At 42.0% G+C, this 72,089-nt stretch overlaps 1 protein-coding gene, 1 non-coding gene and 1 pseudogene across 2 annotated transcripts; 2 read left to right on the top strand and 1 right to left on the bottom strand.

The window, feature by feature from the left end:
- Nucleotides 1–19,141: 19,141 nt before the first annotated feature.
- On the bottom strand, nucleotides 19,142–68,226 carry PIWIL4 (piwi like RNA-mediated gene silencing 4). Its single transcript, XM_066360730.1, has 20 exons — nucleotides 68,140–68,226; nucleotides 65,609–65,690; nucleotides 62,620–62,751; nucleotides 59,388–59,602; nucleotides 55,362–55,483; nucleotides 52,903–52,983; nucleotides 50,895–51,092; nucleotides 48,524–48,635; nucleotides 43,081–43,201; nucleotides 41,185–41,302; nucleotides 37,416–37,527; nucleotides 34,140–34,324; nucleotides 30,432–30,504; nucleotides 26,244–26,444; nucleotides 24,542–24,645; nucleotides 23,819–23,889; nucleotides 22,382–22,535; nucleotides 20,411–20,536; nucleotides 20,153–20,300; nucleotides 19,142–19,464 (listed from the first exon to the last, which is right to left on the bottom strand). Exons 1-20 carry the CDS (start codon nucleotides 68,224–68,226, stop codon nucleotides 19,348–19,350), a joined length of 2,559 nt encoding a protein of 852 aa, XP_066216827.1. The 3' UTR covers nucleotides 19,142–19,347.
- On the top strand, nucleotides 39,204–40,675 carry LOC136389699 (large ribosomal subunit protein eL42-like; annotated as a pseudogene).
- Nucleotides 41,349–41,424, top strand: TRNAS-GCU (transfer RNA serine (anticodon GCU)). The gene has a single exon. It is a non-coding gene; the product is annotated as a tRNA-Ser (tRNA).
- Nucleotides 68,227–72,089: the final 3,863 nt, after the last annotated feature.

Here is a 72,089-nt window from a genome sequence, read left to right as displayed (position 1 = left end):
CAAGGTCCATCCATGTTATTGTAAATGATCTGATGTCATCATTTCTTATGGCTGAGTAGTATTCCATAGTATATATGTATCAAAGCTTTTTAATCCACTTGTCCTCTGACATACACTTGGGCTGTTTCCAGATCTTTGCTATTGTGAACATTGCTGCTATAAACATGGGGGTGCATTTCTCCTTCTGGAACCGTTCTATGGTGTCCTTGGGGTATATTCCTAAAAGTGGGATGGCTGGGTCAAAAGGCAGTTCAATTTTTAATTTTTTGAGGAATCTCCATACTGTTTTCCACAGTGGCTGCACCAGTCTGCATTCCCACTAGCAGTGTAGGAGGGTTCCCTTTTCTCCACATCCTCGCCAGCACTTATTCTGTGTTGTTATGTTGATGAGCGCCATTCTGATGGGTGTGAGATGATATCTCATTGTGGTTTTAATTTGCATTTCTCTAATGATTTGTGATGTTGAGCATTTTTTCATATGCTTATTGGCCATCTGTATGTCCTCTTTGGAGAAGTGTCTATTCATTTCTTTTTCCCATTTTTTGATTGGAATGTTTGTCTTTCTGGTGTTGAGATTTACAAATTCTTTATATATTTTGGTTATTGACCCCTTATCCGACATACTGTCAAATATGTTCTCCCATTGTGTAGTTTGTCTTTTTATTCTGTTCTTATTGTCTTTGGCTGTGCAAAAGCTTTTTAGTTTGATATAGTCCCATTTGTTTATCCTGTCTTTTATTTCGCTTGCCTGTGGACATAAATCAGCAAATATATCGCTGCGAGAGATGTCGGAGAGCTTACTGCCTATGTTTTCTTCTAAGATGCTTATGGTTTCACGCCTTACATTTAAGTCTTTTATCCATTTTGAGTTTATTTTTGTGAATGGTGTAAGTTGATGGTCTAGTTTCATTTTTTTGCAGGTTGCTGTCCAATTTTTCCAACACCATTTGTTGAAGAGGCTGTCTTTACTCCATTGTATGCCCTTACCTCCTTTGTCAAATATCAGTTGTCCATAGAGCTGTGGGTTTATTTCTGGGTTCTCTGTTCTGTTCCATTGATCTATGTGCCTGTTTTTATGCCAGTACCATGCTCTTTTGAGTACAATGGCCTTGTAGTATAGCTTGATATCAGGAAGTATGATACCTCCCCCTTTATTCTTCTTTTTTAAGATTGCTGAGGCTATTCGTATTCTCTTTTGGTTCCATATAAATTTTTGAATATGTGATCTATATCTTTAAAGTATGTCGTTGGTATTTTAATTGGTATTGCATTGAATTTATAAATTGCTTTGGGTAATATACACATTTTAATGATGTTTATTCTTCCTAACCATGAGCACGGTATATGCTTCCACTTGGTTGTATCTTCCTTGATTTCTTTTATCAATGTTTTGTAATTTTCCGAGTACAAGTCTTTAGTCTCCTTGGTTAAATGTACTCCTAGGTACTTTATTTTTTTGGTTGTAATAGTGAAGGGGATTGTTTCCTTAATTTCTCTTCTGACTGTTCATTGTTGGTGTATAAAAATGCCTGATTTTTGAGTATTAATTTTATATCCTACCATTTTGCTGAATTCATTTATCAGATCCAGTAGTTTTTTGACTGAGACTTTAGGGTTTTCTATATACAATATCATCTCATCTGCAAATAATGATAGCTTTACTTCTTCTTTTCCAACTTGAATGCCTTTTATTTCTTCGTCTTGTCTGACTGTTGTGGCTAGGACTTCCAGGACTATGTTGAATAAGAGTGGTGAAAGGGGGCACCCCTGCCTTGTTCCTGATCTTAAGGGGATTGCTTTTAATTTTTGCCCATTGAGTATGATGTTGGCTGTGGGTTTGTCATAGATGGCCTTTATCATGTTGAGGTATGTTCCCTGTATTCCCACTTTGTTGAGAGTTTTGATCATGAATGGGTGCTGGATTTTATCAAATGCTTTTTCTGCATCTATTGAAATTATCATGTGGTTTTTCTCCTTTCTTTTGTTTATGTGATGAATTACATTGATTGATTTGCGAATATTGTACCAGCCTTGCCTCCCAAGAATAAATCCCACTTGATCATGGTGTATGATTTTTTCCATATATTGTTGGATCCGGTTTGCTAATATTTTGTTGAGGATTTTAGCATCTATATTCATCAGGGATATTGGCCTATAATTTTCTTTCTTTGTGTTGTCTTTGCCTGGTTTTGGAATCAGAATTATGCTCGCCTCATAAAAGGAGCTTGGAAGTCTTCCTTCCTCTTGAATTTTTTGAAATAGCTTGAGAAGGATAGGAGTTAGTTCTCCTCTCAAGTTCTTACATCTCTCATATTTCTTCTCTTTTGGTATAGTTTTTTTTTCTCTACCTTTTATTGTATTATATAATTTTTATATGGTATAGTTTTAAAAATACAGACACTGAAGAGAAATAGCAAACACTTTAAACTCTTGTGTCAAGAAGGGTCCTGACAGGAAATAATATGGCAGAGGAAAGAGTAGGGTGTGGGAAAATTACAAGCGATAGCGCCAAACCCTGAGTATTCCAGGAACCTGAGCATCAGAGGCGGATTAAGGTCGCTGAGGTCCTGGACACAGAAGAAAATATTGGGCCCCTTAAGAAAAGAGAGAGACAGGGAAAATAAAAATACATGTTAACCATCTTTTAGATATATAAAAGATATTATGTACTATTAATATTAAAATTGCACACATGAAACCAAACTTGGTGTTATTAGAAAAAAGGTAAAGTTGAGGTTTTGCGAGGCCCTTCAGAAGTGGGGGCCCAGGGTGTGCGCCCGGTGAGCCCACCCTTAAATCCACCTCTGCTGTGCATCCTTTAGGGCAGGGGTCCCCAAACTTTTTACACAGGGGGCAGTTCACTGACTCTCAGACCGTTAGAGGGCCAGACTATAAAAAAAACTATGAACAAATCCCTATGCACACTGCACATATCTTATTTTAAAGTAAAAAAACAAAACGGGAACAAATACAATATTTAAAATAAAGAACAAGTAAATTTAAATCGACAAACTGACCAGTATTTCAATGGGAACTATGCTCCTCTCACTGACCACCAATGAAAGAGGTGCCCCTTCCGGAAGTGCGGCGGGGGCCAGATAAATGGCCTTAGGGGGCCGCATGTGGCCTGCGGGCCGTAGTTTGGGGACCCCTGCTTTAGGGGCAAGATCTGGGGCTATGACCAGAAGCTGACAAGAGGGCTTCCTGAAAGGAGCCTGCATTTCCATACAGAGAGAAGACACTGGAGAAATAAATACCCAGAGTCCCTCTTTCCCCACCCTCCCATCTCAGCCGGTTCCCAGCTGCATGAACCCCGTGGGAGTGAGAGGGCTGGGCAGCCTAGCACACACCAGCCCCCTGGGGCACAGCAAGGTGGAGAAGTGTGGACAGTAGATCTGGAGGACAAAGAATAGCCTGCATCACCCTCTATCTGGAATTAACAAATGGTAATATCTTGACATTTTGGCTTCTCAGTTAAAAGTAAATAGAACTTTACAGGTAGAATTAGAAGTCTCCGTTGCTCACCTCTCCATTCTGCTCCCCTCCCTCATCAGAGATCATTCATTTCATGAATTTGGTGTAGGCTCTTTGTGTCCATGTTTTGTTTTTCACGTTTATTCTATATGTATAAATTAACACTAAATTTTGGCTTTTTAAGATTTTTGTTATCAATGTTTTCATGCTGTTCCTATAATTCTGTGACTTACTTTTTTGATTCAATGGTTTTTTGGGGGAGATGTTTGCATGTTAGCATATGTCAATCTGTCTTATTCATCTTAACCGCTTAATAGTATTCTACTCTATTTATGCATATATTGTCCTGCTGATAGAAGTTTATGTTGTTTCCAGTATTCACTATTCAATGAGCAAATTTGCACCCTATCTCATAAGGTCTGAACATCATCAGCTTTTTTAGAAATTTCCAAATTACTCTTTAGAATGGTTGTGCTAATTCATATTCTGACCTGAGACATATGAGAGTTTCTCACTCTCAGTATTTCAGATTTTAATTTTTGTCAACATAAGGATGTGAAATAGTATCCTGCTGCTGGCATTTTCCTGATCACTAATGAAGGTGAGCATCTTTTTCAGATATTTATTGGCTATTTAGATTTCTTCTTCTTCTGTGAATTGCCTGTCTATATCCTTGACCTATATTTTATTGAATTGTTTCTCTTTTCCTTTATGATGTGTAAGACTTTATGTATAACCTAGATGTTATATTTTTGCATAAAATATGATTTGAAACCTAAGACTCTTCTAAGTAACTCAGGAAGAGGTTGTACAAGTATCTGAATCATGAACCAGACAGGTACAAGCATCCTCACAGAAAAAGACCAGCTCACGGCGAAGTGTTGTTTACTTACTTAGGGAATTTTTTTTTTTTATAATAATTTTATTTTTTTAATGGGGTGACATCAATAAATCAGGATACATATATTCAAAGATAACAAGTCCAGGTTATCTTGTCGTTCAATTATGTTGCATACCCACCACCCAAAGTCAGATTGTCCTCTGTCACCTTCTATCTTGTTTTCTTTGTGCCCCTCCCCACCCCCCTTTCCCTCTCCCATTTCCCCCTTCCCCCCCGTAACCACCACACTCTTATCAATGTCTCTTAGTTTCACTATTATGTCCCACCTACGTATGGAATAATACAGTTCCTGGTTTTTTCTGATTTACTTATTTCGCTTCGTATCATGTTATCAAGATCCCACCATTTTGCTGTAAATGTTCCGATGTCATCATTTCTTATGGCTGAGTAGTATTCCATAGTGTATATGTGCCACATATTCTTTATCCAGTCATCTATTGATGGGCTTTTTGGTTGTTTCCATGTCCTGGCCACTGTGAACAATGCTGCAATAAACATGGGGCTGCATGTGTCTTTACATATCAATGTTTCTGAGTTTTGGGGATATATACCCAGTAGAGGGATTGCTGGGTCATAAGGTTTTTGAGGAACCACCATACTTTCTTCCATAATGGTTGTGCTACTTTACATTCCCACCAACAGTGTATGAGGGTTCCTTTTTCTCCACAGCCTCTCCAACATTTGCTATTACCTGTCTTGCTAATAACAGCTAATCGAACAGGTGTGAGGTGGTATCTCATTGCCGTTTTGATTTGCATTTCTCTAATAGCTAAAGAAGATGAGCATCTTTTCATATATCTGTTGGCCATTTGTATTTCTTCCTGGGAAAAGTGTCTATTCATATCCTCTTCCCATTTTTTTATTGGATTGTTTGTTTGTTTGTTGTTGAGTTTTATGAGTTCTTTGTATATTTTGGATATTAGGCCCTTATCTGAGCTGTTGTTTGAAAATATCATTTCCCATTTAGTTGGCTTTCTGTTTATTTTGTTATCAGTTTCTCTTGCTGAGCAAAAACTTCTTAGTCTGATGTAGTCCAATTCATTAATTTTTGCCTTCACTTCTCTTGCCTGTGGAGTCAAATTCATAAAATGCTCTTTAAAACCCAGGTCCATGAGTTGAGTACCTATGTCTTGTTCTATGTACTTAATTGTTTCAGGTCTTATGTTTAGATCTTTGATCCATTTTGAGTTAATTTTTGTACAGGGGGAGAGACTGTAGTCCAGTTTCATTCTTTTGCATGTGGCTTTCCAGTTTTCCCAGCACCATTTATTGAAGAGGCTTACTTTTCTCCATTGTGTGTTGTTGGCCCCTTTATCAAAAATTATTTGACTATATATATGTGGTTTTATTTCTGGACTTTCTATTCTGTTCCATTGGTCTGATTGTCTATTTTTCTGCCAATACCATGCTGTTTTGATTGTCGTGGCCCTATAATATAGTTTGAAGTCAGGTATTGTAATGCCCCCAGCTTCATTCTTTTTCTTTAGGATTGCTTTGTCTATTCGGGGTTTTTTATAGATCCATATAAATCTGATGATTTTTTGCTCTATTTCTTTAAAAAACGTCATTGGAAGTTTGATGGGAATTGCATTAAATTTGTATATTGCTTTGGGTAATATAGCCATCTTGATTATATTTATTCTTCCTAGCCAAGAACAAAGTATATTCTTCCATCTCATTATATCTTTTTCGATTTCCCTTAACAATGGTTTATAGTTTTCATTATATAAGTCCTTTACATTCTTTGTTATGTTTATTCCTAAGTATTTTATTTTTTCTGTTTCAATCGTGAAGGGGATTATTCTTTTGAATTTGTTCTCAGTTGTTTCATTGTTGGCATATAGAAAGGCTATTAACTTCTGTATGTTAATTTTGTATCCTGCGACCTTACTGTATTGGCTTATTGTTTCTAGTAGTCTTTTTGTGGATTCTTTGGGGTTTTCAATGTATAGGATCATATCATCTGCAAAAAGTGATACCTTTACTTCTTCTTTTCCGATATGGATGCCTTTTATTTCTTTGTCTTGTCTGATTGCTCTGGCTAGAACCTCTAGTACCACATTAAATAAGAGTGGAGAGAGTGGACAACCCTGTCTTGTTCCTGATTTAAGGGGGAAAGCCTTCAGTTTAGTGCCATTTAATATGATGTTAGCTGATGGTTTATCATATATGGCCTTTATCATGTTGAGATATTTTCCTTCTATACCCATTTTGTTGAGAGTCTTAAACATAAAATTGTGTTGTATTTTATCGAAAGCCTTTTCTGCGTCTATTGATAAGATCATGTGGTTTTTGTTCTTTGTTTTGTTGATATGGTGTATTACGTTAACCGTTTTACGTATGTTGAACCATCCTTGAGATTCTGGGATGAATCCCACTTGATCATGATGTATTATTTTTTTAATATGTTGTTGTATTCGGTTTGCTAGTATTTTGTTTAGTATTTTAGCATCTGTATTCATTAGAGATATTGGTCTGTAGTTTTCTTTTTTTGTGCCATCCTTGCCTGGTTTTGGTATGAGGGTTATGTTGGCCTCATAAAATGTGTTTGGAAGTATTGCTTCTTCTTCAATTTTTTGGAAGACTTTGAGTAGAATAGGAACCAAGTCTTCTTTGAATGTTTGATAAAATTCGCTTGTATAGCCGTCAGGGCCTGGACTTTTATTTTTGGGGAGGTTTTTAATGTTTTTTTCTATTTCTTCTTTACTGATAGGTCTGTTTAGGCTTTCTGCTTCTTCTTGACTCAGTCTAGGAAGGTTGTATTGTTCTAGGAATTTATCCATTTCTTCTAGGTTGTTGAATTTAGTGGCATAAAGTTTTTCATAGTATTCTACAATAATTCTTTGTATATCTACGGTGTCCGTGGTGATTTCTCCTCTTTCATTTTGGATTTTGTTTATATGAGTTCTTTCTCTTTTTTCCTTGGTAAGTCTTGCCAAGGGTTTGTCAATTTTGTTGATCTTTTCAAAGAACCAGCTCCTTGTTCTATTAATTTTTTCTATAGTTTTTCTGTTCTCTAATTCATTTATTTCTGCTCTGATTTTTATTATCTCCTTTCTTCGGCTGGTTTTGGGTTGTCTTTGTTCTTCTTTTTCTAGTTCCTTAAGGTGGGAAGTTAAGTGGTTCACTTGGGCTCTCTCTTGTTTGTTCATATATGCCTGAAGTGATATGAACTTCCCTCTTATCACTGCTTTTGCTGCATCCCATAGATTCTGATATGTCGTATTGTCATTTTCATTAGTCTGTATATATCTTTTGATCTCTGCACTTATTTCTTCTTTGACCCATTCATTTTTTAAAAGTATGTTGTTTAGTTTCCACATTTTTGTGGGATTTTTTTCCTCTTTTTTGCAGTTGAATTCTAGTTTCAAGGCTTTATGATCAGAAAATATGCTTGGTACAACTTCAATTTTTCTGAATTTGCTGATGTTGTTTTTGTGGCCCAACATATGGTCAATTCTTGAGAATGATCCATGTACACTGGAGAAAAATGTATACTCAGTCACTTTGGGATGAAATGTCCTTTAGATGTCTATCATATCCAGGTGCTCTAGTGTTTTGTTTAAGGCCACTATGTCTTTGTTGATTCTCTGTTTGGATGACCGATCTAGAGCCGTCAGCGGTGTATTGAGGTCTCCAAGTATGATTGTGTTTTTGTCAGTTTTTGTTTTAAGATCAATAAGTAGCTGTCTTATATATTTTGGTGCTCCTTGGTTTGGTGCATATATATTAAGAATTGTTATGTCTTCTTGATTCAGTGTCCCCTTAGCCATTATGAAATGGCCATTTTTGTCTCTGAGTACTTTTCCTGTCTTGTAGTCAGCATTATCCGATATGAGTATTGCTACACCTGCTTTTTTTTGGATGTTATTTGCTTGGAGTATTGTTTTCCAGCCTTTCACTTTGAATTTGTTTTTATCCTTGTTACTTAGATGAGTTTCCTGTAGGCAGCATACAGTTGGATTTTCTTTTTTAATCCATTCTGCTACTCTGTGCCTTTTTATTGGTGAGTTTAATCTGTTTACATTTAGTGTAATTATTGATACTTGTGAGTTCCCTATTGCCATTTTATATCTTGCTTTCTGTTAGTTTTGTGTCTTGTTTGATCCTTCTCTTTCATTTTTCTATCTTTTGTTTTTATTTGGTTGTATTCCATACATCTTTCCTCTGTTGCTATCTTTTTTATCTCATGTGCTTCTGTGGTGGTTTTTTCAATGGTGGTTACCTTTGAGTAATGAAAAGGGTCCCTACCCTGTTCATTGTAGTGAACTATTTTATGAGTACTTTTGCACTCCATCGTCCTTTGCTACTGTTAATCTCCATCTTCTCCCCCTCTTTCTTTTTGTTGTTGTCACAGTTTAAATTTGGTTTTATTGTGTTCTTCTTGGAGCTTTTACTTGTGGCTCTGTTTTTTCTTTGTTCTTTGTATCTGATTGGAGAACCCCCTTTAGTAATTCCTGGAGTGGGGGTTTTCTGATGATAAATTCCCTCATCTTTTCTGTATCTGTGAATGTTTTTATTTCTCCTTCATATTTGAAGGATAGCTTTGATGGGTATAGTATTCGTGGCTGAAAGTTCCTCTCTTTCAGGACTTTAAATATTGGGGTCCACTCTCTTCTAGCTTGTAGAGTTTCTGCTGAGAAATCTGATGATAATCTAATGGGCCTTCCTTTATATGTTGTATTCTTCTTTTCCCTGGCTGCCTTGAGAATTTTTTCTTTGCTGTTGGTTTGTGTCAATTTCATTATGATATGCCTTGGAGTAGGTTTGTTGGGGTTAAGAAAACTCGGAGTTCTGTTTGCTTCTTGAACTTGAGGCTTTAGTTCTTTCCACAGGCTTGGGAAGTTCTCATATTATTTGTTTGAGTATGTTCTCCATTCCATTTTCTCTCTCTTCTCCCTCTGTTATACCTATTATTCTTATGTTATTCTTTTTGATGGAGTCAGATAATTCTTGAAGGGCTATCTCATTATTTTTAATTTTTGAGTCTCTTTCTTCTTCTCTCTGCTGTGCCTCAAGTTGCTTGTCTTCTATTTCACTAATCCTCTCTTCTATCTGACCTGTTCTATTAGCTAAGCTTGTTACTTCGTTTTTCAGCTCATGAATTAAGTTTTTCATCTCTGTTTGATTTGTTTTTATAGTTTCAATTTCCTTGGACATATATTCTTTGTGTTCATTGAGTTGTTTTCTGAGCTCCCTAAATTGTCTTTCTGTGTTTTCTTGTATATCTCGGAGGATTTTTAGGATTTCTATCTTGAATTCTCTGTCATTTAGCTCCAAGGTTTCCAATATATTAAATTTTTTCTCCATAGATTTTTCCTCATCTAGCTGTGTTACCTCTCTTTCTTTTGTATCCATGATATTCGATTTTCTCTTCCTTAATGGCATCTGAGGGTGGTTTTGTTGATAGTATTAATGAGATTTAATAAAGAATAAAAAGTTAAAAAAAATAATAAAAGAAATAAAAAATCAAAAATAGTTGTTTTTTTTTTTTAAAAAAATTAATAATGAAATAAAGAAAAATAAAATAAAATAAAAATTTTTTAAAAAAGGAAATTATTCCCCCCTTCCTTTTTTCCTCTCCTCTCCTCTCCCCTCTTTCTTGAGAAAATCTTGTGGTGAACTGTGAATTATAACAAACAATGCCTGTGATGGAGGGCCTGAATTGGGGAAAAGTAATAAAGGGGCAAAAAAAAAAAAAAAAAAAAAAAAAGAAAAGAAAAAAAAAGAAAAACAAGAAAAAGAAAAAAAAAAAGAAGAAAAAAAAAGACCGTATGGACCCACAAAAAGCAAATAAGGAAAAAATTTGGGTCAAGAATAAAATGATTTGCTTTTAGGTGTTGGTTGTCTAAGAGTTATGATGAGAGGAATAAGAGGAAAACGGAAAAATGGGGAGACAAATTAAAAAATTACTATTGTATTTAGTGGAACAAGAACTAGATAAAATGGAGAGCCAGGGATGGGAGCACTGCTAGTGAGTTAAAAAGGTGAAGTAAAACCCCCCCAAAATGCCACAAACATAAGTTTGAGTCCCAGATAAGATAATTTGTTTGTTATTGAGGTTTGAATGAGAGGAGATGTAAAGGAGAAAGGAAGAAACTAATATAGAGGAAGAAAAGAAAGAGAGAGAGAGAAAAAAAGAAGGAACCACTAATAGAAGAAAAAAGAAAGGAGAGAGAGAGAGAGAGTTAAGGGTTTTGGAGTGCAACCCTCATAGAAAGAAAGGAAGAGAAGAGAAAAGATAATGGGAGATGTAACACTTATGGGTAGTGTAGTTCAAGGAGAGGAGAGAGTAAGACCGGCAGAGAGTTAATTGGCCAAATTGGAGGAGGAAAAAAAGTATCAAGAATGAAGATAAGAGAAACAAATGAACAAATATAATAAAATGGGATAGGTTATAAAGTCTGCAGATTATTCTTGATTTTGAGAGGTTATCTTCTTGCTTTTTCTTTTCTCTCCCTCTTCCTGGTTGGTGACTCTGTACCCTGGGTTCTGCCCGTTTGGCACACTCAGGTAGAGGTTTGCAGTTGATAAGTCTCTATGGCAATGTCATGTATTGTGCTTTAGTCTCGTTGGCAGTCGAGGCTCATTAGCATTTATAGGCTCCGACAGTGAGAGAGTCCGTGTTCCTGGAGCCTTTCTCCTAGTCTTTCCTTCCTCAATTAGTAGCCTGATAATCCAGCTATGGGGTTGCTGCTGCCTCTGCCTGGATAGTAAGAGGCTCAAAGAGCTGGCAACTCCCCACTCTATTTCCACTCAGCACAGGGCTCTGGGTAAGGCTCAATCAGTCAGAGCTGCTAGCATAATCAGGCGGGCTTTCCGCCCACTCAAAGACCTCTGGCTCTGTCTGCCACTCTGTCCGGTAACACAGGCGGGCGCCCACTTCCGGGGCGCTTGGAGGAAACTCTCACTCACTGGCTGCGCGCGCAGACCAGGATATCCGGCCAGCAGTCTCACGCTCTGAGTGAAACCCCCAACCGCAGGGAAAAGTTGCAGCGTTGGAATTGAGTCTCACTCCGTCCCCGTGCGCGGCTTTTGCAAGGCGCTGGGGCGGCCCGAGATTCCGCTTTGGCCCACACAAAGGCCCCTGACTCTGCCCCTCTGTGCGATAACACGGGCGCGCACTGCCGAGGCACTCGGAGGAATCTCTCATTCACTATCTGCCCGCGCAAACCCGGATATGAGGCCGGCTGCGTTTCCCTCTGAGTGAAACCCCCAGCAGCACGGAAAATTTCCACCGTTGGAATTAGTTCTCACTCCCTCTCGTGCGTGGCTTTCCCAGGGCGCTGGGGCTGCCCAGAGACTCTGCCCTCGGCCCACAGAAAGGCCTCTGACCCTGCCTCTCCGTGGGGCAACACGGGCACCCACTCTCGGGGCCTAGGAAGAAATCTCTCGCCCACTAACTGCACACCAACCAGGAGACCGGGTAAAATGGCCGCCCCGCTTGTCTTTCTTTGTTTGGGTTTGGCGCGAGTGTTAGCTTGTATTGCCCGGGTTGCCACAGGATCAGTTTTTCCTCGGCTTGGATCTCCGTGCCACAGCCTGGTTCAGCCGTTTGTGCCGTGGCCTGAATCTATTCACCCCCTTTGCCCGCCTCAGTTTCTATATTCACAGTTACCAGAGAAAGCCGCCCTGTTTAGGTTAGTGAGGAAGGCGGAGCATTTCTTACTCCCTATTTCCTTCGGGGTTTGGTTATATATTTAGCCAATTTTTCACTCGACCATACCTTTGGGTGTATTGCGAAGCATCTGGAGGCTCCAAGTATAGGTTTTTCTGTTTCTGGTTGAAGATCTTGTTGAGTTTTGGGGGAGATTTATCGGAATCGCTTCCTACCCCGCCATTACTCTGACGTCATCTCGGGAATTTTTTTTTCCCAAAGTACTGGTGAGTAATGGGTACATCTATAAAATTCAAAGAGAACCTCTACCTTATTTTAGGGCGTGACTTCCCCACAGGGCTGCTGTCCCTTCTCCCCTGGCTCTAGATGCGTTGCATTATGAGATGAAATGGTGGTTGTGTTTCCAGGAAGGGTTTTTCATCATGCAGAATTGTATTGAATATTTTTGGACTTCTATTCTGCCACGTTAATTTTATAATAACTTTGTAAGTTTTATGGAAAACCATGTTAGGATTTTTATTGGAATTGCTTCAAAGTTTCAGATTTATTCGGAAAATGATTACCATCTTTTACCATGTTTAAACTTCCTATTCAGGAGCACAGTTTGTTTATCTATCTATTTTAAAATAACTTTTCCTATATTTTTCAATGAACTTTTTGAAATTTTCTCAGCAACAAATTTCACAAAGTTTTTGTTTTATTTACTTAGGCATTAAATTATTTTTATTGTTAAATTAGATTTTTTTCAATTTCTTTGTAATACTAACTCATAGAAATGCTATTTGGTTTTGACTTATCTTGAATTATTTTGTTAGTTCTGTAAGACTTCCTGGACTTTCTAAATAGACAATCATACCATGAAAAAATAACAATTTTGTCTCTTTCTTTTTGATCTATGTATCTCCATTGTTTTATTAGCTAAAAGCTCTAATACAGCACTGATAATAACTATATTATTATATATATCATCTTACAAAGTATATATTATAGACATATAATAATATACCTATACTGTTATATATTATAATATAAAATATTATTATAACATAGTATTGATAATGAGGTAGTGAATATCTTTGTCTTATTCTTAATACATTTAATATGAAAACTTCTAAATTCTTATGATGAAGATAAAATTTATTATAATATGATATAGATTTTTGTTAGATGCCTTTTTTCAAGGCATGTTCAAGTTTCCTTCTGGTTATACTTTGTTAAGAAATAGCTTTTTAAGTCACAAGTGAGTATTAAATTTCTTTGAATGCTTGGTCTTCCCCTATGGCACTGATCATGTGGACTGTGCCTTTAAATCTGCCAATGTTGGTGAATTACATTGGCAGGGTTTTTTTGTTGTTTGTTTTTAGAGAGACAGAGAGAGAGTCAGAGAGAGGGATAGATAGGGACATACAGGAATGAAGAGAGATGAAAAGCATCAATCATTAGTTTTTCGTTGCGACTCCTTAGTTGTTCACTGATTGCTTTCTCATATGTGCCTTGACCGTGGGGCTAAAGCAGACCGAGTAACCCCTTGCTTGAGCCAGCGACCTTGAGTCCAAGCTGGTGAGCTTTGCTTAAACCAGATGAGCCCGCGCTCAAGCTGGCAACCTTGGGGTCTCAAACCTGCGTCCTCTCCATCCCAGTCCGACACTCTATCCACTGTGCCACTGCCTGGTCAGGCGGCAGCTTTTCTTAAGGTAAAAACTTCTGTGCATTCCTGGGATAAACCATGCTTGATCTTCTTTTTAAAACATATTTTGTTCTGCTAAACTGAATTTGTTAATATTTTACTTGGATTTTTTACATCTATGTTTATAAGAGAGGTTGACATAGAGTTTTCTTTTTAATACTGTCTTTGGGTTTGGAATCAAATTATATTGTCTCATAAAATCACTTGAATATTTTTGTCTGTTTGTCTACTCTTTGGAACAGTTTGTGTAAGATAGGAATTATCTGCTCCTTGACTAAGGTAAAACTCAGCTATAAATCTTTCTGGCTCTGTTTCCTTCTTAGGACATTTAGACTACTGATGCCATCTCTTATTTTGTTATTACCATATTAGAAGGAGGTAACAGCTATACAGTGCAGGCCCCTGTTCTAATCTAAGCATGTCAACAACTGATGCTCATTAAATCAACACAACAGTCTTATGGCCTAGGCGCAATATCATTTCCATTTCACATAGGAGGAAACTGAGGTCAAGAGGTGTTATGTCACTTGCTCAAGTTCACATGGTAGTGGCAGAGCCAAAATCAAACCCAGGCAATCTGGCTGTAGAATTTGTGCTTTTAAGGACTACACTAGAATGAAAATTTTCTATTCCTTTTGGGGCAAATTATGTTAATGAATTAACATTTTATTAAAATTTGTTAAATTTATTGAGAGAAAGGAAGGGGGATGAAAAAGGGAGAGAAACATCAACTTGTTGCATTTATTTATGTACTCATTGGTTGATTCTTGTATGTGCCCTAACCAACTGAACTACCCGGCCATGGCTAACTTGTGTTAATTTACATATTCCTAGAAAATTATACCTTTCCTTCAAATTTTCAAAATTATTGGCATAGGATGTTATAATATTTACCTGGTATTTTGAAACCTCTAGTATGTTTTTCATCCCTAATAAGTATTGTTTTACAGCCTGTTTTCTCTTTTTCTTCACCAGTCTTGCTAAAATATTATCCTACTAGAGTTTCCCCCAAGACAGCCAGGTTTTAATTAAAAGCTGTCTAGATTCATTTTAAAATAATACAGTGACAGGGAGTGCTCATGAAACAAGAAGTAGTGAAGCTTGGAAAATGAGGGCTTATTATACTACTATATATCTTTGGAAATTTCCATAATAAAAAGTAAATAAAGATAATTATTTTTCATAAGCTCAAGTTTAAAAAAATAACAAATATATGCTTTTACCTTTATTTTACAATTCTTTTTGGAGGGTGTTTCTCTGTTCTTCAGTTTCTTTCAGTTAAATGCTTATTTAAATAAATTCCAATCTTGTTTTCTACTATGCACATTTAAGGGGCAAATTTCTCTATAAATGTTGATTTAACTTTATGCTACATCTTTTATTATGTAGCATTCTTTTCTAATTTAAATTTTTTTCCAATGTGATTTTCTTTAAACCATGAACTTAGAACTATGTCCATAAATGGGTCAATATATTATCAATTATTAGGAATTTGTACAGACTTGCTTTGTGCATATTACGAAATCATATCTGCTGATTTTTCAAATAGTCTGTATAATTTCTAATCATTGTCTTATTAGTTTTTGACTCATGTTAAAGTCTCTTCATTTAGCTGTGAATTAAAGAAATTCTCTGTAATTCTTTCAGTTTTATATTTCAAAGTTACACTAATCCATGCCTCTTCATTCATGATTGCTATATCTTCTTGGACTTTTTGCTACTTTTATAAATATGTAATACCCCTACCTTTAGCCCTAAATTGTTTTGATATCAACATTGCTATCCCATCTTTGACTATCAATTCAAAGTGTATCTTTTCCTACTTTTTATTTCAAAACTTACGTTGTTTCATTTTAGTTGTGCCTCTTAAATACAGCATATAATTAGTTTTTTAGATACAATCTCGCAGCCTTCAGTAATAAGTGAAATTATTCTTTTCTTTGATGAAGATTAATTATACTTTGAGTGCATATGGCCCATCATATTTGGTGTTGCCAGTTACCGTGTTCTTTTTTTCCTCTTTTTTTGTTTTCTATTGAATTAGTACTATCTTTTCTTTCCTTCCACTAATTCAGAGTAATGGATAATATTTTAAATTCTTTTAGAAAATACCGCCCTGGCCAGTTGGCTCAGCGGTAGAGCGTCGGCCTGGCGTGCGGGGGACCCGGGTTCGATTCCCGGCCAGGGCACACAAGAGAAGCGCCCATTTGCTTCTCCACCCCCCCCCCCTTCCTCTCTGTCTCTCTCTTCCCCTCCCGCAGCCAAGGCTCCATTGGAGTAAAGATGGCCCGGGCGTTGGGGATGGCTCCTTGGCCTCTGCCCCAGGTGCTAGAGTGGCTCTGGTCGCAACAGAGCGACGCCCCGGAGGGGCAGAGCATCGCCCTCTGGTGGGCAGAGCATCGCCCCTGGTGGGCGTGCCGGGTGGATCCTGGTCGGGCGCATGAGGGAGTCTGTCTGACTGTCTCTCCCCGTTTCCAGCTTCAGAAAAATACAAAAAAAAAAAAAAAAAAAGAAAATACCCAGATGCATTTTAACTTTGCCTTCTAGTGAAATGTAACATTAGTAGTGTCTCTAACCTCCTTCCTAACAAGATGAGGACTGGAGCACACCTGCTTCCACCTCATGCTCTCGCCTCCTTGCTGCCTGCCCAGGGAGAGCTGATGGGTGCACATTCTTCAGGGGTCTCCATCCCACCCCTAAAACAAAATCAAAACCAAAACCTCCCCCATAAAACACCAAGTACAGTAGTACACTACTTATATCTAGAGAAAATAGTACGTGTTCCCTTAAGCAGGACTGTAGAATTCAGAACCTAGTAGTGCCTGCACATTTCACACACCCATAAGTATTTGTTGACTAATTATGTCATATGATTCTTTTCCTTTCATGCAGTGTAATAATATGTCACTCTTTATTAAAGTCAGATTATTTTCTATCTGGTATTTCTAATTCTACAACAACCCTACAGTGTGAACACTGTTAACGGTCTTTACAGGTAAATTGGCTCAGAAACTTTAAGTACTTGCTAACTAGTATGTGCTTTTGCTGAGATTCAAACCCAGTGCTGAGCTAGAAGAATAGTTCCCAACCTTAGCTAACCATCTGAATCCCCTGGAAAACTTTTAACATATTCAGGTGATCAAGCTTTGTCTTAGACCAACTAAATCCATGTTCCTGGAGGTGGACACAGCATCTGTACTTTTTTAAAAAGCTTTTAAATGTTTACTCCAACCCCTTCTCCTATTACCGGCTGGGTAACTGAGTCTCAGAGAGGGGATTCTACAGCTACCCAGAGCTCAGATAAAGAGTTTCCAAATCCTACATTGCCCTTTGAGAGCTTACTTTACGTTAACTACTCTTCCACTACCTGCTGTACCACATCTGCAAAGGGTCAGAGTTCTGCTCGCAGTCCTTGTCTGCCCCCTGGTGGGCTAAAACGGCAAGGAGTACTAACTTGGGCAAACCTTGCTAGTTGTCAAAACAGTGGTGGCGCAATGGATAAAGCATCCACTTGAACACTGAGGTCCCTGGTTTGAAACTCTAGGCTTGCCTGGTCAAGGCACATATGGGAAGCAACTATGAGTTGATACTTCTCACTCCTCCTCCTCTTTTCTCTTTCTCTCTAAGATGAGTAAATAAAATCTTTAAAAAAAACTTGCTTAAAGGTAAAAAGCTCTACAGACTCCTTACTGATTAATCCAAATACTGCACGTAGATTTATTTAAGCCAGCTGTTAGATGGTGTCACTTAACAGCGTCCTCGTCCTTGGAAGGAGAAAACAACATCAACACAAAAACACAACCACCCTGGACTGGTCTGGTGCCTCGCCTCCCCTTGCCCCCTTCGTGTCATACAAGGCACACACTCACCTAAGACCCCAGGGAGAAAATTTCAAAATCCTACTGTACCCCCTTTTTTTTTTTTTTTTTTTAGAGCAAGAGTCCTGTGGTTCATCTCTCAGGTTTTGGAGTCAAACACACCCGACGACAAATTCTAACTCCACAATTTATTAATTTTATAAGCTTTGGTAAGCCACATGGCATCTTTAATGGTCAGTTTTATCATCTGCGAAATGGTCATTCCAGTGCCTAATTCTTACAGTCATTGTTAAGATTAAATGTGAATGCAAAGGGCCTGGTGCTGTGTCTGAAACGTACTAACCCTCCTCCACCCTGACATCTGCACACAGTTATCATTACTGTTATTGAACTGGACGTGTTACCAGGCCTGGAAAAAACTGTCAAATGGGAAAGGAATGTTTTCAGTGCCATCTTCCATTGTCCCTGCATTGGGACCTGCTTCTCTCCACCCCCAAGAGAAACTTTGGCTCCCACTCTCCCCTTCACTGCAGCTTTCGCATAACCTCTCCTTGTGGGAAGAATCTAGAACTTGAACCTTTCCTACATCAAAATAGATTTGCATGTAGCCATATTCTCATTCCTGGGGCACCACTTGTGAAGAGATGAAAAGATGAGAAGCCAGCTAAGGAGACCGAGACAGTGACTGGCACAGAGGGGAGAAGCCAGGAGAGTGTGTTCTTCTCGAGGCCACACGAGAGTGTCTCGAGATGAAGGAAACAATTGGGTCAAATGCTCTAATAGGTCAGGCGTGACAAGGACCCAGAATTGACGATCACATTTCCAGAACAGATGTCACTGGACCTTAACAAAAGCGGTTCTGATGTGGTGGATGTGAAACTCTGACTGCAGGAAGGCGTATGATACATTGAGCATAGGACTCCCCTCCTGAGACATTTTTCTATAAAGAGAAGCCAAGAACTGGGGTGAAAGCTGGGGGCAGGGGGAACTGTTTCTAAGATGGAAGAAATACAGCACATTTCTCATGCTGCCAGGGATGATGCGGTGTGAAGGGGAAACGGGTGATGCAGGAGAGGGAGGGGAAGTGCTGGAGCAGCATCCTTCACAGGTCAGAGGGAGCGGGAGGCGGGAATCGGGAGGCGGGAATCGGTGTTCACACACAGGTGGAAAGCTTTCCACGGAGTAGAGACCCAGCTTATTTATGGTAAGAGGGGAGGGGCGGGGTCTATGCACAGAGATGCCCTTCAATGGGGAGATGAGGTGGATTGGGAGCCTGTGCAAGTCCTCTCCAGACAGAGCATTTCCTCAGTGCAGCAGAAGGCAAGGTCGGCCATGAGTGTAGTTGCTATGAAAAGAGATAGTACTATCAAGAGAGCAAGTGATAAGTTCAGTTTCAGAAATGTAACTCAAAGAGTGATGGCGATGAGGTTCAGCTGACAAGAATCTTTGCTTAAAATACTTAATAAAGGTTCATGTGTAACCTCAACTGAAATTCCAATAACAATAAACACAATATGCGATGCTCTAAATTATCTTTATTTTCTAAGAACTATTTATTTAAAACACTCTACAAAATGCTCTATAACATTATTAAAGAAAATTTACGGAACAGTTAGGGTAGGAACCAAGACCCCGTTTACCCATCACAACATCATGCACACACTTATTTTCTTAGAGTATTTAGCTTTGTGGAATTACCCCAAGCATGTAACTTCAAATTAAACGACATAATTTCTTTTGAACCTGTCTGGATTAAATTGTTTTGTTTTTCCCAGAACTTAAACGAAGCTCATTCTCCTTTCCCCCGTCACAGGGATTCCTCATCTAGGAACACCGACGGTTCACGGCATCACAGGTAGAAGAGAGAGTTGGCTAATTCCAAACTTGGTTCTTTGTGAATGCTCTGAGCCACGAGGAAGGTCAGCTTGTGCGCGTACTGGCACGGCGCTGGGACGCTGATTAAACCCTGAGAGGAAAAAGGATGGGTGGCAAGTAAGAGGATAACTTGTTCTTCAAAGTGATATTTTTTTTCCTGAGATTTTTAATCTACTAGTTACCTATACAATAGAAGATGTTTGTGAGTCAGAAATAACTAGACTCAGACAATGAAAGGCACCCTGCTCACTGGAACTTATGCTCATTGGGCAGTGTAGGGTGGGGGCCAGCGTGGCTGCGTGGTGCTGGGAGCCAGCATACTCAGGGAAAATCTAGGGTTCCTTCGATTTGATGTTCCAAGGGGCTCAGAACAAATCTTGGCCTTAGACTTTGAGAGCAGCTCTTGGCCCCCCGCCCAGGCACACAAAACAGGGCCAGACCCATTCCTTTCCTACCAGACACCATCTGAGCTGGCTTCAACTTCCTCAACTGAAACATGAAAATAGCAACACCTCGGTTTCCTCCCAAGCTGTATAAGATCATGAATGTACAGAATAAAGTCCTTTGGAGATTATAAATATAATACTAATACAAAACTATAAAAATTAATAGTTATTGCTATTTCATTTCTGAGGACTCAAGGAGTCATTCATTCGCCGATTTCTCCTCTGTGAAAAGTCAGGCACTGTGCGACATGTAGGGATACGAAGGTAAACTGGGTAACGACTCCTGGGTGGTATCAACACTCAAGCATCAATCAGTCAACAGCTGCCACTCACCTGCCAGTTGTAGTACAAGTGGCACAGTTTGTAAGTCAGTCTCTGCATGTGGTCGGGCCTCAGGCCGTTGTCATCATAGATGACATTGTAGTAGGTGGGGTTAACAGTTCCCCGGAAGGCAGTCTGGCTGACCAAGTAAAAGTCATACCTGGGGAAGAAACGGCACGAACATGAGAAAGAAGGCAAACAAAACCAGGCCAAACCTAAACACCACACAAGAAATGTTTTGTTAAAAACCAGTTTTCTAACAGCACTTGCCATTCAGGACGCGTGGCTTCAGAATCCACCACGGTGCCGACTGGCGGGTTCTGTAAGGTGTTGTTCCTTTCCATAAAGAATCGGGGCGCGCACTTCTTCCTGACCACAATCACCGACAGCTTGGGGCTTACAACCGGAAAGACAAAGTAAGACAGAGAGAACCAAAGCCACGCCACGCAGCTTCCTAGTTCTCTTTTTTGGTCAATTTTGATGGCATCAATAAAATTAATAAATTCATCAGAAAAACACCACAAAAACAAAGACAATAAAAAATTGCCCCCAGCCCTGGCCGGTTGGCTCAGCGGTAGGGCGTCGGCCTAGCGTGCGGAGGACCCGGGTTCGATTCCCGGCCAGGGCACACAGGAGAAGCGCCCATTTGCTTCTCCACCCCTCCGCCGCGCTTTCCTCTCTGTCTCTCTCTTCCCCTCCTGCAGCCGAGGCTCCATTGGAGCAAAAATGGCCCGGGCGCTGGGGATGGCTCTGTGGCCTCTGCCTCAGGCACTAGAGTGGCTCTGGTCGCAACATGGCGACGCCCAGGATGGGCAGAGCATCGCCCCCTGGTGGGCAGAGCGTGCCCCTGGTGGGCGTGCCGGGTGGATCCCGGTTGGGCGCATGCGGGAGTCTGTCTGACTGTCTCTCCCTGTTTCCAGCTTCAGAAAAATGAAAAAAAAAGTAAAAAAAAAAAAAAAAAAAAAATTGCCCCCAATCTCTCCTCCCCCAGAGACACATACAATTTTTTAAATTAGGGATTTGCTGCCAAAGTGCGGCAGGTCCAGTCATTTGGCTAGTTTATAGCATTGAAAGGGGACAGGGAGGAAGGAATGGTTGATAGGGCAATGAACTTCAGTTAGCACTTCTAAAAAATATGATTTTCCAGAATTATCTGTGAAGACAAGATTTTTTTCCCGTTAGCAACAGTGCCCCTATTTTCACCTTCTCTTCCTCTCAGTTTCTGAATAGTAAAGGGAGGACCACAGGTCCCTTCACCTCGCAGATCATCACCCCTACAGCCTGCGAAACACACTCCCGGAAGAATGGATGGGTGGACCAAATATGCATCTGGGCCAAATGCTGACTGGCCACGAGTTCAAGTCTGCATCTGGTAAAGCCAAGGCCAAATCCAAGTATTGGCCACCGTGGGAGGGACTGCTGGGGAGCAAAGGTCACCGTGAAATGTGACCTTATTAATGTTTCTAATATGAAGACTTAAAAGTTGATGTCCTAGTGCCAAAAAATTAACTCCTTAGCCCTGTCAGCTGTCCCTACATTGCATACTTGTGATTCTGGATACATTCACCTGAAGTCAGTGAGGAGTGAGAGATTTTGGCTGACTGTTTGGATGCAGCTGAAGGTTATATTGGCCCCAAGATAGTATGCTCTCCCTCCTAACAGTCACTGATGAGGTCAAGACTCAGCTCCTTGGTGGCTCTTGGCTGTGACACCTGGTTGATAGTATGGTGGTGGAACCCACCCAATGGACCACATGCACTGCCTGAGAAGACGCTCTCCAAATATTGTAAGATTATCATCCTCCGCCATGCTCAGATCTAACTGTTTTCTTGTACGTGACACTTGACATAACACAGTAGTGAAAAGTTTGTACTGACACACGGACTCTAGACACGTGATAATGGGGCAAGACACTGATTTCTACACTTCTCGGCTTTCCGGGCACCTGCCATGGACCCCAGCTGCACACCAGAGCCTACCCTGCAGAAGGGTCAGGCCCGTGTGTGCGTCTGGGCCTTGAATTTGAGGTGCCATCACCCCAGGCCCCCCCGTATCACATCACCCAGGCTCTTTACCTAAGACCGTCCTGACACCCTCCAGTCTAGGGAATCCATCTAGCCAGATGCAGAAACAGAGCAAAACTTAACTGCATAAAAAAAGACATGTCAATGCATAGTAACTCTAATAATTACAACGAATGTGCTGTAACCGGAATGTGGAATAACAATAATAATTTAATACCTGGCATTTGAACTTGCTTCTTTCACACCGCTCAGTAGCTGTGGAACTTCATATTCAACAAGTGCATTCAGCTGACCGTCGCCTACGCCATCACGGTACACAATAATCCGCGCCGGCAGACCATGATTGTACTCGTGCCACTTGTTGAGTGCTCCTGCAGAATTTGGCGTAAGAAAAGAATGACTTGTCTGATACCATTAATGTCCCATTAAATGTCAATGTTCAAATAAGCAGTTATTTCAGACCACTTTGAAATAGACCAATACCTAATTTGGGTTATGTTACTCTAAAATTGGTAACTTTAGGGAACATTCCTGCATTTTTGCTATTTGAGGAATCATAATGGTTTCTATGGTATAATAGATGCTTAAACTTAGCATATTGCTTTAGTAAAATTTTAATACTTAAGCAACAAATTAAAATTTAATTCATGCAACAGACATACAAATTCCAAAAGTCAAATTAATACTAATTTAGTTTCTTCAAGTCTTGAAATCCTTTTAATATATACAGACTGGATAACCTAGATTATTTTCTCCTTTAATGAACATAAAAATGAAAACACAAGGAAAGCACTTGGCTGTTTGTTTAAAAGCATCTCTACACACGGACTCTTCCCATTAGATTCCAAGTCTTACCGACAATATAAACTTTAAAATCATTTCCACCCACTCTAACTAGGAATCGCCTAAACAGCAGAAACAGGCAGTCACTCCTACCCAATAGAAACTTTTCATAACCACTAAAAAAATAAAAATAAATATAAAATGAACAGGATTTGAAGTGAGGAAGTAATATAATAAAAAAGGTGCAATGATTATTTTTGTGTCTCTGTTGTACTAGTTTATCATCCAGGAAATTGATTTTAGTTTGACAGAAGATGATCACACATGTAAGTCCATTACCAACACATATCACCAAATTCACTTGTTTAGGGGAAAAAGTTCTTTCCAATGCCCCAAAGTTTTACAGAGAAGAAACCATAGACCAGGGGAAGGAGTGAGAGGCACAGCATGTGATCTGGCCAGGGCTGGTGTGAAGAGGGCACCCTGTCTGTCCTGTCCTCCCAGGCTTCTCCTGCTCCGCCACCCTTCACCTGCTAACATCCCCAAAGGCTTCTCTCCTATTTCTAGACCCACACTGCTCTGTCATCATCCTTGTTCCTCTAGGGCAGGTTCCTTCTGGCCTTCAGACTACTGGCCAGACCCACCAGCGGCTACCCACTCCCGTCCCCTGGCTTTCTGTTCAGCACACGCAGACGACAATGACAACTCTACAGTCTGTTAGCCTGAGTCGGGACACAGCTCTGGGGATCTCCACTGGCTGCCAGCTGACTCAGCAGTCTGCTTCCTCCTAGCTGGTCTTCTGTAGGCATGTGGACTCTGGGTCTAAAGGAACAGCCCTCGGAGCCCACCCCCACGGCTACGTTTTTAGTACCGATCATGAAGACTTTTAAGCAATCTGCAACATCGGTGGTTGTTCTCTGAACAATACAGCGGGAATACCACCTAAAACAAGCAAAGAACAAAAGTAAAGTTCCACTTCAAAACTTCTACTATACACGTGTTAAATTAAAAAAGACACATTATTGTAAAAATGTTGTACATAATTTTGTATATGCTGTATGATCACAATTATGTTAAAAACTCACCCTCCCCCCAAATGAAATGTACTGAAAAGAGAAACTAAAGCATTGGGCTGACACAGACACATTTGGGTTCAAATCCTGACTGGTATACTCATCAACTATATGACTTTGCAATAAAGCTTCAGTTTCTCACCTATAACGAGGAAATTTACAAATGGTGCAATAGTTAGTACTTCATAGGATTATTGTAAAAACTAAACACATGTGAAGTGCTTAACACAAAACTTAACATATAATAAGCACTAATAGAGGCCTCTATGTTAATTATAAAGGAATTTATTAGTTTAGCAGATCTTCTACTTGACCTAATGCATGTATAAAAGTGGTTTTTTGATGAGTCTATGCATTACACCGATATTATCAATCACATTTATGTAAGTTTTATGTATGACCATAAGTGTTCATATTTTAAAAACAAGAATACAAATTGTTCTTTGCTGTGTAATCTTTAGTTAAACCACAATTCATAGTCCAGATAATGGAAGAATATGTTAGGGTAATTTTAAAAGTACCTGGTGATTCTGACGTTAACACTGGCCACAAATCCAACCACCATCACTTCCTTGTTGAATGCATCTTTGCAAACATCAATACCAACGACCATCAGGGACTTTAACTGTAAAATCAAATTTTTCATGATTTAGCCTGACCAGGCGGTGGCACAGTGGATAGAGCATTGGACTAGGACAGGGGTCGGGAACCTTTTTGGCTGAGAGAGCCACGAACGCCACATATTTTAAAATGTAATTCCGTGAGAGCCATACAATGACCCATGTACGTTATGCATTATCCAAAAAAATTTGGTGTTGTCCTGGAGGACAGCTGTTATTGGCTCCAGCCACCCACAACCATGAACATGAGTGGTAGGAAATGAATGGATTGTAATACATGAGAATGTTTTATATTTTTAACGTTATTTTTTTTTTATTAAATATTTGCGAGCCAGATGCAGCCATCAAAAGAGCCACATCTGGCTTGCGAGCCATAGGATCCCGACTCCTGGACTAGAATGTGGAGGGCCCAGGTTTGAAACAACAAGGTCCCCAGCTTGAGCACGGGCTCATCTGGTTTGAGCAGGGCTCACCAGCTTGAGCCCAAGGTCACTGGCTTGAGCAAAGGGTCACTCAGTCTGCTGTAGCCCCCTGGTCAAGGCACATATGAGAAAGTAATCAATGAACAACTAAGGAGGTGCTACAAAGAATTGATGCTTCTCATCTCTCTCCCTTCCTGTCTGTTCCTATCTGTCCCTCTCTCTGTCTCTGTCACAAAAAATAAAAATAAAAATTTTTTTAAAAATTTATGACTTAATGGGATGACGTATTATTTCTCCTAACAATGACTTAATAGGGAATTTGCAAAAATCATCCTTATTTAATTAATCAAGTTAAACTATGCATCAGGGAGATCAAAGTCTAGGTGAGGCAGGTTATTAAACCAGAAACCAAAGAGACTTACAGATGAAGGGAAGAACATGGTTTATATGTTACTTAAGAGACTCACTAGTCCAAAATAGCAACCATCCTTTGTGGAGATGGCCAAGGGCCACCAGAGGTTCAAAAGATTCAGGGACCATGGTCAGTCCACTCATCCCTCACCTCTGGGCTGAAGGGATCTGAAGAGGAATTCTATTCCCCTTTCTTCCGATCTCTAAGGACGCTTCGCCCGGCTCTGCACCTCTGAGGGGCAGCTGGGGGTGACCCACCATCCTGCATATGGAAACGTAAGGGAACGAGCAACACTCCCTCATTCCTCATCCCCGTACTTCTTCCCACAGTGGTCATAGTTCAGGAAAGAGGAAGGCTGTCTCAGTTCCCAACATAGTTTGGAGGCTCTGCCAGTTCTCCAGGGTGGCCCACCCAGGGTGCGAGGCTGCTCTGAGAGTCAGCGCCTGTGAAAGCAGGTAAAGGCAAAGGCCAGGAACACAGAGCTTAAACGGCTGCCAGGAGGCTCCATATTAAGCCCCTCCAAGTCCATGCCAAACGAGACTCTCATTCATGAAATATTCCCTAATCAGCTTAGCTGAAGTTCTTGAGAGCAGGGCGTGCCTCACCTCACCTCTGCACACCTTCACGATGGCCTGTGTAATGCCAAAACCCAGAACAGAGGTTCAATGAGCAAAACAGTATTTCTGGGACCATGTAAAAGTATCTCCTACTTCATTTTAAAAAATCGACCAATCAATTACTAAAAGGGAAAGATTAACAGGTTCCTCACAGGGATCTCGACAGCCCAGAGCTCGCCTCCGAGCTTACAGGTCATCTGCATGGCAATCTTGGTGGCGATACTCATCATCATTCCCTGTTTGTTCAAGGTCCGAACAAGCACACACTGGCTCGGGACCGGGCACTCGCAGCTCAAGTACTTTTTAATGGACTCATAATAGCTCTGCTGCGTGGAAGGCAAAATACACATGACCTAAAAGGGAAGAAAAAGTTAATTTACTTATGCTTAGAAATAGCTTTTTCAAGAACAAATACATAGATTTTCCAAATATCTTTTTCCCTTAAGCTCTCAAGAAGCAAATACAAACATGCCTCCAGGTCTTTCAACTTTGATAATTAGTCCAGGCCACCAGTCCCCACCCTAGTGCCGCCCACCACCCTTGGCTTTCCTTCCCGTTTCTCCACTGGCTTCATTCTGTTAAGCGTCCTTGAGTTCCCTTCTAACCTAGCTTTTTCCAGCCACGCCCCCCTTTGCCATGACCTCTCCATGGTGCCAGCTCTTGTCTCTTCTGCCTCCCAACTTCACCCACAGAGAATCGACTTACAACACTGTGGTCTTTTTTCCCTTTAGATAGTGAACAACCAAAATAAAAAAAATAAATAAAATCAACATTTTTGTTACTGTTTGGTGGTACTTGACAATAGAATACAGGAGGAGGGAAAATAAAGAGAAAGAAACTTAGGTCCCTGGTGTCTTTTAATTCCATCCGTCTCTGGCACCGCCCCCACTTCTCAGCAGGTATTTCCCTCACAGAAGGCTGGCTCCTGGACTCCCTCCACCGCCTTCCTATATCCTCTTCGCTACTTTCAAAGCCATATATCATAAAAAGCACAGGCACTGTCATATTTAGCAAAAGAAAACAAAAGTGATTTTTTTTCACTTTTGTAAGTAGATCTGCTTAAAATCATGATGTCAAGGGCTAAAATTATACACAATTACATAAAATTATACACAAATACAAAAAGTATTTTTAAATTGTCAGCAAAGACCTGGCTGGTGGCGCAGTGGATAGAGAGTGTACCAGAATGCTGAGGTCACCAATTCGATCCCAAGGGCACCAGTTTGACCCCCAAGGTTGCTGGTTGGAGCCCCAGTCAGGGTACATATAAGAAGAAATTAACAGTACAACTAAGTGGAAAACAAGTTGGTGCTTTTCTCTCTTTTTCTCCCTCTTCCTATATCTCAAAAAATAAAAAATGTTAGCAAAATTCTCTTAGGAGCCTGCCTTCTTTTCATTCCGTGAGTTTGGGGCCAAGCAAGGTAGGTGGCAGAACAAAGCAGTGGCCCAACGGGACCAGGGCCAAAAGAAGACGGGAGCCAAGGGAGCCGGGTACGCAGCCGGGATGGAGAAGCGAGCATATCTTTGGAGAATAACAGCAGTCACGTAAGACGGGAGCCAAGGGAGCCGGGTACACAGCCAGGATGGAGAAGCGAGCATATCTTTGGAGAATAACAGCAGTCATGTAAGACGGGAGCCAAGGGAGCTGGGTACGCAGCCGGGATGGAGAAGAGAGCATATCTTTGGAGAATAACAGCAGTCATATAAGACGGGAGCCAAGGGAGCCGGGTACGCAGCCAGGATGAAGAAGAGAGCATATCTTTGGAGAATAACAGCAGTCATATAAGACGGGAGCCAAGGGAGCCAGGTACGCAGCCAGGATGAAGAAGAGAGCATATCTTTGGAGAATAACAGCAGTCATGTAAGACGGGAGCCAAGGGAGCCGGTACGCAGCCGGGATGGAGAAGAGAGCATATCTTTGGAGAATAACAGCAGTTGTGTTTCCTACTATTGGAGAAGGAGGGGTACAAATGTGGAAGGGAAAATGCTTTCTTGTGGTACTGAATGGGACCTGGAAGTGTGAGCACGTTTTTAATATATACCTAGACACATACAGTAATATAATAGGTGTAATTGTGCATAATGTATATGTATGTATGTATATATGTATACATAGATACACACATACGTATACTTGCCCTAGCTTTGCCCATTGAGAAAGCCCGGGACAGCAATCCTCCAGCAGTAAATGATCACATCCAGTGCTCAGATCTTTGTTTCTAGAAAAGATTGATTCCAGAAAAGATACTAGTCTTTACCCAGAGGAATCAGGGCTCATTAGAGAAATTTCTGATTACAGAGCTGGGCAGCAAAACTTCAGGATTGACCTGGAATATCTTCCTGTGCCAGCCAGTAAGGATGTGTTCCAAGAAAAACAGGGACTTGTCAAAAAGACACAGAAGCCAGCTTGAACGGGGCTCTCACTGGAAAAACGGGGGACATTTTGGGCATCAAAATAAATAATAGTAGTAATGAATTATAACTTAGTAATAAACAAAATTTGAACCCATACTGATATAAATAGATGAACAAAAAATGGAAAGAAAAGAAAGCTTTTCTGTATAATATCATGCACCTAATAAACATAGAAGGAAGTACAGAATTAGAAAGCCACCATGTGGCAACCATCATGGTAATAATGGATTCAGATAAGAATTACCAGTGGATTCTAAAAAGTTTGATGAGGAACAAGTATTTACAGTTTCAAAGTGGCTCTCTACCAAAAAACAACAACCAAACAGAAAACAAATTAATTATGGAGAGAAAAAGAGTAACTTTGCAGTGGAGAAACTCGACAGATACCACCTTAGTCACTGGGGTACCTGGTAGGATGCAGTAAGAACACAGAATCATACTCCTGCCAAAAGTGTAGAACCTGAATTGAATCAGATGGAAACATCAGACAAACCCAAACTGAGGGACATTATATAAAATAACTGGTATGCACTCTTCAAAATTGGAAGACCATCAAAGGCAAGGAAAGACTATGGAACTTCCATGCAAGACAAAAGAGACAGGACAACTAAGGGCAACACACTAGCTCCTTTTACTCGAAGGGACATTTTGGAGAGAAGTGGAGAAGTGTTCATAGAGTCTATGGATTAGCTGGCCATCCGTTCCTTGATTTCGATGGCTGTCTTATGGTTCTGCAGGAGAGCAACCTTATTTGTAAGAAATATACACAGAAGTGTGCAAGGGTAATGGAATATCATGTCTGTATCTTACTTTCAAATGGTTTTGGAAAAAATAGATACAGGTATACAGGACCATAGATGATGGATAATGATAAGGCAACTATGATAAAATGTCACAACTGGGGGATCTGGGTGAAGGGTGTATGGGAGATTTTTGTGCTAGCAACCTTTCTAGAGTTTGATTCCATTATTTTTTAAGTAATAAAAATGCTCTTAGAGAATTCCCTTTGTTTAACATAACATCCTTATGGACTCTTTTATTGTGTCTGACTAAAAGAGCTAAACTGCTTTGCACAAGATGAACAGGAGTGTTGGGAGTGGCATGAGCGAGCTGGGGAGGGAGGGCGGGGCTGGGGCAGGAGAGGCACCTCGATCCAGTGCACGGCTGAGTGCGGAGCACCATGCTCATCAGCAACAGGAATGCTTGAGAGATGTTTAAGAACAAGGATGTCAACTTTTACTTGTCTGCAATGCTGGAACGTGATGTCATCTTGCCTTTGACACCAAACCCTCTGCAGGGTCAGCCTCACACTGCACACTGCACACGCGCGCGCACACACACACACACACACACCTACTTTGGGAAATGAGGCAATTGTAGGAATCCCACAGGGTGATGCGATGCAGGAGGAAATGATACTCAAAAAGACGGAATACACACAAGCAGACAAGAATCCACAGGAAGCAGGAACATGGGATTTTAAGTGACACGGAAAAAGCTACACCCTCCAACCACCCCTGGAACACTGGAAAGAATATGGATGCCCCAATATTTGCAGTCAAATGCTCTACCACTGAGCTATACCCCCATGATGCCTCAATATTTATAGAGGAAGATGGGAGCTGATTTATCATTAATCTTAAGTAAAAGATGACACCCCCTGCCCACAAGTGTAGAACTATGTAGACATCCAAGATGCTGATCTAGGGGTAACAATAAGGATTTTAAAATTAATATTAAAAATGTGAAAGGGAAATAAACCATTGATTAAAATACTAAGATTAATACTTTACAAGGTTTTTGGGGAAATGCACAGCAATTTGTACACATATTATGGGAGATTATGTTCAGAGTCTTTCAAGGCTGTTAAATATAACAAAAAATAAAAATTATATATTAAAACACAAAAATGATCTTATACTTACCAATTGAACATAGGGGTCGACATGTTTCTGGATAGTGCTAAGAAATGCAGCTGGATGTTCTTGTACTTTTATGCTACATAAAAAGATTAATTTTGAAGGTAAAAAATCCCCTTCTTGGTAGTACATTAATAATACAAATGGCTTTTTATAACAAACTAGTAATTTGAGAAAAAAGTCATTACAGAAAAGTGACAACCTTTTGAGTCTAAAATTGTTTCTCTCAGCAGAAGATATACTAGAGATATTTAATCGTTTTTATTAGCTTAAAGGATAATTTGATGGAAAATAAAATTTTCTAAATTGTATGGAATCCCTGCAATTAATAATTGTTGCTCAAAATAAAGTTGAAAGTGAACTATTTTTTTTGTTGTTGTATTTTTCAGAAGTGAGAAGCAGGGAGGCAGACAGACTCCCACATGTGCCAACCAGGATCCACCCAGCATGCCCACCAGGGAGTGGTGCTCTGCCCACCTTGGGCATCGCTCCATTGCAACCAGAGCTATTCTAGCGCCTGAGGCGGAGGCCATGGAGCCATCCTCAGCGCCTGGGCCAACCTTACTCCAGTGGAGCCTTGGCTGTGGGAGGGGAAGAGAGAGACAGAGAGAAAGCAGAGGGGGAGAGGTGGAGAACCAAATGGGTACCTCTCCTGTGTGCCCTGGCTAGGGTCGAACCTGGGACTTCCACACACTGGGCCAACGCTCTACAGCTGAGCTAGCCAGCCAGGGTTTTGAAAGTAAACTTTGGCCCTGGCCGGTTGGCTCAGCGGTAGAGCGTCGGCCTGGTGTGCAGAAGTCCCGGGTTTGATTCCCAGCCAGGGCACACAGGAGAGGCGCCCATCTCCCTCCCCCTCTCCTTCCTCTCTGTCTCTCTCTTCCCCTCCCGCAGCGAGGCTCCATTGGAGCAAAGATGGCCCAGGCGCTGGGGATGGCTCTGTGGCCTCTGCCTCGCCCCCTGGTGGGCATGCTGTGTGGATCCCGGTCGGGCACATGCGGGAGTCTGTCTGACTGCCTCCCCGTTTCCAGCTTCGGAAAAAAGAAAAAAAAAAAGAAAGTAAACTTTTGAAATTACAAGTCTCAATATCATGTGTCTAAAACAGAATTCAAATTAAACTGGGATTAAGATTTCTCTAATACTGAATCTCCATAAGAATTTAAAATAAATGTTTCAAAAATCATTAGGTTAATGAGACCAAGATATTCAGCTAATCTTGAATCTGTATGATTCATACAAACGTTTTTTCGTCCCATGTGACAGTTTGTTTGGAGCCTGAAATATTTAGCCTTAATCAGTTACTCAGCAAGTACTTATCAATTATCTGCTCTGTGCTTACATTACATTAGAGGTGAGAGACTACAGAAATAATTCCCATACAGAAAAATGTATAAATCCACTGTCTTTATGTAGAATCAGCCTCTCTTAAGAGTATATATTGGCCTTGGCTGGTTGGCTGTGCACAGAGTGTCGGCAAAGCGTGCTAACATCCTGGGTTCGATCCCCGGTCAGGGCACACATGAGAAGAAACCATCTGTTTCTCTTCCCCATCTTCTCCCTCTTTCACTCTTTTTTTTTTTTTTTTCTTTTTGCATTTTTCTGAAGCTGGAAACAGGGAGAGACAGTTAGACTCCCGCATGCGCCCGACCGGGATCCACCCGGAACATCCACCATGGGGCAACGCTCTGCCCACCAGGGGGCGATGCTCTGCCCATCCTGGGCGTCGCCATGTTGCGACCAGAGACACTCTAGTGCCTGGGGCAGAGGCCACAGAGCCATTCCCAGCACCTGGGCCATCTTTGCTCCAATGGAGCCTTGGCTGCGGGAGGGGAAGAGAGAGACAGAGAGGAAGGCGCGGCGGAGGGGTGGAGAAGCAAATGGGCGCTTCTCCTGTGTGCCCTGGCCAGGAATCGAACCCGGGTCCTCCACACGCTAGGCTGATGCTCTACCGCTGAGCCAACCGGCCAGGGCTACCTCTTTCACTCTTGCAGCCAGTGGCTCAATTGGTCTGAGCATCAGCCTCAGGTGCTGAGGATAGCTCAGTTGATTCTAGCATGGGCCCTGGACTGGGGTTGCTGGTAGAGCCTGGTCTAGGCACATGTGGGAGTCTATCTCCCCTCCTCTCACTTAAAAAAAAAAGAGAATATGATTGGACTGACCCAATGCCCAGTGGCCTTTTAAATTTTCCCAGCAGGGGGCAGGACCACTGTCTCATGCTAGCTAATTACAACTGAGCTGTAGGAATGGTTTATAACTCTGTTAAAACAACTAAATGCTTCTGACTTTTCTAATTCAATCTCTTGAATCAGATTCAACCACTACCTTAATGTCCATTCCTTCTAAAGTCATCTGGCAAACATTTCAGGTGGGAGAAACTAAGCACACAAATCTAATAGGTAAATAGATAGTTCAGGGCGGGGGTGGGGGGGGGGTGGAATAAAATACAGGCTTTCAAATAAAACAAGCCAGGAACAAAACATGAGCACGACCTTGCTCGTGGAATTGGTGTGAGAAAGGGGCCAGCACAGGGTCTGCTGACTGGATTCTTGCATTAATCTTTTCCTGCCATATTAATTAGCTCATGGTTTAGAGAAACCAGGCAATCTATTAACACGTTTGATATGAGGAGAATAATAAACTACAGTACAAAATGTGACTCTGGGAATATCTGTGGTTTTCAACAATGCTTGTACTGCTAATGTAATTAATTAGCAACCATGTGTTTACGGAATAATTTCCCACCTTGCAATGAGGACATCTGCATTGCCACCATAGCAAAGAAAAAGTACCAGTCTACTGCTCCTTACTAAGCCAATCAAGCTCAGTAAAATGAGCATGCCCAACTTGATGACTTTTCGAAAGCAAAGCAATATTCAGTTTGGAGTGTGCTTGTGTGTGTATGGATCCTCTACTAAACTGAAAGTAACTTATTTATCTTTCTCATCCCCCAAAACTGACAGTGTCAAACACTCACAAAAATTAGGGATCAGGGAACATGCAGATACTCCAATACTTTCAGCCTTTTGTGTAGTGCATTTTCACCAATAAAAGTTGGTTTTCCATCTCATTTGCATAATTAAACTTTCATTGACTTGTTTGCATTTCTGATGTTCTTGTTTAATTAAAAAAAATTAAATGCTTCTTTTTCTTATCGCTTCATATTCATTTTGAAATATCCCCTAATTTTTGTGAGCAGTATATATCAGACTCCCAATAAATATTCAAAAACTAAACAAATAACCTTGGTTTTATCAGAAAACTATCTAAATGACTAACTGTATCCTACAGTAACAGAATCAGACAACCTGATTTCAGAGCTGTTTTCACATTTTAAAGCATAAAATTTATCAAGTCAGGAAATGCAACTGTTATGTTTCAACATCCTGTTTGTCATTAATTTTATAAATAATATGAAAGAATATTTTTAAAAAGTTGAGAAGGCAATGTATGGGTTTACACATGAATTAGTGCTGAAAAGACTTTGAGGTAATGAGACTATTAGAAAACAGTTTTACAAAAGACTAACATAAAATATATTTTAACTATATAAAAATTTAATCATTGCAAAAATTTATGTACTTTTAACTATTTTCTTGCAACTTTACATTAGGGAACTTGACTGAGAGGAAGAAGCTCTTATGGCTATATCAGCCCCTTACTACTAACCAAACCAAATTCACATAGAAAAAAAAGGAGTGATTTTCAGTGTATTCTCACATTTTGGGGTAGTCCATATTAAAGCCCATGGAACTCGCAACTTTTCTCAGGCAGCTCAAAAAGTTCTCAATCACATTTTCAGTGTCGTTGCCACATATTATCAACCATTTATTCAGGGACTGTGCACTTAAAATCTTGCAAGTTCGAATATCCTTGGACCAGTCAGCAGCAGACACAGATTGACACTGAGAAAAACAATGATCGTGTTAGGGTTGAACACATTTATTCAGAAAGCAATAAAACAGAGACTGTATGAAGATGACCCACATTTGTCATGAGAACTATTTCGTACAGTTTGCTATTCAGACTCAAAACCCGGATACAAGCGCTGCACATCCGAGCAGAAAGCACGTGGGGTGTGTGAGCCTCCTCCCAGGCTGGCCACTCCATGGCTGCGGAGCCCTAGTCAAGTCCCTTCACTTCACAGGTCTTCACTGTGTGCAAAAATAAAGGTGTCTGGTTCAAAGATCTCTAGGTTCCCTCTGGCTCTAAGAATCTCTGACCTTTTTTTTTTTTTTTTTCAGAGACAGAGAGTCAGAGAGAGGAATAGACAGGGACAAACAGGCACACAGAGAGATGAGAAGCATCAATCATTAGTTTTTCGTTGCGCATTGCAACACCTTAGTTGTTCATTGGTTGCTTTCTCATATGTGCCTTGACCGCGGGCCTTCAGCAGACTGAGTAACCCCTTGCTCGAGCCAGCGACCTTGGGTCCAAGCTGGTGAGCTTTTGCTCAAACCAGATGAGCCCGTGCTAAAGCTGGCAAGCTCGGGGTCTCGAACCTGGGTCCTCCGCATCCCAGTCTGATGCTCTATCCACTGTGCCACCGCCTGGTCAGGGGAATCTCTGACCTTTTTAATGAATGGCTCAGATAAATGGGCTGTCCCTTTACTCTAGGCATCTAGAAAGTGCCGATAACTGATACTCTAGGTTCTCATACTAAAACTAACAAACCCTAAAGGGCAGTTAAGAATATATTTATACAAGCAATAGCTATATCTAGGAGCAAAGATGAGGCCATGACACAAGCTCCTTGCTCACTCTTGGAAGGTTCTCCAGGTGACCAGGAAAAGCAAGCTCCTTGCACTGAACGAGGGAGACTTCAGATGGTCACTTGCTTTCTGATTATATCCATAGACTGGAATTGAATAGAAATGCCCTGGGCATGGTGAGCTGGAAAGAGCCACTGTTAGAATCTAAAAGAACCACACTGTGACCTAATCCCATGATCCTCAAAGTGTTGCCTTGCAGCAGCATGGCTATCTCCTGAGAGCTAGTTAGAAATACAGAGTCCGGCCCTGGTCGGTTGGCTCAGTGGTAGAGCATGGCCTGGTGTGTGGAAGTCCCGGGTTCGATTCCCAGTCAGGGCACACAGGAGAAGTGACCATCTGCTTCTCCACTCCTCCCCCTTCTCTCTCTTCTCTTTCTGCAGCCATGGCTCGAATGGTTCGAGCAAGACAGGCCCAGGTGCTGAGGATGGCTCCATAGCCTCGCCTCAGGCACTGAAATAGCTCAGCTGCCCTGTAGTGGCCTTGCCAGGTGGATCCTGGTTGAGGCGCATGCGGGAGTCTATCTCTCAGCCTCCCACCTCTCACTTAATAAAAGAAAAAAAAAATACAGAATCATAAAAAAGAGAAAGAACAAAATAAATCCACATAAAGGAAATACAGAGCCCTCGGCCCCATTGCAGACCCACTGAATAGAATCTGCGTTTTGTTAAGTTCCCAGTAGATTCCTCTGCATATTAATGTTTAAAAAGTACTGAAATCTTATTTTACAGACTCCAAAGCTGTGACTGAGAGAGGTTATGAAGCAAATTGGTGGCAGTGACAGGTCTAAAACACTGGTCTTCTTGACACTGCAACCAGGGAACTTTCCACTGAACACTGTGACTTCCAAACCCCAGCCGTCTTCACGATACCTTGCCATGAGGTGGCCAGGCAGGGACTGTGCCCCGGGAGGAGTCCTGAGCGTGGGAAAGAAGGGGTAGGGCTAGGTGCCCTCATTAACGGCTCTACCTAAAGCCAAGCCTTAGTCCTTCCTCTTACTGCCAGGATGAGGAGAGCCATAGCCCCTCACCTACACTCCACCTGTCATGGGCTGGCAGGAGACCCAGGACAAATGCCCAAGGCCCACTCTGAGATCTGGGGACGTTTTGTTTACTCATTTCCTAGAACCCAATTTCAGAAAAGCAGAACTGGTCAGTAAGTCAATGACCCAGTCACCTCTAGCCGCCACCAACACCACCCCTAGGGGGAAGGCTCTTCCATCTTAGTGCTCCTTCTGTGGAGACCTGTTTCCATGCCAAAAAATGGAGGAAAAAAAAAAAAGGCTCTGACAAACATGACTTCACTCTTCACTGATGGAGATGATGAGACAGGTCACTTTAAGTATTTAAATCCTGCGTTATATGTGGAACTAAAATTGAACTTTTTTCTACTGACTTCTGACCAAGGTCCTAATGGGGACCTACATTTTAGTTCTTCACAAAATTTTGTATTTAAAAGTAGTTTTTCCCTAGTTTTGGTAGTTTAGAATAGCTTATCAAAAAGAAATGGTGAAAAAATTCTCCATTCTGCCAACATAAAACGCTTGTCTCTCAGTTTATTATAGCAAATAAAGCAAGTAGAGAGCCTTTAAATATAACTGGATTTTAAAATTGGGGGGGGGGGAGAACCAGGGGAAAAGTAGGAAGATAATGAACAATTTTGCATAAAATAGATTCATTTCTCCAACCGAAACCCCAAAAGAAGCAATGATTGGTCCCTTCAAGTTTTAGAATGCCTCTCTCACTAAATGCCATGGCTGATAAGTTCCGTGTGGCTTTCTTCATGTTCATGCCAGGTGAACAGCATTTTACTTTAGGGGAAAAAACTCTGGTATCAGGAAACATCACCTGATACCAGAGTAGAAAATTAACCTTCACCACTTAGTAGAATCTTCCCAGTTACCATGAGTGTTTGTTTTAGTGACATAAGAGTACTCGAACACCCAATAAGGGAAGGATATGCTTTAATTGCAATGGTTTGAAATGCCATTTCTTAATGTGTCTTTGAATGTGACCCCACATCACCCTGACGGACCTAAATCATGTCCTCCGTGTGCTGCTGTGCCCACACAAATCAGAGGGGACCTCAGTGTGGGGCAACGAGAGTGCATGCATGTGGTCACGGAGAAACCAGACGAACCCTACAAACCCACTCAGCGACTCTGGTCTACAAACTTACATATATACAAGCAAATACTGTTAAATAAAAATCAAATGACAGGACTTACTATGTGATCTTGCATAAATATTTTCTCTGAAGGCACAACCCGCCCAGTCAGTGAAACCTGGCATCCAAAATGCAGCCCCCAGGTCTCCAGCTCAAAACGAGCATCCTTGTTTCTGTTGATAGAGTTGAGTTTAACGTCATTACAGTGCTTCTTTTCTAAAGACATTTAATCATTAGAGGCAAAATTATAACTTACTGAATTATTCAGACTAATTTGTGTTTTTTTTTAGGATTCCCAACTTCTATTTCTACTCACTAACATTTTTTTCTCTTGCTCAGAAGAATTATGGGATGACTGCCATTTGGGACTTGCAGGGATGGATAAGCTTCCAGTGTGAGGCATGGGTTAGCAAAATGGGCCTCTGAGCCAGACTGGGGCTGAACTCTTAGAGTTGACATTAAATAATACGTGACTGTCGGTCAAATAAGTTTGTAAATATGATATATATGTTTGCTCACTTATAGTTTGCACTGGATGTGGGGGACAGGCTGTAAGCAGGCAGGGTCCTTACAGCCTAAGGCTTAGTTTTAAGACTAAGCTTTCCCCCACACCCTTGACTGTTGCATGATGTGGGATGGTGCACTCTTATGAGGAATCCCATTATGCCTCAGATAAGTGACTTTGTATCAGAGACTTCCTTGTTTGTATATTGGATTAAAGGTTTTGATTTCTACACTATAAAATGGGGCAGAGGAGCCCATGCTGGAGGAGAGCAGAGAAAGGCCATGTGGAGGAGAGGAGAAGCAGCCAAGATGGCGGAGTGCTGAAGGAGAAGCCAGTTAGTGCAGTTTGTGTAGAGAGAAGGAGATGAGGAAGAGGTGAATAAGTCTGGTAAGCTAGAAACCTTTGATTCTAGAAAACTTGGATGAGTCAGTGGCTTTGGGAGCCCTGAATGGAAAGGGAAGTGTTTTCCCACTGTGTGTATTTCTTGCCTGCCGGGTGCAAGCTAGGATTAAAGCTAATGGCCCACCAGTTCTTGGCTCCATTGTTTCATTACCGTCTGTCCAAATCTAATGTGAACTTGCATGGGCCAGGGGCTGTGATGGTGGCCGTGGCTACTGGCTTTACAGAGACCTTAAGCAAACTCTTAAAACTTTTTAATCTGTGGTTGCTTTGTTGGCAAAATGTTGGGATAATAAAACTAGCTACTTCATAAGGTTGATATAACAGCACATGAAAAGTACTACCATAGTGCTACGTGCTTCACAGATGTGAGCTATTCCCGATAATAACAGAGATATTGTGGAGCAGTCTCCTGGGAACATCGGAATCTGTGGTTGGGGGTAGATGGAGGATGACACAGGAAGGGAATGTGAGAACCTTACACTCAGAAGATTCATAGGACAGACAGGGCAGTAGGAAGACTAAGGAGAATATCAGTATCAGTAATAACAACCGCTTTATATTTGCATAGCACTTTAAGTTTATAACTTAATGAACTTTAATCATAGTCTATGTATTATCTTATAGGATTATGATCATGGTCCTATCAAGCCATACACCCCTTGAGGGGAGTACTCACACCAATTTGGGGTCCTGGCATCTGCAATACAGATGCAATCCAGCCCGCAGACAGTAAGCCAGACATTCACCAAAGAGACTGATGTGATTAATGCTTTCCTTTACCTGTCAAAGCTTCCCCTCTCTCTTTATAGGAGCTCAAACCTCATTACCACTGATTCTCCACAGCAGCTCCTTATCTCCATCTATTCATGTTATATCTAGCCCGGTCATACTGAATACTTTGAATTAATTATTGTGCTTCAGATACTATCTGTCCAAGATCACATGGGTGAGGTGATCACTGATCAGGACACTGGGTTAAAAAATGAGATTACTGGAAAGTGGCAGGTAGATGTGTCAGGAAGACTAATCCACAGGTAGGTATAAGGGGAGAGGACAAGGAATAAGTAGAAATAAGTTATTCTCATGTAGGAATAAGTCTGGAGAATGTCCAGGATAAATTATGTGAAGTGTAACCATAAAATAGAAAGTCATACAACCACAAGCATGAAAATAGAGATGCACATTTACCAAACAGAAACACTAAAAAAAAAAGCAAATTATACTACATACTATTTTCTTAAAAAGAACATGAGATTAATTTGAAAATATCTGAAATAACTTCATTCAATTATGATTCATTCACTTATTAAGTGAATTTTACAGAGTATATATACACACACACCACTTTCTTTTTGTTTATATAAATTTCTAAGTTTCTCCTCTAATTTTTTTCATCTTTAAGGAAAAAATGGTCATTCTACAACAATGTTGCCCAGTAGTAATATAAAGCAAGCCACATATTTAATTTTAAGTTTTCTAGTAGCTGCATTAATAAAGTAACTATTCCAAGATGTGGCATTAACCACATTTTAAGTGCCCAGTAGTTCCATGCGGCCACAGTTTTAGACAGTGAAGTTTTAGGAAATCAGAAGGGAGAACCAGGAAGAAACTCAATTTTCCCATCACAGGTTACACCTAGTTGTCATAAATGAGGGCAGAAATGCCACCTGAGAATCTGGTGGGCTGAACTGAAAGAAACAAAGGTATTCCTAAATTTAAAGAATACATGCCCTGGCCAGTTGGCTCAGCTGTAGAACATCTGCCTAGCATGGGGAAGTTCAATTCCCAGTCAGGGCACACAGTGGAAACAACCATCTGATCTTCCCCCACCCTCTCTCTTTCTTCCTTTCCCACAGCCATGGCTCAAACAGTTTGAGCAAGTTGTCCCCAGGTGCTGGGGGTGGCTCTGTGGCCTCGCCTCAGGTGCTAAAACAGCTCAGTTGCAGAGCAACAAAGCTGCAGCCCCAGATAAGCAGAGCATCGCCCGGTAAGGAGTTTGCCAAGTGGATCCAGATTGGGGTGCATGTGGGAGTCTGTTTCCGCCTTCCCACCTCGCACTTAAAACAAAACAAAACAACTACATAGTGGAGCTTTCCACACCAATAGAGCTCTCACAAACAAGGCGAGTGTTCCTAAAACCTTTCGGACTTTCTATAAGTGTGGTGAGCATGAACCCCACAAAATAACAACACAAAATGGCAAAGACTCTCTAGCGCAGGGAAAGCAGCGTTACAACAGGAAACAGGCTATGGTGGGCAGACTAAGCCAATTTTCAGCAAAAAGGCTGAACCTACAAAGAAGAATATGCTGAAGCTTGAATGCATTGAGCCCAATTGTGGCTCTAAGAGATTGCTGACAAGCATTTTGGACTGGGAGGAGATAAGACGAGAAAGGCCCAAGTCATCCAGTTTTAAGCTTCAGATTTTGTCTTATTATTTGACAATAAAACCTTGAGGATATGTGCATTTCAAAAAAATAAAACAAAAACAAATACATAGTGGGGTTTTCCTAATGAGCAGTGTGCTGAGGCCACTCTATTATGATCTAAACAAGCCTGACTCTGAACACTGAGGGCCTGGAAGGTTTGTTTGAGAGGACTTTTTTTAAAAAAAAAAATTACATTCTTCATTCAAATCTTTATCCAGAACCTCAATGTATTAAATGGACGAAAGCAGAGGCATCTAACTAGAGCAGGGCGGCACTTCTCCCAGCGTGGCCATCATGCACCCACCCCCCTTGAGCCCATAGTCCTAGCCATCCTGGATGAACCTCTGGCCCTGGACAACACAATTCAAAAGTGCCTTGTTCTGAATCAAGAGGAACGGGACATATTCATCAGGGGATGAAGCATTTTATAGATACCTTATCCTATAAACGAGGCCTTAGGCAGGGCACACCCTGGTCCCAGCAAGGCATCCCATACCTCTGGATGTCATCGGCAAGCCTGGCCAGGCGCTGCTGCCTTCCTACGGGGCTGAGCCGCGTTTCTTCAGCCACAGCCTTCATCAGTCGAAAATCAGAGGTTGCCTGGCCAGTCAGTCCTATTAAATATTAGTGAAAAAAGTGAAATAAAAGAGTAAACAGTAGGCCCTGGCCGGTTGGCTCAGTGGTAGAGCATCGGCCTGCTGTGCAGAAGTCCCGGGTTCGATTCCCAGCCAGGGCACACAGGAGAAGCACCCATCTGCTTCTCCACCCCTCCCCCTCTCCTTCCTCTCTGTCTCTCTCTTCCCCTCCTGCAGCGAGGCTCCACTGGAGCAAAGATGGCCCAGGAGCTGGGGATGGCTCCTTGGCCTCTGCCCCAGGCGCTAGAGTGGCTCTGGTTGCAACAGAGCGACACCCCGGAGGAGCAGAGCATCGCCCCCTGGTGGGCGTGCCGAGTGGATCCCGGTCGGGCGCATGCGGGAGTCTGTCTGTCTCTCCCCGTTTCCGGCTTCAAAAAAAAAGTAAACAGTATACAACATAACCCAGCCCACCCAGCACAGCACAAGCTTTTCACTGAAACTGAATTAGATTTAGCATTTGGATAGCACTCTCCAACACAAATGAAAGCCACCTATACCTATACCATTTTAACTTCTCTAGTAGTCATGTTAAAAAAAAAAAAAAAAACCTCCAAAAAAGAAACAGATAAAATTTTTAAAATTAGCATATACTATTTAATTCAATATATTCAAAATAGTATTTCAACATGTAATCAATATAAAAGATTTATTGAGTTATTTTCCCTTTTGTTGATAGATACTAAGGCTTAGAAATCTAGCCTGAACTTTGCACTCCCGGCACACCCCCACACCCCTAACAGCGTAAGTGGCTACAGGCTACCACATGGGACTGTGCAACTTGTACAAGATCAAAATACCACGGAGAATGAGCATTCCTCCCTTCAAAGAATATACCTTATGAGTTGTTTTCTAATCTCAAAATAAATATATACACACCATAACTGATTCGAGCAATACAAAAATTCAAAATGCAGAAAGGACTCCCTTCCTAGTCCTACCCTGTTAAAATAATATGATTAAAAGTACTCAAGACAGTTATTCAGATTCCACTATATGGTGAAGATTACCTTCTTGGAAGCACATGCATAAAGTAAATAAGGGCCATTTGGCATACTCAAACAGTATACCCAAAAAGATGGTCATTATCATTCCTAAACTCAAGTTAAAAAATAAAAAGATTAGTGAAGAACAGTAGCTTGGTTTTAGGAAAACAGTTGGAGACTATTTTATATCAAAATAGCAAATAAAATATACAAGATAAAGGACATAGGTGACTTTTCCTGTGACAAGCAATTTCAAAAGGGCACTCCATTCTCCCACTTTCTCTATCAAACACATTTCTTTAAGGGTCCACCCTTCATGTGTTGAACTGATACTCTAGCCCTCAGCTAATAGAAGGAGGTTCTGCCCACTGCTAAGAATCACAAGCCTGTGACCAGGAACCTGCTAGGTCAGTGGTAGTCAACCTGGTCCCTACCGCCCACTAGTGGCCGTTCCAGCTTTCATGGTGGGCAGTAGCGGAGCAACCAAAGTCTAAATAAAAAGATAGAATTAACTATAGTAAGTTGTTTTATAAAGATTTATTCTGCCAAACTTAGCGAAAATCTGACATAAAGTACTTGGTAAGTATTATTATATGCTTTAACTCTGCTTTATAAATTTTATAAAGTAAAGTTACTTCCCTACTTTATAAATCACCATTACTGTGGAACCGGCGGGCGGTTAGAAAATTTTACTACCAACAGAGATACAAAAGTGAGCGGTAGGTATAAAAAGGTTGACTACCCCCGTGCTAGGGTATAAAACATAAACATTACCTGTTAGATAGCAGAGTTCGGGTACCAAGTGGACCATCTGAGGCTCAGCATTATTTTTCTTGCTTTTCAGCAGACTAACAAGCATTGGCTGATGTAGGTCCGATAACGTGATACCATATTGCTACAGATTGCAGGATTAGTGAGGGAAATGTTAGTATGGAAACACTGTATAAGGAACATCTTTGCTTATTAAGCAACCAGGTCATCACAAAACGAATAAATAAGCACATTTCTTCTGAGAAAAAAAGAACCCGACTCATTTTCACTTCCTTCTTCTCAGGTTCTATCTTTTGAATCCGAGGGCCAGTTTTTAATAATCTTTTATAGGGTGACATAATTTCATTTTGTTTTTAACCACTTCCCTGCTCTGTTTTGGATTTCATCCCCAGACAGAAGAGTCTGCAGCTCCACACACAGTGCAGCGACCCTGCTAGAGCTGCCCAACACCAGCACCTCCACCACCACTGACTGTGAGGCAGGCCGCCCCAGCATAGGAGGCAGGCCCTGTGCATGAAGAGATCCACACGTAAGTTGGAGGCAAGGGTTATATTAAGTCAACCTCAGATTTCCCAAAGAGTATGACTCTCCTTAATTTTCAGGATTACAAGATGTTCTAAGAAGCAGCCATGAAGTCTGACAAACGTGAATCTGATCTCTGGCCCTTCTACTTAATTGCACTGGGACCCTGGGAAAGTGCCCTATCTGTCTCATCTATGAAATGAGGAGAACAGTAGCTCCGGAGTAACTCGTGCAAACACCCTAGCATCGTGCCTGGTTTTTAATGAGCTTCTTCCTACATCACCCCTTTCCCCTCCTAGACTTGAATTGCAACATTTTCACCTTGCCGAAAAGTTCATTTCTCTTCCGAAAGCAAACTTTCCAATTAACATTCACTTCCAGCATAATTTACTCAACACTAATGACAGAACAATTGGAATTAGAAATTACAGAATGCCTGGGCATGGTGTGATGCTGACATCAATAACTATAATTAAGCAAGAAGTGAGTGTCTCCGTTTCAATAAGGACTTTTAGTCACTAAGGCAAAAAAGAATTCAGAAAATTGAAATTTAAAGTGGTGACTGCAACTCATGTTGCAGACAAAAGGCTTGGAGAAGCCCTTGCAGAAGGGAGAGTTTTATACATGGCTCCATTAATTCAGGACACATCCTGTGCTTACAAGGTTCCAGGGACTGCAGTGGATAAGTTACCTGTAAAGCAAAGTAGATGAGAAACAAATAATGATATGCTAAGTACTTATATTTTTTTCTTATTTAACCTTAAGAAACCTGAGACAGATATCATCATTGTGCCCTTGGTTGATGAGAAAACACCATGAGAAATTAAGCAGCTTTCCAACGTCCTGTCACTGGACATTAGCACAGCCAGGACTTGCCCCCTTACGACTTGGGAACCTCTGCCTGTTACACTACTCAGTAGTGGGTCATGGGGGTCAGGGGTGAGGAGGAGGGAGAAATGGTGATGGTAGTGAAATAATTTATGGCTCTTAAATCAGGGAAGGCTTCATGAAGGAGAAAGAGTCCAGAGAGCACCTTGAAGAAAATGTGGGGGATACAAGACTCCTGGGTAACAACTCGAACAAAGCTGCATGTCCCAGGAGGACAGTCTTCTGTTCACCTGGAACACGGCCAGGAATCCCCCATCCTGTGCTATGACGTAAAGTGAACTTGACCCTCTCCCTCGCCCAAATGTTCTTAGCGTTTGACAATATTTTTCATCATAAGATAAAATAGAGAAATATAAAGGTCAATATCAACACATCTTCCACTTTGAAAGTGGACTACATAATAATTCAGTGCTCCTTTCCTGGATCGAGAGGAGGACATTCTAGAAAAAAGTCACAATTTTGTTTCTTTTTCTCCCTAATTACAGCATGGATGTGGTGAACATAACTCTCTTCAAAGAAAGTAAGTGGGATATTCCCTTTAAGAATGTCTGCAGGTGCTGAAACACATCTGCTCAAAGAACAAATTTAACAACACAGAAAAGAAAACCAAATGTTGTGTTTACTAAGCAAACACTACAGAGCACATTTCATGCCCAAGACGCTCTGTGAGGCGTGAAGCACAAACGCCGTCCCCGTTCTAGAAGGAAGACGTGTCCGAGAAGCAGTGTGATATGTGGTACCAGTGCTTAGAGAACGACCAGCTCTTCTGTGACTGTGACAGGAAGCGTCAGAGAGGACTTCACAAATGAGGAGGCTTTTGACCTTGAAGCTAGGGTTTTACCTGGTAATGAAGGAGAAGGTACAGTGTGGCTTTAGGCAAATCTCTAGTGACCATGAGCAAAAGCTGAGGAGCACTTAGTGACACCAGGCGGGCTGGGTGACAACAGCACGGGGTGCATGGTGGGGATCCCATGTGAGATGAGGCTACAGCTGAGATGGGGTCAAACTGTGTGGGGCTAGAGATGAAAAGGGGAGGCTAGCGAAAAGGGGGCAGGTCTCCACCGTTCACGCAGGGCTCACGGTGTGCAGGAGCGTGCTCCATGCTCTGTGTGCACCGCTATCTCGCTCAGCGTTTCCACAGCACCATGAAGGCGGGCAGCAGACCCTCCTTTACAGACGACACTTCACGTTTGGTAATGTGCCCAAGGACACACAGCTCGTGCTAGGACCTTCTTATTCCAGAGCTTGTGCTTGTAACCACATTTCTGGGCAGTGTTTCAGAAAGCTCTCTGTGGTGGCAGTGAGGGTGACCCAGACCCCCAGGTGGGAGTCCATGAGAGGTTCTGCATCGAGGCAGTGAGCAGGGTTGGGAAGGGGCACGGGTTCCAGGGAGAACTCAGGGATAAAAGAGGCAGTACTCATCCTAGTGACAACAAAGGAGGTGGGGAGGGCGAAGCAGAGCCAAGGAAGCAAAATGAGGTCCGGAGAGGCAGAACTCCCAAGAAGAAACAGAAGCGAGAAAGAATGAATTCAGCATGAGTTATGTTAGCGTGAGATGCTTGCCGAATATACATGCAAATATGGTCTGAAAGTAAGAGATGAGTATGTAACTTAGAAATGAGGGCAAGGCAAAAATACTCTATTTGACAGATCTCAAAATGCGAAGTAGAGATCCCATATGAGGGGACCACGGTGAATAACAGCATTTAAGGTTTGGGGAGAAAAAGAGGAAAAACATCATAAGAGGCTAAGAAGAAAAGATCTGAAACCTAGCGGAGAACCACCAGGGATGTGCCTCAAGAGTCAAGGTGGGGGCCCTGGCCGGTTGGCTCAGCGGTAGAGCGTTGGCCTGGCGTGCGGGGGACCCGGGTTCGATTCCTGGCCAGGGCATACAGGAGAAGCACCCATGTGCTTCTCCACCCCTCCCCCTCTCCTTCCTCTCTGTCTCTCTCTTCCCCTCCCGCAGCCAAGGCTCCACTGGAACAAAGATGGCCCGGGCGCTGAAGATGGCTCTGTGGCCTCTACCTCAGGCGCTAGAATGGCTCTGGATGCAACAGAGCGATGCCCCAGAGGGGCAAAGCATCGCCCCCTGGTGGGTGTGCCGGGTGGATCCCGGTCGGGCGCATGTGGGAGTCTGTCTGACTGCCTCCCCATTTCCAGCTTCGGAAAAATGAAAAAAAAAAAAAAAAAGCAAAGAGTCAAGGTGGGAAGTTCAGCCAGATGGGTATGGTCACTAGTGTCAAATGCCACCAAAGCCCATTAGGATGAGAACAGTAGGTGAATTTGACTTTTAAAGAGTTATTGCCATAGCAACCAAATCAGATACCAGACTGCTGAAGCTTAAGGAAAAAAACTGAAGAGGTGCTTGGAGCTAATATAGATGATTTTTTTTTAGAGTGAGGTAGGGAGAGAGAGAGGCGGAGAGACAGGAACACTGAGCTGTTCTTGTACGTGTCCCAACCAGCAACCTCTATGCTTTCGAAAGACGCTTCAACCAACCTATCAGGCCAGGTTTTAATTTCTTAATTTATTCATAGATTTTTAGAGAAACAAAGAAAGGAAGGGGGGTGAGGAGGGAAGCATGCATTTGTTGCTCTACTCAGTCCTGCATTTATTGGTTGCCTTCCATGTGTACCCTCACCGAGAACTGAACCCACAACCTTGTCGTTTTGGGATGATGCTCGAACTGACTGACCTAACCAGCCAGGGCTATAGATGACTTTCCAAAGAAATCAAGCTAAGGAAAAAAATAGAGATAGCTTTTCCTGAAGATGTTGAAAGGTCAACGGAGGGTTTTTGCTTTACATTTTTTTGTTTTTAAACATCTATGAGATCTTTCAGACTCTCTGGAATATGAGTGTACATGAAAGAGAGGGAGACTCAGGGAGAAGAAATGCAGGTGGAGGTGGGGGTGGAGGCAGGGGTAACTGTGATCACTGTGAACCAACCTCCAGGTACAGCAGGAGAGCCATCAATGAGTATCTGAGTTCCAACCATGTGCAAGGCACTATGCTAGCCCCAGGCATCCCGAAATAAAGAGCTCAAAGTCCAGAAGAGGAGTCAGACCACTCACATTCTGCCCCTAACACTCTGATGCAGCTAAGTGCAGGGAGTGGGCCCTGGACAGAGCACTGCAGGGTTCCCTAAGGACTGACAGCTGAGCTGAGTCTTGAAGGGTACTTAGTAATTGGCTGGCTGTGAAGGGGCATCCAAGAAGAGAAAGCAACGTGTGTGAAAATGCACAAGGAATTAACAGCAAAACATATGAAGGGAGCCCTGGCCGGTTGGCTCAGTGGTAGAATGTCGGCCTGGCATGCAGAAGTCCCAGGTTCGATTCCCGGCCAGGGCACACAGGAGAGGTGCCCATCTGCTTCTCCACCCCTTCCCCTCTCCTTCCTCTCCGTCTCTCTCTTTCCCTCCCGCAGCCAAGGCAAAAAGATCTTTTTGGAGCAAAAGATGGCCCAGGCGCTGGGGATGGCTCCTTGGCCTCTGCCCCAGGCGCTAGAGTGGCTCTGGTCACGACAGAGCGACGCCCCGGATGGGCAGAGCATCACCCCCTGGTGGGCGTGCCGGGTGGATCCAGGTCGGGCGCATGCGGGAGTCTGTCTGCCTGCCTCCCCGTTTCCAGCTTCAGAAAAATACATTAAAAAAAATATGAAGGAAATGGGAGTGGTAAGAGGAGAGGCTTAAGAGGCAAGGAAAGGTCATATTATTATTATAGGCACCTTGGAAACTACTCAGGAGCTTAGGCCTGGTTCTTAAGGAAATAGGGAGCCATGGGAATATTTTAAGCAGTGATGTTATCAGATATACTAGAGGGAGATTACTCGGCCTACAGGAAGAAGGACAATAGGAGACAGAATGAGGGTCTGGTACCAGCCAAGGATGGTAGGGATGGAGAAGGGACAAGTCAGAGAATTATGTTGGAGGTAGACTCGGCCTAACAATCTGAAGAACCTGTTGGACTTGAAAAGACTAGGGAGACTTCTCTGAGCTAAGAGGAAGGGAGATGAGGATGAAGGGAACGAAGTCCCACCTGCTTGTAGTAGTCCACATAGGTGATCTCAGTGCCATCCCGCTTCTGAAAGGAGTGCGTGGGCTTCACTGACCAATCAATGTCATCGATGCGATAGGTTTTGTTATTGTATCTGATAAATGCAAGATATGTTTTAAGTTATTTTCAACTCATACAAGATAAGCAGCAATTTCACTACACTTCTAATTCAAAGTATTAGACTCCAGAATTTCAGAAATCATGAAAGAGAGAAAATCAAGAATAGTCCCTTTTCTAACCAAAATTATTGGGGTGACATTGGTTAATAAAATTATATAGGTTCCAGGTGTACAATTCTACAATGCATTATCTGTATATTCTCTTGTGGTCACCACCCCAAGTCTCCTCCCACCACCATTTATCCCTTTTACCCTCTTCAACCTCCAAGAATAGTCACCAATCCCCATCTTGGCTGCTTCTACTGGCCTCCTCAACGTGGCATTTCTCTGTTCTCCTCTCTCCTCTAATGCTAATCTCAGGAACCGAGAGAGCAAGCTCCTGGTCTGCCCCACTTTATAGTGTAGAAATCTAAACCTTTAATCCAATATACAAACAAGTCTCTGATACAAAGTCACTTATCTGAGGCATAATAGGAGTGCACCACCCTACATCAAAAAGGGTGGGAAAGGCTTAGTCTTAAAACTAAGCCTTTGGCTATAAGAATCCTGCCTGCTTACAGCCTGTCCCCCCCACATCCAATGCAAACTATAAGCGAGCAAATATATATATTTTTTGATATATATGATAATATATATCATTATTTACAAACTTATTTGACCAACATAAACCAATCATGAAAATTAAGATAGGACAGGAGGCAGCTTTTTCACCCCCAGGTAGTGTGGAATTCAACTAGTCCCTCTGCACTGTACAAGCCAGAAAAAAAATTCAGTGGAAATTCTAAGCTAGACTAGGAGAAGGCCAACAGGTCTTCTAAAAGAAGTGTTGTGGACCAGTAACAATGTATGGTAAGCTTTTTGTTCCTCAGGAAGTTACCTCATCTGCCTGTGTGTAATTCAGTTCAATGTGCACAGAGTGCAAATAATATATATATATAGACAAATTCAGAGGCTTGAAAGTTCTCAGCCTTAAGGACCTCCTACTCTTAGAAAATGAGACGTGAGCCTAACATTCCATCCTATATGGTCATTAAGTGAAATAAAATAGCTATAAAGAGGTGGCTATTAGCAACGTGCTTATGGGAGCAGCAGAAAGGAGGGAACGGTAGAGGCTTCAGAAAGCAGTAACAGCTGACTTGGGCTTTGTGGAAGTAGAAATTTACAACAGAATTAGGGGTGAGGAATCCAGACAGAAGCAGTGAGGAAGCCCAGTGCAGAGTACTGGGGATGAGGTGCAGCAAGAGACAAGGCAGGACCATGTCAGATTGCGGACAATCCAGAATGCCACTTGCCACTCAAGAAAGCCTGGAACCTTAGACGTCTGAGAACAGCCAGGTCCCCTAAACAGCAGAGTGAAGTGATCAGATCTGTGGTCAGGCCAATCCCCTTGAGATAGCAGTAGGCCAGGACAAATGGAATAGGGAAACTGAGACAGACGGTTAAACCGTCAAGCGGTGTACTGCCAGAAAATCACAAAACCCTATCTTCCCTAACCAAGGACACAAGTAAATGGTTTACACTTCTCCTCCCCAACCAGAGGGTGAATAGCTTAAATCACACTTCTCAGGGAGACAGATAACAGAAATCTACTTAATATCATTTGTGCCAGCCACACCCCAGGAAGGATGAGGTCAAGGGAATAAGTCTCATTTTGCACATCAGAACAAAGCTGATGAATCTTCTATTGAGATCCTCCCCTAAGACCTCCCCTAAACTCCCAGACTTTAACAGCCTCAAGATGAAGGGCCCAGGGCACACTCTTCCTCCTGAGAGCATACCCACATCTTTCTTCTCTCCCAGGCATGCATTTCCTAAACCCTAAGGGTCCCCATGAGATTTGCAGCTGGGGGGGGGGCAGTGGGCAGCAGCAGCTTGTCCCAGGCTAAGCCCCTGAACTGTCTCCAAGGCCCATTTTCTCTGGTTTTCCAGTGAGCCAAGCAGCCCCTTCTAGGTTCACTTCTTTCCTCTAACATTTCTGGAGAGCCAAAGCAGCCCTGCCTAGGCTCTCTCCTATTGCTTCTTCTATCCTAAGCTCTTCGTTGTTTTACCAGCTTGAATAAATGTGCTTTCAAAATCATCTGGACTCGTGTTAAGAAATCTTGCCTGCAGTCAAGAACCAAACACTACAGGCCAGCCTGGTCCCTGTGCAGTAAAACTCTGATGCTATTCCTGTTCCCAAATGCCATAAATAATTCATTCTCTGGGGAAAAGTTTATTTAGAAGCAGGCTTTTACCTTGTAAGGACAATGAGCCCAATCAGCTGTTTTTCACACATCTGGGTAAAGCTAGACACACCAGCCTGGTGATAGAGACCAGTCATGAATTCCATCACTGTCTCATTCCGGAGGATTTTATAACTCACATCAGCACTAAACAGGAGTTTGCTTTCAAACTGGGATACAGAAATGGTGAACCCAGGCCAAAGGGACAACCTTTAAAAAAATAAGTAAAAATTTAAAAATTGAGTTATATCAGAGAAACAATAAACATTTTTATTTATTTATTTTTTTTTACAGAGACAGAGAGAGAGTCAGACAGAGGGATAGATAGGGACAGACAGACAGGAACGAAGACAGACGAGAAGCATCAATCATCAGTTTTTCGTTGCAACACCTTAGTTGTTCATTGATTGCTTTCTCATATGTGGCTTGACCGTGGGCCTTCAGCAGACCGAGTAACCCCTTGCTCGAGCCAGCGACCTTGGGTCCAAGCTGGTGAGCTTTGCTCAAACCAGATGAGCCCGTGCTCAAGCTGGTGACCTTGGGGTCTCGAACCTGGGTCCTCCACATCTCAGTCCTACACTCTATCCACTGCTCCACCACCTGGTCAGGCACAATAAACATTTTTAAATACTGGTTTTTACATTTCAATTCTCTAAACTTTTATGAAATAATTTTTTCTTTAGTCATTTACTATTTCCCGCTGGACTGAAGTGCCTTTAAACATATATTTAAGACAAAATATATTCCTGTAAAGCAGGGTTTCTCAATCTTGACACTACTGACATTTTGGACCATATAACTTTGTTAGGGGCTGCTCTGTGCATCGCAGGATGTTTAGCACAACCTGGCCTCTACCCACTCAATGCCACTAGCAACAACCCAAAATATCTATAGACATTGCTAAATGTCCCCTGGGGGACAAAACTGCCCCTGGTATGAAAACCACAGCTGAAGGATTCCTATGTTTATGGAGAACCACAGCCTGAAAACAGCTAAGCTCAGACAAGCACATGGATCCTGTGGTGAAGACAGCAGACAGGCTTACTCACGAGAGTGAGAACTAACTGAAGAAATGCAATGTGCAGACACACAAAAGGAGCTACAGCGGAGGCTACAGCTCCTTTCCACGTGTATAAATATTGTAGACTGAAATGAAGTCTTAAAAAAAGTGACAAAATGGCATGAAAGAATAGACAATTTAAAAAAATCAGTTGTTTATATTTTGTGTACTTCTTTCACTGGGATACTAAGCCAGCTACACTCACTCTAGCTCAGCACACGCTGGACCTACGGGAATTTCTAATCCTGGTGGGTAAGTGACGGGTGAAGAGCATGCTGTGTACAGACCACTATGGCACAATGAATCAACATGGAAAGCCCCGATTCTTCCTCCACCTGGCAGAAGGCCAAACACCCTGCCCTACTTTCTATCTTTACTCACTTCTCCCTTTGTCTCCACGTCTGCTTTGGGATGCTGGTTGCCCTTCTGTCTTTAACTTGGCCACATATTCTGGAGAGCCGAGTAACAACCAGTTCAAGACACAGCTGAGCACTTTCTCTGCAGCATCTACCTCCTCGTTTGGGATGAAATTCTGTATGTGTTCCTAACAGTTCTATCCTTCAACTAGGGTACTTTAGTTGCCTTGTTTGTCTGCCTACCCGATAATTTCATATCAACCACTCTGGCTATGCCAACTTCCTGTCAGCAAGAAAACAGAGCACCAACTCTTCGCTGTAACACAATATAGCTTATTCTGTTTTCATTATTACTTGTCACATGCAGAAAGCTCAGTTCCTGAATTCCTCTAGGATTTATGATAAGGATCTAGCACACTAATATAAGAAAACTGGCTGCTAGTTTCATGTTGACATTATTCTATAAAAAACTTGAAAATTTAAAAAAATCCATTACTTTTCATACCATGAAGTCTCTCATAGGAGGCATTATAACACTGCACCGTAAATTATGGTGCTGACATTATAACAATTTCAGGGTAACAGGAAGCATAAACAAACCTACCTGTGCTGGGGAATTTCCACGGGCTCGGAAGGTTTATAGAAGTTCCGTCCAATCTGGTACATGGACAATTTTTTTAAGATCCTGCAAGTACATACTTTTTTACTCTTTGGTAAACATCAGTGGTTATACAATTCTGAGTTTGTACTCATGTTGAACAGAATGATAAAAATATGCAGAAAGTACCGAACTCTCGTTCTTATAGCACCAGGAGGTTCAGATACTAAATACTGTATACATGACTGCGTGTATATATGTATACACACACACACATATATCTGTATATGAATGATCACTTCATATTTGAGAATGATATAACTGAAATTAATTCTTATCTGTTTGACTCTAATTGCAATGATAAATATACAGTCACTTAAATAGTTACCACTGTGGCTGTAACATTCTGGTTAGTATGGATGGGGTGAGGCAGGCCATGGATGAAGGCTCTTCTGGCTTCTTCTCTATTTTGAGATAAAGAGGCTGTTTATAAGGACGCTGCTCAAGCTGTCGAGCTGCTAACAAATAACATGGGTGCCCCTTTGGCAACTAATCATGGTGGCCTTGGGAATCCAACACGTCGCTGACCTGAGGCTGCCCAGTGCATACAGGAAGTGTGAGTGTTTCAAGTCAGAAAATGGGCTCCTACTGCGTGCTTTTGGCTACCAAGTGCCTGAGCCTCAACCTCATCTGTGAAGTGGGGCTTGTTAGGTAGAACAAAAAGTAGCTACATTTTGCCCCTCCTAACTTCCGTTTTCGCTTGGACTTTGCAGATCCTAGTGACCTCAGTCTAACCCAAGAGGAATGGACATGGCTGAGAGACTCAAAAGTCTGTAAACAGCTTCCCGGTGTTCCTGGAACCAACTAACCACAGACTGACTCACCTGATTTCAAGGAGCAGACAACATCTTACCAGGTTCCTAGCAACACACACATCAGCAAAAACTCTCAAACCCTATAAAACCCCCGACTCCCTCCTATCGGGGCCGACACATTTTGGGCCTCAGCCTATCTGCACCCAGGTGCACTAATATGCCCATTGTTTTCCCTCCCTTGGCCGTTTGCAGTTCCTCTCAGTGAACCTAACAGGGAGTTTAATAGTATCTGCTTCAGGGCCTAGAGTGGGGATCGGGTAAGACCAAATACAAGTGAAAGAGCTTTCTACCTGAAAACCACCTGCGAAATGTTAGCTGACTTAGAAGAGTACCCTCTTAGGAGGGCGCACGCAAGACTGGCTTCTGAGGAGCATACGCAGCACTGAACCGAAGCTCAGGGGAGACCCAAAGGGAGCGGGCAAGAGTCTGCCCAGAACAAGAAAACAACGTATCTATGCAGGAGAAGTTCCTCCGTGTGCCTTACTCATCAATACCCGAAATCCGCATCCTCCTGCTATCCAGAGGTCGGTACTAAGCAAAGAGCTCGAATCTTCAGTTAACAGATCCTCTACCTCACTGCTCTCCCCAGTAGCGTGGAAAACAGTGGTTCACATGCTATTGTGTAGGCAGCACGTGTCACCTGGTAAGCTTGCTAAACGTGGATTTTCCCACTCATGAGATTCTCTTCACTGGGTCCATCAAGGGATTGGAAGCCTCCATTTTATCAAGTCCCAGCCAACCCCCAAGGTGACTTTGAAGGAAATGGTCCACATCAGTTTGAAGAACACTGGAAAGCTCAGTTATCACCTTCCTTCCGCATCCCCCTCCCCAAGAGCAAAGAAGAGATGGTGATGGCCTTTTACACACAAAAAGATCAATTAGGATAAAAACAAATAATCCCTCAGTAATAACCCAGACACATTCAAGTTTTAAGAGGAGGGGCTACAGGGTACAGAAAGGAAAAGAAGGAAAAAGGCGCCCTCCTTGGTACCACAGAGACATCACAATCCCTGACTTCTTTGTCTCAACTCAGATAATACTAGAAAATAATGACCGATGCCAGTGTGAGGCTATGATGCACTGTGGTGCAATGCACATTACTCACAAGTACATGAAAGTATGTGGAAAACTGCCCAAAGGAGGACACTGTTCCTAGTATATCGCCTACAAAACCCAAGCTCTATGCTGAAAGGCATCATTAGTGTATGTTGGCTCAGTGGTAGAGCGTCAGTCCGGCGTGCAGGAGTCCCGGGTTTGATTCCCAGCTAGGGCACACAGGGGAAGCGCCCATCTGCTTCTCCACCCATCCCCCTCTCATTCCTCTCTGTCTCTCTCTTCACCTCCCGCAGCCAAGGCTCCATTGGAGCAAAGTTGGCCCGGGCGCTGAGGATGGCTCTATGGCCTCTGCCTCAGGCGCTAGAATGGCTCTCGTTGCAACAGAGCAATGCCCCACATGGGCAGAGCATCGCCCCCTGGTGGGTGTGCCAGGTAGATCCCAGTCGGGCGCATGCAGTAGTCTGTCTGACTGCCTCCCTGTTTCCAACTTCAGAAAAATACAAAAAAAAAAAAATCACATTTAAGGTACCTTACCTTCCAAAGATGATGCTGAAGACCTGGATGGACACGGGGGAACTTGCTGGCAGCTCCCCCGTCAAGGTGATAGTCATTTTTACAGTCTCACCTCTCCGAGTTTCAGCTGACAATTCCGTGACCTGGGAAAAGAAGTACTTAATATGCACTCTCCAGATTATCTTCAAATGTGCAGAATGGAGATGTGATGAAGCCAGCACAATTAAATACCCATTAACAAAAACAAAACTGCAGATGTTACCATGTAAGTAATAATGTAATCAACACATTATGCTTGGAACCATTATTGTCTCGGCATCTTGCTAATTCTAGAAAAGCAAACACATCTCTCCTCTCTACTCTGTTAACTTCTTAATGGAGCATCAAAATCAGACTCAAAGATTCAATTCAAAGAAAATTCCAGAGCAGTGATTCTTGACTTTTTTGGGGGGCGGGGGGATGATGAGACAGGTCACAAATTATTTTGAGAGTCTGATAAAAGTTACAGACATTCCCCCAATGAAATGTCACATATGAATACATCACAATGATGTACACGATGCACCCATTTTCAGAGGTTCCCTGGATGTCCAGAAGCCTGTCCCGCCCATCCTGGGTTCACAGATTTCCAAGCAGAGTTTCTCAAAAGTTTCTTCATAAAAGAGAAGAACAGGACGGAGAGAGGATAGACAAGAGGAAGAGTAAACGTGAGGAAAGAGAAGCAAGCGGCGGAAGTTTAAACAGGTAAGAAATCTGATTTTATAGACTTTTGAAAGATCCGGGGAAATCCCTAGAGTTCTTACAATCTCAAACAATGTTCTAATAATAAAATACGCCAGCTGTCCAACTAAATTTAAAGCTCCTTTGACCAGACAGAGAGCCACAGAGGTTTTAGGAATAAAAAAATAAATCAGTCCATAAAAATCAACGGTCAAGAATTTTTCAAAAGGGTAAGGAATTAAAAGAGGTCAGTTAATTGGCAAGCATTTAAGAAGTTTATCCTTATTTTCTATAGTGAAAGTGTAGTTTTAACCACTTTTAGGTTGAACCAAGAATATAGGGCAGGAATGGCTCATTGAATAGAATGAGAGAAACAGGTTCTTTTCCAGGAGCTGAAATATTTCATTGAAATGATTTCTTCCTTCAGATAAAACTGTAGGAAAAGCAGAAGTGGAGGAAGCTGCAGAAAGAACACATCAACATCTGGAAGAAATCCAGTAGACATGAGGGGCTCTCACACTGTGGAGATCTGCTCCATTCAAGAGAGATGTGTTGGGGTTAATCTAGAGAACAACCAAACACAGCACCTAACACTTAGGAAGAGCTCAGTAAATGCCAGCATAATAAAACTACTAATTATTATTTCATTCAACCTTGTACTGCACTTGTTTGTAAATAACTTCAGGACTAAATGAAAGATCTTTTGACAAGAAGTGGTGTCTTTTTTTGTGTGTGAGAGACAGAGGGACAGATAGGGACAGACAGACAGAAAGGGAGAGACAAGAAGCATCAATTCTTCATTGCAGCTCCTTGGTTGTTCATTGATTGCTTTCTCATATGTGCTTTGACTGGGAGGCTACAGTAGAGTGAGTGACCCCTTGCTCAAGCCAGCGACCTTGGGCTCAAGTCAGCAGCCTTGGGCTTCAAGCCAGCAACCTTTGGGCTCAAGCCAGTGACCATGTCATGTCTATGATCCTACACTCAAGCCAGTGACCCTGTGCTCAAGGTGGTGAACCCGTGCTAAAGTTGGATGAGCCCGCACTCAAACTCGGGGTTTCAAATCTGGGTCCTGTGTGTCCCAGGCCAATGCTCTATCCACTGTGCCATCGCCTGGTCAGGTAAGAGCCTTTTCTTTTGATCCTAGTTTCCTCCGTGCCATGGTGGCAGCAACCTGCCAGGTGCACATAGGCTCTTTCTAAGTGTAGAATAAATGATGCATGAGAGTGGCAAATCGATGTGATCAGTGATAAGAACCTAGATTCTGACCACAGATGAACAGGTGGGATCTGGAAGACAGTGGAAGACCAGGAGGCAGCAGAGCAGGACTTCCAGAACTGCACTATTTGGGAGCACAATGGATACTTCAGTGGAGGAGCTCTTTCAACTAACATGAGCATCTTGTGAAGTTACCCATAGGATGGATGGGAATGCAGGATTAAGCCTGAGTCAGTATTAAGACCAGAATTAAAAGGTGAGAACAGTAGTTTCTTTAAGACAATTTCTTTGTACTATTTCTTCTTGTCACTGGGGGGTAGGTCATTGTCAACAGGAGTAAGACAACACACTTTGGTCTAAGCCTAGTATCACCTGTGTCTGAGAAATGAAATCCACAGGCCTGATTTGTCACACCATGTTTTTTACTGTCTGTTTCTTCACCTGCCTCCTCATTAGTTCCCATCCCCACCAATAAGGTGTGTGGCACATACTACATGCTCATCTGGAATGACAGCTAACATTAGCTTATTCCCAGCATCTATAGAGTTAAGATAGATTATCCAAGGAGCGGGGTATATAATAATTTTAGTATATCTAAATTTCCATACTACAAATGTATCTATAAGCAAGATTGATCTTAAATGACAATATACTTGAAATATATCATTCAAGCATGAGAGGCCACATTAGATGGCTGTCATCATCTGGTCATATGACAAAATACTGAGGGATCAATAAGAACTTAATATGAATAAAAAGTGTTTCTAAATTTACAGTCCCAGGTTTTTCAAGCCCTTAAATTTAATCATACGGTATAATTTTTAAAGTTCCATATTCAGATGAAATAAACACTCAAGTAACATCCATATAAATTTCAGCATCTCAAAATTATAAAGCCCCCAAGCGCCCAGAAATGCATTTCTTGAGGAAATTCACAAAGATATGGCCCTGGCCGGTTGACTCAACAGTAGAGCATCAGCCCGTCATGTGGAAGTCCCGGGTTCAATTCCAGTCAGGGCACACAAGAGAAGTGACCATCTGCTTCTCCACCTCTCCGCCTTTTCTCTTTCTTTCCTCTCTCTTCCCCTCCCATAGTCATGGATCAAATGGTTTGAGCAAGTTGACCCCAGGTGCTAAAGATGATTCCATCGACTCGCCTCAGATGCTAAAAATAGTCCCATTGCTGATCAACAGAGCAGCGGCCCCAGATGGACAGAGCACTGCCTAGTAGGGAGCTTGCCAGGTGGATCTGGGTCAGGGTGCATGCAGGAGTCTGTCTCTGCCTCCCCACCTCTAACATAATAAAAAAAAAACTCATAAAGATTTACATGGAGTCTAGAAATGTATAGAGACTGTTCTGTTCAAAATGTGGATCTAAAGGATTAAGTTTTCCAAGGAAAAATAAAAAATTTTAATACAATGCTGTTTTTATTCTTCATACAAAAATTAGTTCTCTCTTTCTTATAGTCCTTTTATTATTGCTAAGTTTAGAACAAAGTCTATGATAAAAACCAATATCTTTGTTTCAGGACTGATTATGTTGAAGGTACAGTATAAAAAAATGGATAAAGAAATATGAATCATGCAATGGACACACTATTAAAATATGTCTAAGACTAATAGCGATAGCTCGTATTTCATATGGTAGGGCAAGTCATAAAATAAACGACAGGTTCATAATCAGAGATTGACGTAGAATTATTTGAACATGTGGGCACAACTGTGAGGGAACAAAGAATGTAAATTTAAAGCCCTGAAGCCACAGGAAAGAGTTTCTTCAAGTCTGATTTATTTTGGGCAAAGTTTTAAAAAGATGTCTATTTCAAGAAGGACACTTTACGAGAAAAAACAAGTAGTTGAAAAATAAGTGATTGTATTACAGCGTAGTTTTTAAATGCCAGGCCATCAACTTGCTAATTAAGAAGTCAATTCCTGATGAGGTCTTAATTAGGAAGCCTTTCTGCTCTCAGACATGGGAACAGGGAAACAGGAACGGAGTGAATGAAACACTCACTCCCACTGTCATGAAATCAGCTAACCTCTTAAATACACAAGGATGGGCACAAATGTATGTGTGTGTGTGTATGTATTTAAAAAGCAAACTGACTGTACCTTTTCTTCTAGCTTTTGTGAGAGAAAAAGGATGACACCATCAAATGCTTTTGCTTTGTTGGAAAGTTCCCTGTGACCATAAAGCAAAGCCATTCTCATTTTTCTAGATTCCAAATCTGGCGTGTATGTCACATGATACTGGTACAGCTGCCAGTCCTGGGGCAAATCTAAACTAAAGAGATTGGTGACCAGTTTCACAGGTACTCCACTGGAACCTGGATAAAAACAAAACAAAAACATTCCTAAAAATCAAAAATCATACCATATTAATTTAAACATTCACACCATATCATTTAAAACATATATGTGTATATGCACACTTGCTGTAAAGCCAGGATTCTCTTTTAGTGACACAAATAACTTGTAGCCTGCTAACCTTATAATAGTACGTACATTTGGGAATTAAAAGGAATTAAAAAGGGATGGTGTGTAAAGCAAGCGCCATATGAGCATAAGAGCAGACAATGACATTCTTGTCCCTGGGAAAACAGAAGCATCTGAATTCAGCTACTCTAGGACTCCTCACAAACTCTGATTCTATGCAATTCAAATTAGGTCGACTAATATTTTAGGATGCTGCTCTGAAATTATGCTGCTCTCAGATTATACAGAAACTGACCTGTTCTTACCATGAATACAACCCCCAACCTCTTAGAAATCCAGATAATCAAGTTAACCCTCCTTCTATAGATTCTGAAACAGTTCAATCAGTCTTGACTGCTCTACAAATCCCAGAGAAGGACTTCAGAGATGGAGGGGAGGGCAGAGAAGAGAAGGAGGATTTACACATCTCTCCTGTGAGAGCACAGGGCCTCTGGGCTTCTATTTCCTGTATGTGCTTCCAGGAATTGTATCCCTTAAAAAATCTCTCTTCACCTCCTCAAAGTCTACAGGACAAATTCAGAGATGGCCACCATATAGCTGGTAAGTGCAAAAGATAGTGTAAATTACCACCAAGGCAGAATCCAAAAGGGAACTAATAAATGGAGGACTTCTCACCTCTCCTTGAAGCAGTGTTTATAGAAAAGAATTGTATCAAAGAGGCACTATTTTGTTTTTCTCAGAGAGGAAGTGGAAACATGAAACCCCACTGTGGTAACAAAGGAAAAGTATCATGTGTGCCTTGGTATTTGCTCAGCTTCTGCCTGTGGTAGAAAATCTGCTAGGGGTAAGGAGTTACTGTGCTATTTTAGTTAAATAAAAGTTTTTGTTGTTGTTGTTCTTCCAGATCCTGAGGAAATAACGTATTTTAGTTGCTCATATTTCTGGACAAACAGAAGTCATCCTAGAATGGCAGAGCTGGCGGGATTCTTTGAGATCATCTACACCAGTATCTGCAAAGTAATCATGACCCATTAGTGCTGCAGTTGTGAAAGGACATGAGGCAAGGCATCACGTCCCATGAAGAGACTGGAACACAACAGAAGTGGGTCAGAGCGCCTTGCAGACAATTACGGCAAGCACTGTTTTATGAAACCTTGTTTCAATTGTGTGTGTGTGTGTGTGTGTGTGTGTGTGTGTGTTGCTGGATAAAAATATATCTATTTATTTTGCTGCTGGATTTTAAAAAGTTTGAAAAAGAATGACCTGCATCAACTGACCAGGTGGTGGCATAGTGGCTAGAGCGTCAGACTGGGATGTGGAGAACCCAGGTTCGAGACTCCAAGGTCGCCAGCTTGAGCACGGGCTCATCTGGTTTGAGCAAAAAAAAAGCTCACCAGCTTGGACCCAAGGTCGCTGGCTTGAGCAAGGGGTTATTCGGTCTGCTATAGCCCCCTGGTCAAGGCATATATGAGAAAGCAATCAATGAACTAAAGCGCCATAACGAAAAACTGATGACTGATGCTTCTCATCTCTCTCCGTTCCTGTCTGTCTGTCCCTATCTGTCCCTCTTTCTGTAGGGAGGGGAGGGGAGGGGAGGGGAGGGGAGGGGAGGGGAGGGGAGACCTGCATCAAGGAGCCTTAACTTTTGGGAAGGAGTCATAAAGCCTTTGGAAAATCCAATGAAAACAACAAACCTAATGCCCTGAAAAAGCATATGCCCACAATTCCGGCTGCAATTTCAGGGGTGAGCCTGGAATCTGGGTTAAAAATTCCAGATAAGCAACCTTTTTCTTTTTACATCTGAAATCAAGAAATGTTATTATTTCCATACAGGAAAAGGGTTGGTTGGGAAAGAGATAAAATATCTTTTTAAACTCCTATCCTAGTTGTAAGGAGAAAAATGTTTCCAACAAGTAAAATAGGGGGAAATGTTACTATTTCTCTTAATAAAAGAATGAAGGCTAAACAACTAGAATCTAGATCAGGGGTCTCAAACTCAACTCAGCATGTGGGCTGCAGAGCAAGATCACAGCCGTTCAGGGGGCCGCACTAGGTCTACAAAAGGCAACTGTTACGCAACACTTTTCTCACTGCAGTTGAAAACAAAAAAAAAAATCAGTACAACAAGCACAATCGTACATGCAGTTTACTCAGTGTCACAAAACGACCAGAAACTGTAGTTCGCATCACAACTGCTGTTAACTAAGCTAATATCTAGCTAGGATGCTAGAGAAATGAAAAATACAAGTAGGCCCCTAGGCTTACTTAATTTTATCCAAAATATTTTGAACTTCGTGGATTAGTCTGCGGGCCGCACAAAATTGTTCGGCGGGCCGCATGCGGCCCGTAGGCCGCAAGTTTGAGACCCCTGATCTAGATAATGCCTTGAATATAGCAGATGTGCAATAAATAACTTTTAAGTAAACATATAGGCCCTCGCTGGTTGGCTCAGTGGTAGAGTGTTGGCCCAGTGTGTGGATGTCTCAGGTTCGATTCCCTGTCAGGGAACACAGGAGAAGCTACCATCTACTTCTCCATCCCTCCCCTCCCCTTTGTCTGTCTCTCTGTCTCTCTCTCTCTCTTCCCCTCTTGCAGCCATGGCTTGATCAGTTCAAGTGCATCACCCTGGGCACTGAAGATGGCTCTAAGGAGCCTCCACCTCAGGCACTAAAAATAGCTCGGTTGTGAGCATGGCCCCAGATGGGCAGAGCATCAGCCCCAGTAGGAGTTGCCAGGTGGATCCTGGTCAGGACACATGCAGGAGTCTGTCTCTCTATCTCCTTTCCTCTCATTTGGAAAAGAAGAAAAAAGAAAACATATAAACTCATTTATTTTAGATTAAGAAATTAAAATTCTTTAAGCAAGATTTGGTGACATTAAAAAAGTAAGTAACGTGAAGACTGGGTACCTGTTTTGCAATCTTTCACATGTGCCAATTTCTTTGTGGTATAGACACCCAAATCCATGAAGTTCCATTTGATTTTCCCACCTCTTTCCATGAGGGTACATTCAGCATGACCAGAAGATATGCCATGTTTATCTAAAATATGAAGAGAATGCCATAATAGCTCATATTTTACTCCAGTGATAGTTTACAACTACTATATCAAAAATGGATCTACAACCAATACTTGTGGTTTTTAATAAAACTAGCCCACATTGCAGAAAACAATCATCACCATACAGAAGTCTCCAGTGTGAAAATTAAAAATTGTAAAGGACACACCGCATGTTTGGTTAGAAAAAAAAGACCCTGAGTTAGTTCTACCTCATAATTGGTCTGGTCTCTGATTCTCCTCTTGGCTAAGGGAAAGTTCCGTCTCCCTCTGTTCCACTCCACACCCACTTATCGAGGTAGCTCTCCTTCCTTCAGCTCTTGTGTAACACTCAGAATACAAAACTGTTCACATCAACTTCTGCATAAATTGAGGCTAAAGCTCTCATCATTGCCAATCACCAGAAAAGAAATGCCTGCCCAGAACACTGCCATCATGTTTTATGCTAGATCATTTCCTTATAAAGGAAAGCCAACATTCATCTTGGGGCATATCCCTCCCACAGTTAGGTTCTAGAAAACAGGAAATTAAAATCCAATGAATGTTTTCTGCTACAATGAGTACAAACAGGTGTTGATTTTTAGACACAACTTTGATTCTCTGAAGAAAACATGGAAATATAAAAATATAGAGTATTATAACAAAGTGGTATGATTTCTAGTATGATGACTTTAGAACTCTGACTTGACCATTGTCCTTTGATAAGAGTCACTGAATGCAACTACCCTAAATGGCACCATCACTTGCTCAAAACTGTTGTCCATACCCTTCTCAGTGGAATCTCCCAGGAAAATCACAAATGTTATTTAGTTTTTAAAAATTATCCTCACTAGGTTATCCATATCACTCACTGATCATGGTTTTAAAAAATGTTGAATGGTGTCTAAAAATTCAATCTACCATAGATTATTAAATGCTAGGAGAGGGGGTAATGGAGAGTTATTGTTTAATAAGTACCCAGTTTCAGGTTTGCAAGACAAAAAAGAAGTCCTAGAGATTGATGATGGCGATGGTTGCCACTGAACTGTACAATTAGAAATGGTTAAAATGGTAAATTTTGTGATATGTATATTTTACCATAATGTAAAAAAAATAAATAAAAATTCAACATACCCTCAAAAGATGAAAGGTTCCCATCATTTGCTAGTCACAAGAATGTGCAGCAAACATGGAAAGAAAGTCCCACAGAGACGTTGGGATAAGGTGTGAATAGCGTCAGTAGCAATGACTGAGAACAGATCTGGGGGGACCACACTCACTTCTGTGAGTTTAAATCACAAAGGGCACTTGAGCAGGGCTAGAGAAACCCCGGCAGAGAACATGAGAACCAGGCATAAGATGGGTGGAAGAACTGGTGATCCTAAGAGTCTAGAAAGAAGAACCTAAGTGCTTAGAACTTACACAGTTATTAGCAATTCTTCACTTAACTTCATGGTCAGAAAACAAGGGAGATGACTGAAAGATTTCAGCAATGGTTATGGGCTGAACTGTGTATCCCCAAAATCCCTATGTTAAAGTCCTATACCCTAAAATCTCAGAATGTAACTGTATTTGGAAACAGTCTTTAAGGAGGTAATTAAATTAAAATGAGATCATTAGGATAGGCCTTAATCTGGTATGACTGGTGTCCTAAGATCAACTAATGAATGAATAAATAAATAAGACAATCAATATCTCTCTCTCCCCCCCTTCTTTGCTCCTCTTTCCCTTCCTCTCTCTGAAATCAAACAATAAAGAGATTAAGGCATAAAGAAGTACAGAAGGGGCCCTGGCCGGTTGGCTCAGCGGTAGAGCGTCAACCTGGCGTGCGGGGGACCCGGGTTCGATTCCCGGCCAGGGCACATAGGAGAAGCGCCCATTTGTTTCTCCACCCCCCCTCCTTCCTCTCTGTCTCTCTCTTCCCCTCCCGCAGCCAAGGCTCCATTGGAGCAAAGATGGCCCGGGCACTGGGGATGGCTCCTTGGCCTCTGCCCCAGGCGCTAGAGTGGCTCTGGTCATGGCAGAGTGACACCCTGGAGGGGCAGAGCATCGCCCCTGGTGGGCATGCCGGGTGGATCCCGGTCGGGCGCATGCGGGAGTCTGTCTGACTGTCTCTCCCCGTTTCCAGCTTCAGAAAAATACAAAAAAAAAAAAAAAAAAAGAAGTACAGAAGGGAGACTTTGTGAAAACACAGGGAGAAGACAGTCCAGCCCTCTAAGCCAAGGAGAAAGGCCTCAGAAGAAATCAACCCTGCACAACCTTGGTCTTGAACTTCAGCTTCCAGAATTATGAGACAGCACATTTCTATTGTTTAACCCATCCAGTCTGTGGTACTTTGTCACGGCAACCCTAGCAAACTAGTGCTCTTAACATTCCAACTCACACAGTCTGATAGTGGCTACTTGGAGTAGCATGTTGACAAGTATGTATCCTGAGGCCAAATCTGGATTTGCAGTGAAGAGAGCTACCATCAAATGGTGACATATGCCACCGTGGGGAAGGAAGAAGAGAACAGTGGCAGCAGGCATGCCAGGTTTCCACTATCCCTGCACGGTGATGGCACTGACATTTACATGTTACAAAGAATTTTTAATGTTCTTTTCAAAATTATTCAGTGGACAGAAAGAAGCTGAAAACTAGCTTCCTGATGTCTGTGGATCCCCCAACTGCAAAGCACTGTCAGCAAATTCAGTGACAGACTCTGAAAGTCCCAAAGCAACTCAACAAATACAGGGGATTCCTCAAGAAAGGGTAAAGGGGACACTCAGGGAGGGGCCCAGCTGCTGTGAGGCACAGCAGGGTCAGTCAGTCCCATGCCATTCAGATGGATCCGAACTGAATGACACAGACTATCGCACTTACATGGCTCTGAAATCCTGCTTGTTTCCACAAAGCCACTGTCACTGGACGATGTTTCACTGTCACTAAAATCAGCAGATACAGGCTAAAATGGGCAAAAAAATAATAAAAATAAATTTTAAAAAATTGGGGGGGGGTCAAATTTGAGATGTTAATTCATAAACCGAAGTTATTACAAAATAAAAATCATATCATGCCCTAAGTCATTAGACTACTTAGAGTTAACGTTAACAGGTAAAACGATGGTAAGAAATTTCCCACACTAGAAAAAAGGGATAAGAACAAGCTATAGTATTCCCCATTTATCAAACTTTAATTTTTGTTCCAACTGTGAGGCAGATACAGCCTAGACCAGGGATAGTCCACCTTTTTATACCTACCACCCACTTTTGTATGTTAGTAGTCAAATTTTCTAATCGCCCACCGGTTCCACAGTAATGGTGATTTATCAAGTAGGGGAGTAACTTTACTTTATAAAATTTATAAAGCAGAGTTACAGCAAGTTAAAGCATATAATAATAATTACTTACCAAGTACTTTATGTTGGATTTTCGCTAAGTTTGGTAGAATAAATCTTTATAAAACAACTTACTTTAGTTATATCTATCTTTTTTTTTATACTTTGGTTGCTCTGCTACCGCCCACCATGAAAGCTGGAACAGCCACTAGTGGGCGGTAGGGACCAGGTTGACTACCACTGGCCTAGACCATGTAGGTGTGAAAAGGCAGAAATGAGGCCCTTGAGTCAGGGAGCTCATTCGAGGATAGGCAGTCATGACCTCAGGCCTCCATGGTCCACAGACATGAGTTTCCAATCTGACATGTTTGTAGCAAGAAAATAAACTGAGCTCAGAGGAGCTGAGTCACCAGTTCAGACAATGATTATCCTGAATAAACTTTTCCAAATCAGTTCATAAAATAAGTTAAAGGAACCATTAATATGTTATCTGTTTTTAATATTTTCTTTTCTCGCAGTAACTACTTCTCTGTGTTCAAGAAGAAACATATCTCAGCCTGCTTAAAAAAAGAAAAAAAAAGTGAAGTCAAGAGCCAGTTGGCTTGATGGTAGAGCGTCGGCCTGGCATGCGGAAGTCCCGGGTTCGATTCCCGGCCAGGGCACACAGAAGCGCCCATCTGCTTCTCCACCCCTCCCCCTCTCCTTCCTCTCTGTCTCTCTCTTCCCCTCCCGCAGCCAAGGCTCCATTGGAGCAAAAGATGGCCCGGGCGCTGGGGATGGCTCCTTGGCCTCTGCCCCAGGTGCTAGAGTGGCTCTGGTCACGACAGAGCGACGCCCCGGATGGGCAGAGCGTCGCCCCCTGGTGGGCATGCTGGGTGGATCCCCATCCGGCGCATGCGGGAGTCTGTCTGACTGCCTCCCTGTTTCCAGCTTAAGAAAAAAAAAAGAGAAAACATTTTCGTGAGAGTAACGGCATAATGACTGGACATATACTCACTTGAATATCTGTGAATACAATCGAAGAGACTGCTCCAAATACTAATAATATGAAGTAACATCACTGAAAAGTTGATTTGCTGGTCACTTACTTTACCTGCCTAAGTCCAGCAAGTCTAGTCACAGTGATTGCTCAAAAAACAATGGTTGAGTCAAAACCACATCTGTATCTAAGATTACTTATTTTTATATATGAATTTGCAAGAATTGTATTAGATTATGTGCCATATAATGGTATTACTGAAGGCACAGAAATTTTTACCCAAATCAAGTAATTAAAATTTGGAACGTAGAAAAGGACGTTTGCCTTCAATTTTCAGTCTTTTCTTAACTGGCCAAAATTTTTATATATGAATTAACAAGAGGAACTATATTAGGGTATATTCCATATATTGATGCTATTGAAGGCACAGCGATTTTTACCAGGAGACTTAAATCCAAACCAAGTACCGTAACTAAAATTCAGAAAGTTGAAAAGGACAACATGGGTGCCTCCAATTTTTAGTCCTCTTTACTGGCCAAAAGATCTACATTAAGACCTGGCTGGTTGGCTCAGCAGTGGAGCGTCAGCCCGGCCCAGCGTGTGGCAGTCCCGGGTTCGATTCCCGGCCAGGGCACACAGGACAAGCGCCCATCTGCTTCTCTACCCTTTCCCCTCTCCTTTGTCTCATCTCTTTTCCCCTCCAGCAGCCAAGGCTCCATTGGAGCAAAGTTGGCCCCGGCACTGATAGGGCTTCATGGCCACTGCCTCCGGTGCTAAAATGGCTCTGGTTGCAACGAAGCAACACCCTAGATGGGCAGAGCATTGCCTTAGTGGGCATGCCAGGTGGATCCCGGTCAGGCCCATGCGGGAGTCTGTCTCTGCCTTCCTACTTCCCACTACAGGAAAATTAAAAAATTAAAAAAAAATATTTACAATATCGTAGGTAAGATCCCAAAGGAAAAAATATGAGAAGCCCTGGAAAGAAACTTGAAAGAGAAGATACCAACTACTCCTTAGGAGGGAGGAAAACAGAGAGATACAAGGAAGGCCGTGTCGTATAGAAAAGACAGATAAAAGAGAGCTGGGCGTTGTACGCACCTTCGCGTAGGCCTGGGGGTGCCCCACCTCCGTGGCCCTGGGGCTGCGGCTGATGCCTCGCGCCCTAACACGGGCACGTCCACTCATGTTGCTGATGAACCCCGAGTGACTTCTAAGACAACAAAGTCTCAGTGTATTTTTTTATCGGCATCCAAACGGCACCACTGCGACCACAGGCAGTGGAAGTGGGCGGTCTCTGGCTCTTGGCTGTAAACACCCCAAGTCCCATGAGTGGGCGGAGAGAGCACGCAAAGCACGAGGGTTCTTTGCGGGGGGGGGGGGGGTGTACTGGGGGAGGGCAGTACAATGGAGGGGTGGGACAAGGGCCCAGACTTTCCTTTCATTATCCTCGACATAATGATAAATGAGGGGGAGCGGTGGAAAGCAAATGGGCACTTTTTGTGTGCGCCCTGACTGGGAATCCAACTGGGGACTTCCACATGCCAGGCAGACACTCTACCACTGAGCCAACAGGCCAGAGCCTCCTTCATTTTAAAATAAGTTTGTCAAGCTTCTTTTAAAATCCTGCTTAATTGGCCTTGTATGGAATATGTAAATTAATTGGGAAGGAATTATCAATACTAACAATACTAGATTTGTTCATTTATTTAAGTTCTCTTTGTATCCTTTAATAGTAAAATATAAAATATAATATTAAAAATAAAATATAAAAATTTAGGCCCTGGCTGGTTGGCTCAGTGGTAGAGCGTCGGCCTGGCGTGCAGGAGTCCCGGGTTCGATTCCGGCCAGGGCACATGGGGAGAAGCGCCCATCTGCTTCTCCACCCCTCCCCCTCTCCTTTCTCTCTGTCTCTCTCTTCCCCTCCTGCAGCCAAGGCTCCATTGGAGCAGTTTGCCCGGGCGCTGAGGATGGCTATGTGGCCTCTGCCTCAGGCGCTAGAATGGCTCTGATTGCGGTAGAGCGAAGCCCCAAGATGGGCAGAGCATACCCCCCCTGGTGGGCATGCCACCGGTCAGGTGCATGCGGGAGTCTGTCTGACTGCCTCCTCGTTTCTAACTTCGGAAAAATACAAAAATAAATAAATAAAATATAAAAATTTAAATTTTTCATAAAAGTGTATATTATTTAATCTATGGAAATTTTATTTTTTGTTACTACTGTGAACTGTGTCTTGTTTTCATTATAATTTCTGACTAGTTATTTGTATAGACACTTTATATTAATTTTTGTTAGTTGATACTGTTTATCAAGTTTGCTGTACTCCATAGTTCTTACAGCTTATCTTTGATTTCATTGAGTTTGAATGTAGATGATCAAATCATCTACAAATAAGTAACAATTTTATCTCATCCCTTATTTTTATTTCTTTTTCTTATCATGTTGGTGAAGTTTTTCTGTACAATATTTAAAAGTTACTGTGATAGCTGGCATTCTTGTCTTCATCCTGATTTTAAGGGAACTATCTTATTTTGTTTGATGTTTACTGTAAATATCTAATGTGTAGTGTTTATCATTTTCAAGAAAATCCCCTCTATTCCTAGTTTTCAAAGATGATTTAAATCATAAACATGTGCAGAACTTGATTAAATACTACTGTGGGTCTATCGAAAAGTTTGCGCTGTTATGAAGTCACAGTACAGATGGTTCATGAAAGTGATTTGAGGTCCATAAGAAGGGGCAATAAGTGGGTAAAATGGGATAGATGTATAGCGTGTAATACTAGACCAACAGTCACAAACAGTGAACTAGCGATGCCGCTTAGCAATGTGGATAGATCTTCAACACATTGTGTTAAATGAAGAAAAGATTGAGATCTATATTCTATGTCAAAATATCACATTAATTTTTAAAACATTAGGAACACATGTACCTGGGCATGTACTCATTTTTTTCAGGTAAACCTATATATCCAAGGATATCCAACAGATGATAAACAGTACCAATAGAAGGAAGAAGAATAGGAGAGGAAATAGGGGAAGTGAAAGGGAAAGCAAAATATAGCACAGTATAGAACTTGCATAGACCCATGAGAATCATAGACAATGAACTGAAAAATGTGATTCGTTCAACTTCCTATACTTAGGCCCTAAAATTAAATAAATATAATACCTAATGTTTATCGAATACTTATAGTATTCTTGGCTCTGAGGCAAACATTATTGCCTGCCTTTTAAAGAGGGGGAAATTGAAGCTTAAGAAATTTAAATGACTCACCTAAGGTGTTAACAGTTTGTGTGGCCGAACTGGTATTCTAACTCAGGTCTGTGCAACTGTGAAGCCCACACCATATACCCTCATCTTCCTCCAAGAAGGTGATCTGCCTTATTTTAGATACTTCCCAAAATCCTGTGTAATATGCCATGCTCTGCCTTCTGTTTATTCCCTATCAGAATTCTCTTTTATCAGGTTCTCTTGGGAAACTATTAACCCTGAAGGCTGACAAATGCAAGAAGTAATGATGGCCTGGGAGAGATGTCCAGTCTTGGACTTGGCTGAGTGAAACCACTCAAATGAATAATACATTTTTTAAAATGAATGAATCAGAAAGTAGGGAGGGCAGGTGATCATAAACTGCTGTTATAAAGGAGGGCCAGATAGAAAGCAGAATCTAGACAAGAAAGCCACTTTTGAAAACCAGTATTTTGTTTCTGAGCAGAAAAATAATCTTTTTTGTGTGTGTATGTGACAGAGACACAGAGAGGGACAGACAGAAAGGGAGAGAGATGAGAAGCATCAATTCTTTGTTGCAGCACCTTAGTTATTCATTGATTGCTTTCTTAAATGTGCTTTGACCAGGGGGCTACAGCAGATCAAGTGACCCCTTGCTCAAGCCAGCAACCTTGGGCTCAAGATAGTGAGCGTTGCTCAAACCAGATGAGCCTGCGCTCAAGCCAGCAACCTTGAGGTTTCGAATCTGGGTCCTCTGCATCCCAGTCTGACACTCTATCCACTGCACCACTGCTTGTTCAGGCCAGAAAAATAATCTTTATCCCCATGTTTTCCACTGCAGAGTGACAGAAAGGTTGAGAATATGTATAAGTGACTTTAGTCTGACTGGTGGTGGCACAGTGGATAGTGTCGACCTGGGACACTGAGATCCCAGGTTTGAAACTCCAAGGTCACTGGCTTGAGCTCAGGATCATCCTGCTTGAGAGCAGGCTTAACAGCTTGAGCATGGGTCACTGGCTTGAGTGTGGGATCATTGAAATGACCCCATGGTCACTGACTTAAGCCTAAAGGTCGCTAGCTTGAAGCCCAGGGTTGCTGTCTTGAGCAAGGGGTCATTGGCTTGGCTTGAACCCCCGGTCAAGGCATGAATGAGAAGCAATTAATGAACAACTAAAGCGATGCAACTATAAGATGATGCTTCTCATTTCTCTCCCTTTTTGTTTGTCTCTCTCTCTCTCACTAAAATAATAACAATAATGATAATAATAATAAAAGTGCTAATAAAAAATGAGTGACTTCAAACAGTTAAAGCTTTTCAATTTTCCAAATACTGGTACATTATAAAATCAGAAGTATCAATTATTTAAAATCTTTATCTGGCCCTAGCCATTTGGCTCAGTGGTAGAGCATTGGCCCGGCGTGTGGAAGTCATGGGTTCAATTCCCAGTCAAGGCACACAGGAGAAGCGCACATCCGCTTCTCTACCCTTTACCCTCTCCTTTCTCTCTATTTCTCTCTTCCCCTCCCACAGCCAAGGCTCCATTGTAGCAAAGTTGACCCAGGCACTGAGGATGGCTCCATGGCCTCCACCTCAGGTGCTAGAATAGCAATGGAGCAACACCCCAGATAGGTAGAGCATTGCCCATAGTGAACTTGCCGGGTGGATCCCAGTTGGGCACATGCAGAAGTCTGTCTCTCTGCCTCCCTGCTTCTCACTTCAGAAAAATATGAAAAAAAATATTTATCTGTGTTTTTCAGTTCTCTGTTATGATTACTGTAATGACATATAACATTGTGCTCTCACATACAATTTAACATTT

This window comes from Saccopteryx leptura, chromosome 1, assembly GCF_036850995.1.
Source record: "Saccopteryx leptura isolate mSacLep1 chromosome 1, mSacLep1_pri_phased_curated, whole genome shotgun sequence".
NCBI lineage: Eukaryota > Metazoa > Chordata > Mammalia > Chiroptera > Emballonuridae > Saccopteryx > Saccopteryx leptura.
Note: the sequence above shows the minus strand (reverse complement) of the source record. Positions and strands in the feature narration are given on the sequence as shown.

Excerpts from the sequence above, each read along its gene's own strand:
- PIWIL4 (XM_066360730.1), bottom strand. The coding sequence starts at position 68,226 with ATGAGTGGACGTGCCCGTGTTAGGGCGCGAGGCATCAGCCGCAGCCCC. Across the intron at positions 51,093-52,902 it reads GTGGAAATTCCCCAGCACAG|GTTGTCCCTTTGGCCTGGGT; the intron begins GTAGGTTTGTTT and ends ATTTTTTTAAAG. Across the intron at positions 26,445-30,431 it reads TCGACCCCTATGTTCAATTG|GTCATGTGTATTTTGCCTTC; the intron begins GTAAGTATAAGA and ends CTTCCCTTTTAG.